At 39.2% G+C, this 72,089-nt stretch overlaps 2 long non-coding RNA genes across 5 annotated transcripts; one reads left to right on the top strand and one right to left on the bottom strand.

Annotated features, from left to right (window-relative positions):
* Positions 1 to 21,500: 21,500 nt before the first annotated feature.
* LOC140696670 (uncharacterized) lies at positions 21,501 to 41,555 on the bottom strand. 4 transcript variants are annotated; one of them, XR_012073182.1, is made up of 4 exons: positions 41,337 to 41,555; positions 40,805 to 40,965; positions 26,916 to 27,043; positions 21,501 to 21,670 (listed from the first exon to the last, which is right to left on the bottom strand). It is a non-coding gene; the product is annotated as an uncharacterized lncRNA (long non-coding RNA). The 4 variants fall into 4 exon arrangements; XR_012073183.1 differs by lacking the exons at positions 21,501 to 21,670; positions 26,916 to 27,043 and adding an exon at positions 37,464 to 37,678; XR_012073181.1 differs by lacking the exons at positions 21,501 to 21,670; positions 26,916 to 27,043 and adding an exon at positions 37,464 to 37,663.
* On the top strand, positions 34,712 to 37,150 carry LOC140696669 (uncharacterized). The gene is made up of 3 exons (XR_012073180.1): positions 34,712 to 34,818; positions 36,606 to 36,783; positions 36,884 to 37,150. It is a non-coding gene; the product is annotated as an uncharacterized lncRNA (long non-coding RNA).
* Positions 41,556 to 72,089: the final 30,534 nt, after the last annotated feature.

Genomic DNA, 72,089 nt, shown 5'->3' with positions numbered 1-72,089 from the left:
AATTCACACAGCATTATATAATAATACTATTACCTTTCTCCAAAGTTTATCATGAGGATAAAGTTTAAGAATTTAGAAGCACTTTGAAACATCAGCTCTACAAAATGTTAGATATGATGGGGATGGAATGGTGCAGATGCTTCCAGGCATTCCTCACAGGGAGTCGGGAGAAGTGGAAAAAGTTTGGTTCCTTTGAGATGGAGAAAGTATCTGAGAGGTATACAAGAATTAATGCAACTCTTGAAAGCATCAACACTAGAGTCAGAGTGTTACTGAGTCCAAGCTCATACTGCTTACAGCATGACAGGCCAATGAACTGGGAGGCAAGTTGTTGGGGCAAGGAGTAGCAACTTTATTTAGAAAGCCAGCAGCTGGAGAAGATGGTGGACTAGTGTCCCAAAGAATCAGATTCCCTGGGTTAGGATTCAGGCTATTTTTTATACTGAAAGGGGAGGGTGTGTGATTGGTTGTTGCAAACTTCTTGGTGTCTGAATCCTTTGTTCTTGCAGCTGTCCATGTAAGTCAGGTCATGATGTTCCTGTAAACCTCCAACAAAACAAATGTTATTCTCCATTCTTCAACATTTTATCACTCCATGAATGGAAAAGTGTTATGCCTTTAAAAGTCAGCACCTTGAGGATGGATTATCCTCTCTATTTCAGGCTATAGGCAACGTTCTTATCTTGTAGTAAAAGCAATAACCTTTAACAAAGGTTAATTAAAAAAAAACCAGATCCAATATGGAGTCAGATTTATTCTTTCCTATTAAAATAATTGCAACCCTGGGATTGCCAATCTCTGCAGTTCTTTGTCTTTGATGAATGTCTGCCCAACAGCAGTGACATTCCACTTAATAGACCAGGAACTCTAGGTCCAAAAGTTTAAATATTTTGACCAAGTTCAAAAAAATTAAATAGCATCTCTCTATATATGCAACAAAATTGGACAGAACTGACAGCTTGATTCTTCTGATTTGTAAACTTTTAAGGGTTTCCTCTGAGAACTGTGAAACAAGTAAGTCTATTTGCTTCCTTGAGAATCTGAATGATTAGGTCTTCAGGCTACAGTGATTTGACCACATTCCCATAAACAACAGGTTTTTGTGACACATGCTACCTTTCTTCATACTTCAAATCTTAAGGTTTCCTTACATTTAACTATAGGATCTTATTGTGACATATGCTGGAGGAGACACACATACTGTTTCTACCTGCACAAAATCTCTTCTTATTTCTTTGATGAGAAAAGATCCCCATTTCATTTTGTAAATTGCCCTTCCACCTCTCAATGAGACTGTCAAGCATGGTCTCATGAATGGCTAATAACAGCATCCCAGGCTCAGGACAATGTTATTGGCTCAGGGTAGTTGTGTGACCTGAGAAAGGCCAATCAGAGTCTTTTGACATTAGCATTTTGGATGCTCAAATAAGGGAGATGCTGTCCCCTTCTGACATACAAGTTTGGAGGAAGTTGTGTCTTTCTTTACAACCACATGAAGGGATCATGCCTGGCAATAAAGCCAACTGATAGGAAGTGGATAATGGAGAAACAGAGATAGAGAGGGTGGAGAAAAGAAAGATGAGGAGGAAGAGGAGAGAAAGAGAGATGTTCTGATGATATGTTTTGTATTCCTGAATGCAGTCACTTGAAAACTCCTTATCTATCTATCTATCTATCTACCTACCTACCTACCTGTTTTTTAGGATAGTTTGAATTAGACTTTGTTGATGCAAACAAACATGTTTTAACTAAGATATATGTCTAATATAACAGACAAAGCATTATGTTGATTTTAAGAATAACATATACTGAATAACATATATTGATTATACAGGATTTTTCAGCATATGTTGAAAAATATGTGCTACAATACTAAATACTATAGTACTTAATATGTATATGGCTGATACTCAATAAAGTTGTGTTGAACGAATGAATAAAGCCTAGTCAGTGTGATTGTTGTAAGTTTCTTCAGAGTCCAGAAGTAGGATTTAGAAAGACCATCCTCTGAAATGGAAGCTACTAAAAACCAGCCTGTTATGTATAAAATACAATGCACACTAAGATATGTTTTGAAAGTGTAGGTGATGAGATTGGGTCATCTACTGAATCCAATTAAGAAGACGGTGTTTTGCAAAAACATGTTAACAGTGCAACTGGATTGTAACATGATGGAGAAAGCTTCTGCCTTGCTCCAACCGAAGAGAAATGAGCTAAATAAAGACAAGGCGACAGCAGGAAGTGCTAATGTCTTTCCACATTGTTAAAATTGGAAAGAGAAATTGAGCCAGTATTCTCAGGAATACAGGTGGATGTCCAGATCCCTTTCCCTAATTCCAAACTTGTAAGCAATCTTTGGCAGATATATGAGTTTAATCAAGGCCAGCTTCATGGGCTTGTGACCTGTGCAGTTATGCGAGGCCCTCCCTTTTAGCTGAGCCCTGAGCTTGGTTTAATGCTGTGCTGTTGCTGTCTTGAAATTCTTCATTTTGCACAAAAGACTCTGCATTTTCGTTTTGCACCAGGCCCCACCAATTATATAACTGGTCTTGAATCTCATTTGTGATTATGCTTCTCATAGAGAATTATTAAAGTGGAATTTTATATTATCAGTCAATCTGCAATAGGGTTGCTTAATTAAAGGTGGTTGGCCACCAAATATGAAAAAAAAACCACAAAGTAGGTTTGCACAATTGTTTCTGAGAATCAGAACCCAGAATGTGGCAGCAAAATATACCATAAAATGGACAATTACTATTCAGAAAGCCCTATGTAAGGAAGCTAAACCTTTCACATCGATTTAGCTTTAAAGTATAAATACATGTACCAGCAGTTCATGATGAATAGAGAGATAAAAATGATCCCTTCAAAAAGGCAGAAGGATAGCAAATAGATATGTTGTCTTCCACAGTTTTTTTTTTATCATTTAGTTATTTTAGGTTTTCTTAGATCTTTAGATTATTTCTAGATTACTTTCAATCACACAAAAAAGGCTCTCCTAAGAAGATGCTTCAAGAAACCTAACATTTATAGAGAATATTGTGGTCTTCTTCTGAAAAAAGAGCTTGCTGATAGAGAATCTGTATCACAAAAATATTTTGACTCAACACCGATTAGCTTTTCAATGGCTGCCTTCCTCATAGTCTTGTCCTATACGATGAGAAAATCACCACGATTTTAGCTCAAGATAAGCATCTGACAACAACTACAACCTCAACTACTGAAATGCATGTTTAAAGATGTTTATGCACAATTCAGGAAGCTACCTTGAGTCAAACATGTAAAAGCTCAAGAAACAAAAAATATAATATATAACCAATATTATCACCAGATGGTAGACTTTGTTATCCTAATTCCATTTTACATTTAGAAAATAAATATCAGCATGAATATTTAATACATTTGCTACAACAGAGGCAAAAGGCCAATATTATTATTTTAAGAATGTGAGACTCAGAACTATTTGACTTTAATGCCACGGTAGTTTTTCTATTGCTGCACCATTGTTTTCATTGGAATGGGCTGAAATGTTAGTAGATTGTTGCCAAAAGAGTCTAAGAAGCAACTTCGTATCTCTTCTAAAATATTGTTCTTAAGATCAATATATTTATTTTAAAAGTAGACTCTTCATTTTTTCATGGCTTGTGTAGTCATCATGCATATTGTTCATTCCGTAGAAAGGATGCATGTGTTCACATTTGAAAATAGTGCATCTTCAGCATTTTAAAGTAAGATACCAGCTGAAAATGAATATGCAACAGAAGATTTACCTCAGTTCACCTGCTAGCAGTCCATTCATCTGGCCTTATCGTTTTTAAATTATCGGTGAAAATTTGTTTACTCTGAAAATGTTGAAAGGAGGTATCAGTGCTTCTCAAAGAGCTCTGGAGAAGCATGTCTTGTGTAAGAAGAGGCCATGTTACTTGTTCCCTTGTGTTCTTATTTGCACTTGAAAGGAGAGCTTACCTTGTAAGAGGTCCAGCTATCCTGGGATCCTTGTAGGAGAAGATGATTTCTGCAGAGGGTGAAGCAATGTTAGCCATAGATTTTTAGCCCATCAGAGCCATGGTGAAGGATGTTGCCACTGGGGGCTACATTTGGAGAATCAAAGGAGACTTTAACCTAGTATAGATTTCCCAGCTTGTTTCATTGGTTCTAATTGTAAGCTTTAAAGGAACGTCGATTTTTGTTTGCTTTTTTAAAAATGTGCTTCTGTTTAAGAAAACATAATCATCCATTAATTTACACAATATATATAATCATTGAGTTCTTGTCCAAAAGGAGGTGCGTGCTTTGAGGGAGAAATAACTGCACAGCCAGCCAGGCTAGTTCAATCCAAGAAACCGTCGTGGAGAAATATTGTTTCAACAAGCTATCAGAAATTCATGCCCACCAGAAGTATGTGTGTGACACTGTGTTCTCTAGCATGTCAGGACAAAATAGAATGAGCAGTTTTGTCATTTGTAATGTGAGAATATAAATAGTCATTTCATAGTACTACTATAAAGATAACAAAGTGATCAACTAAAAACCAGAATAGGCACAACAATCCAGTAAATTTAGCAAATATTTGTGCTGTTAAATATATATATATATATATATATATATATATATATATATATATACACATAAAGACATTTACACGCACCAATCAACAAAACCTAAAATATTGGGCAATCTCTGAATAGCAATATACTACAAGCTACATGCATTTTGGAGACCTCATAATTGAAGATTATCAAAATTTCAGTCCTGCTGGACAATGCACAATTTTGAGAACTCAATGAATATCAGGAGGGCAATATGTAGATTTCCAAAGTTGAGGGAACCATGCTTTGTTTGGATTTATCCCTAGGTCCCATTCCTCAGCTTCCTAAATAGAAGGAAGAATTTTTTTTTCACTTGCTAATGCCCAGAGCATGGTGAATGCCCAGTAGCCCACTCAGAAAGACAGGAACCCACTTCAATTCATCACATCAGAGGGACCCTAACTCAGGCTTTATGCAGAGACACATGTACCCTGAATGAGGGCATAATATTAGCAACTGCAAGTCTTTCAAACAGTAGAGGAGCTGAGAAATAATTTTTATTCCCACTTTTACTGGCAAATGATTGACAGGTAGAATTGTAAGGTATTTAAAGTATTCAATGGGATATTATTTACATATAGAGAAGTGATTCCTACCATTGAGTTAGTTAATAGTTCTGTCACTTCGCATATTGACCCTTTCTTTTTTTTGGGAGGTGGTGAGAACATTTAAGTTCTACTCTCTTAGCAAATTTCAATCATACAATACAGTGTTTTCAACTATAGTCACCGTGTTATACATTAGCTCCTCAGACCTACTATAACTCTCACTGAAAGACTGTACCTTTTAAACAACTCTCCTTAATTCTCCCTCCCCTACAGTCCTGGCAGCCAATTTTCTACTCTCTGTTTTTATGAGTTTGACTTTTTTTTTTTCCTTCCTTTAGATTCCACAAATAAGTGAAACCATGCCACCTTTATCTTCAGCTGATTTCATTTAGCATAATATCCCCCAAGTTCATTCATGCTGCTGCAAATGACAGGATTTTCTTCCCTTTTAAGGCTAAATAATACTCCATTGTATATTCATACCACATTTTCTCTATCTCTTTATCTGTCAATGGACTCTCATGTTGCTTTCATTCCTTGGCTATTGTGAGTAATGCTGCTATGAATGTGGGACTACAGATATCTCTTTGAGATAATTTCATTTCCTTTGCATATATATCCAGAAGTAGGATTGCTGAATTATATGGTAGTTCTATTTTTAAATTTTGAGGAGGCTCCATACAAGTTTCAAGCGTCCATCAGCTGGACTTCCCACCAACACTGTGCATATGTTCTCCATTCTTCACATCTTCTCCAACATTGTTATCTCTAGTCTTTTTGACAATAGCAATCCTAACAGGTGTTGAGGTGACATCTTACTGTGTTTTTGATTTGTATTTGCCAGATGATTAGTGATGTTGAGCAACTTTTCATGCAATTGCTGACCTGCTGTATGTCTTTTCATTTTGTTGTGGGTTCCCTTTGCTGGGCAGAAGTCTTTTAGGTTGATGTAGTCCCACATGTTAATCTTTGTTTTTATTTCTTGTCACACCCAAAAAGTCACTATTAAAACTAATGTCAAGAAGCTTTTCTTCTAGGTGTTTATTGGTTTCAGATCTTGCATTCAACTCTTTAACCATCCTAAGTTGATTTTTGTGTATGACGTAACACAGGGGTCCAGGATCATTCTTTTTCATGTGGCTCTCCAGTTTTCCCAGCATCATTTATTGAAATGACTATTGTTTCCTCATTGTATATTCTTGGTTCCTTTGTCAAAAATTAATTGACTATATAGATGTGTTTTTATTTCTGGGCTCTCTATTCTGTTTCATTGATACATGTATCTGGTTTTATGCCAATACCCTCCTGTTTTGATTACTAAAGCTTTGTAATATAGTTTAAAATCAGGATGTGTAATGCCTACAGCTTTATTTTTCTTTCTTAAGATTACATTGGCTATTTGGAGTCTTTTGTGGATCCATATAAATTCTAGGATTTTTCTTTCCATTTCTGTGGAAAAAGCCATTGGAACGTTGACAGAGATTGCATTGAATCTGTAGATTGTATTGGATATTATGGACATTTTAATAATATTAATTATTTCAATCCATGAGTACAGAATATCTATTTATTTGTCTCTTGTCCAATGTCTTCCATCAATGTTGTATAACTCATATGTTGAGTGCATATTTAAAATTATCTGAGCTTTGTTCTTACAGAAATTATATCAATGAACAAATTTGAACACAGAATTCAAAAGGGGTAGTGTTGGCCATATTTTGAAGTGAATTACACAGTGGTGAAATGAGCAACCCTTTAGACCAGAGCTGTGCTGTCTAATCGAATAGCCACTTGCCACATGTGGCTATTGAGATGTGCTGTAGATCTAAAATACACACCAGATTTTGCAGATTTAGTATAAATAATAGAATAGAGTATGTCATAATGCTATTTTATATTTTTACATGTTGAAATAATATTTTTAATCTAATAGGTTAAATCAAATATATTAAATTAAATTTTTCTGTTTTTTTTTAACATGGTCATTAGAAAATTTTAAATGCCTAAGTGGCTCATATTATGTTTCTAACAGACAGCACTGAACCATGTAATGAGTCTTTCCCAACCTAAGAATCTTCCAGTAGTCATGACACATTACTATACTGATTTTGAAAAAAATAAATGAATTCTATTCAGTGGATACTTCTTCCTACTCACAAAAGATACTATGGAGATGGGACTAACCATCAGTTGTCCTTAAGCGATAAATGTAATTAAGTTGAGCCAGTTTGGGATTTCTTGCATTTTTATTTTTTAGAATCACATTTGTTCAAAAACTGAAACTAAAATGCTTTGACCCCCAAATTTTTTTCTATACAGATATAAGAGAGAAATACAAATTCACAGCACTGAATAGAAATTCAAAATAATTAATAAACAAACATGAATGTCAGGATATTGAGAAGAATTTCTACTGTTGCTAGAAGTGAGAATACAGCTGTAGACAAGTAGGCACCAAACACCCCACAGTTAAAGAGAGTCACAAACATCTGGGGACATGATACTCCCTGCTGTAATTACGAAGAGGTTACCAAACAGGTTCTGCTGTCTGTGGCCATTTTATTCCTTCTCTTCTCTCACTCCCTAAAGAGGAGCAAACAGAAGGGAGAAAGAAAGAGGCAGAGGAGAATCAGAGTCATTAGTCCTAAGCCAGCTGAAGTGTGCTTGGCTTTTCCTTCCCTTTCTGGTGGCAGAAGAGAGGAGGCTACTTCTTCATGCAAAAGTCAAACGAAGAAAACCCACAAAGAATCACTTCCACAGAGACTTGAAAAAGATTGCAAGGAAGGAACGCCAGCATCTCATGTCCCATTAGAATGTTGTATCTGCCTCTTATCTATTTGAATAGAAGTAAAGCAGAAGTGGGGTGAGATGACAGAACCAAGAGTGGATGCTAAGAACAGAGCCTTTGCATCCGTTTTTGTTATATGCACAGTTCTTATATATCAAGCTGCACACACTTGTCCTCAGCAGAAATGGCTGTGGCTACATGAGAGTCCCAGCAGCAAAAGGAGGTGTCCTGTAGCAGTGGTGGCCTGGAAAGTCTGAAATCCGGGAATTACTCGAGGAGCCTCTGTGCCCTCTGCGTCTCCCCTTATAGAAACACACACGCACTCACTAGAGAGCCAGATCCTCATAGCCTGCCAACTACCAGTCAACACTGTCCAGGAAGTAGGTGCACCCAAGACAGTATTAAAATGTGGTCTTGATTTAATTAAAAAGCCTCTATTCCTTTCTCCCAGAGCCCCAAGCCAGAAGAGCTAAAAGTCACGGGAGAAGAGAAGTGAAGTGAAGAAGCAGATTGGACCATATCCTCACTCCTCAGTTCATCAGGGTCAATACTTGCTGGGGGTCGGGGGAAGAAAGGAAGTAAATAAAAACTAGATGTGAGGTTGAAGTTTTTAACTTGGATTAATCTAACCTTGAATTTTTAATAACTGAAAGTCACCAGAAAGCTGTGGGACCAACTGCAAGTATTATCAAGTTTCAGGGGAAAAAAAAAAAAAAAGATCTGGCAGAGCAAATGTGAAGGCAGTGAGAAAAATAAGGCATTTTTCTTTTAGAACCTCACAGACTTCAATCTATTCACATGCACAGGTTACCGGCAAATCACAAATGTTTACTTCCTGGACCACAGCATGACAGAGGTCTTAAGAAGTTCCTCTCCAGATTCAAGGAGATTGAAGCAGAGCAAAGGACCCTAAGGAAGGTAGCAAGTGAAAAGATGAATTTAAGTAACCACTGCTCCCCAGGACCTTCATCATGTAAAGGGCCATGTTCTTCCCCCCTTTCAATTTCCATCCTTCAGTCCCTGGTTACTGTCTCACTCATCAAGGCATTCTTAACTCCTCAGATATATATTATTTTACAACCAAATAATTTTTGAGTTAGCAGAGATGATCTTGGGATGGAAATTAGTAAGAAATGCTAAATTTTGTAAAAAAAAAAAAAAAAGAGGGTCGGAGATCGACATAAATAAAGCAATTGGATGCAGTTTTTCTGTTAATCTGGTGAGAAATGAGATACTAATTTGTACTGAAATGATCAGAATAATCTTATTTTCCCGGGGGGAGAAAATAAATATTGCAACCTTAGCATGACTAAAATAGATCTTTTCTGTTGAACTTACTCTAAAGTTAATTGATCTTCTATAGTTATGGAGCATATGGACTATAAGAGATAAAACACAACTGGGTTTAGTAGTTCACCATTAAGTTTGGGGAAACTGAAATACACTTAATCATATCAGTAATTGATCAATAACTGCTCTGAACTAAGTGAATATATGACATGTCAGGGTATGATTTGAATGAGAAATTGATCATCCTATAAACAAATGTTTTTAAAAGAGAATCTGATTGGACTCTTTAAGGGGAAAACTGACTCATTTTTTCTAAAGCAGCATTCAGGGGACAAGCATATATGTTATCTCTGGGGTGATACTGACTCAGTGGATAACTGGGTCTCATGTCATAATAAGAGAGAGTAATTCCCCTGGGGCAATGATGCACTTCAACAAAATAGGTCAGAGATACGAGTAACAGAAGAGGTAGTTACAAAAATTCAGTGTCAGCTGAGAGACTGTTTGAAAACAATTTCTGTCTCAGGAGACAGTTTTGTTTTCATTAATAGCCAAATATTCCTAAACAAATGAAGGAGGAATGAAGGCAGATAAATGCATGAGGACTTAAACAAGGGGGTCAAAATCTTGCCCGTGCGCTACTGAGAACATCAGCAGAATGGTACAGTGCAATCGGAGATGTGGCCTAGTGGCCAATTTGTGTTCTCTTCTGGGTTTAAGAACAGCTAATTTTTCTTCTGCAAACCAGGTTTGCACTTGGCATCACTCCAGGACAACTGTATCCCCACTGCTGACCACAGCTGCCCTCTTCATTACACCAAGGATCCACCAAGGCCACTCCGGCCCATGCAGGTGCCCAACGTTAGCTTTTGTGCATGACTATGAGACACCACTGAGAAACAGTTTTGTGGTGTAGACATTGCCAAAGGGAACTAAAAATAAAAACTAAAAATAAAGATTTGTGTCTTTCTGCTGTTGTTTCTACTTTTATTCTCCCTTGCACAGACTTCACTGTACATTGATTACATTCTGGACATCTTACACATCCTGTCTCTTGTTTGAAGACACCAGGATCTGAAATAGGGTCATATATAGGGTCTGAATTCATCCAGATGTCCCACAACATAAAACTTCTTAAAATAAAGTTCAGTCATGCTCTTTCTGCCAGTTCTCTGACCTCATGTCCCCCTTCTTTTCTTCTCTGGCTCTGAGAGTTAAGCTGACTGCCCCCCCCCCTTTTTTTTGGAATCAGAAGACTATGATGTAAATGAGAAACTTGAGAAAGCTGGTAGGAAAATACAGATTCAAATAACAGGGAACTAATTATTAGTCTTTGCATCATTTCGGGAAGGCCGAAGGCCAAAGCTGCAGGAACATCCGTGAGGAACAGGAAGCTATTGATAAGTATGTTCTAGTTGCAGGTGAAGTTTTCGGTTTGTTGCTTCTTTCCCCTCCCTCTCTCCCTCCGTGTATAAAATAAGGTCACTGTAAAAGTACCTTTGGGATTGCCAATGTGACCATATGCCACATGATACACAATTCTGACCCTGGGGTCAGATAAAAATTATGCCAAGTTATCTGAGGCCAGATTCACTGGTTTAGTTTAAATAGAAGTGGGACAAAATTATATCATTTGTGGCTAACCAAAATAGGCACCTTAACCTGTGCTCCAGGGGCAGTAGTTTTGCAGGCAGTTCATGAGTCTTGCTCAGTGCCCAGAACTGTTGTTGACCATACCATTTTGGTTCAAGGAGCTGTAAAAAAAAGAAGGAATGGAGATAAACATATGATCTTGGTTGACCAGAACACTTGAGCTAGAAAGAACTGAAAAACATTATTGTGGCTAAGTTAATATACCCTATTTTGAGTCAAAAGTTTAAAGACATCAATAAGAATGAATTTACAATCATTTATGTAAAAAGTAAACAGAAGGGTTAGTTGATCATGAATTTAATATGTCAGCAGCAATACAGTGTGTCATTAATAGATGTGATGAGTCACAAAGAGCTTTGAATGGGGAGACAAAGCATCTGAGTTTGAGCCCAGGCTCCGTGATCACTTGACCCTGGACAGATTTGTTTAGTTTTTACATCAATATACTGAGGGGGTTGGATTAAGCACCCTCAATTTACTTTAAACCCTGAATGTGGAGTTAGGGAGGCCTGAGGAGCAAGGAAGGAAGAAATGAAAAGTTGATCGATTCTATGAAAGGAGAGATTTGTGCTGAGAAATCAGTGAAATAACCTTGGAATATAAGATTATGTAGAGCCTTGTTGATGTTAGTGCTAAATCAGATAGGCATTAGAGAATCAAAAAATCATAAGTAAGGTAAATAACACAGTGCAAGTGTTGGTATAAGGAGATGTGAAGTATGAATTTGAGGAGAAAGTAAATAGAGTAAGACCATTTAGACAGATTTTCCAATAACCCAACTGTGATATTCTGTACAATTGTAACAACAGTAATGGAAGCAAACATGTATTGATTTCTCACTTTGTGGTCGGCTTTGCTGTTAAGGATTTTACATGTATTATCTCACTTAAGAAGCCAATGTGAGCAGCATCTCAGAGGTAAACATTAAAACAGAAAGACTTACCTGATAATTCAAAAGCTAATGTAAAATCTAATCCATCAAGATACAGAGTTTTGGGTCCAAGTTCTGCCACAATGATGACACTATTAAATTCAGAGAGCCAACCAGTGTCGGGAGAAAGACTTGGTGATAATTTTTTCGCTATGTTGAATTTGGGAGAATTTCCTTAGGAAATATAAAATACAGGAGTAGCTGTTTCTGAGTTCTGCTGTATGGAAGGGACCATTCACATCCTGAGAGCAGGTTAAATTTCCAAAGGAGCAAAAATACATACAGAAGGACCTGATCTAAGGGCTTGGATTTCAGGAGGAGATGACCATAGATCGGTGAAGTGGAGCCAAAGAAAGAAAAAAAAGGAGAAGGGAGGAGAGTGGTCACAAACACTAAGAAAAGGAAGAATTTCTAGAAGATTGAAGGAAATGGCTGGGGGAGAGATCAGCAGTGAAAAATGCTATGAGGTCAAGGAGTTTCGCTTGAGGTCTGGAGCGAAACAGCTGGATTCGGCTAGAAGAACTAAATTGAAATTCCTTTCTCAATATCTACCAGGGTACTGACAGTAGACATTGAACTTCACTGGTAAGTGATTTGGGGCTGCACCTTTATAGTGTTCAATAAAAAATGGACAAAATAACTCCAGAAGTTGAACATTTCATAGCTCAAAAATCTTTCAAAGGAGAAATGAAACCTATTTCTGTTAAATATAATTAGAAATATGGAATAGACACTGGTGACCGCAAATCCAACTGCTATTCCCTGTCCCACCTGCTTCATTCATGCTGGCAGAGCCCTAAAGTTATTTAGTTTTTCGTCCTCCTCTGCTCAACCTTTGGCTTCACTAGAAAGTTGGCTCCATTGGCAGCCCCTAGGGAAATTTTCTAACGCACTCATGGTGGTCCTGCTTCCTTTGGCTAATCACTGTTCCAGGCACACATATGTGACACCAGTCTAGCAAGAGAGAAACAAAGAGAAATTGGGTACAGGTCTTCTAGGAACAGTTTTCCTGACCAATTAAAACACACACACACACATACACACACACACACATACAAGAAAAAAAACATCTGACCTTGTCTTTCTTTTACAGATCTTGATGGGATGCCTGTAACTGCTGCAGCCATCTTATAACCATGAGGAAAGCAGCTTCTGAGGACAAATGGTTGAACAGGAAGGAAACTGAGTCCTTGAAAACATTACTGAGCCATTCATCATACCATGTTGCCCCTACAGGATTTTCCTTTACTTAAACTGTTAGAGTTTTCTGTTACTCGTAGTTAAATACAATTTATTATAGAAACTGTGAAGATTACTTCCTGGCATTTTTCCCCTCACTCTTAATTTTCTGTTATTATCTCTTATTCAGCTTTTTGTATTTCATCCCAGTGAAATAATTTTTATAGAAAATATAACTACTCTATAAAAGTTCAAATTCAAATTCCTAATTTTGTAATTATGGTTACAACTGAATTCTTAGCTGATGAGGTTGGGTGGTGCCTGGGTGCAGGGAGGTAGGGAGAGAGTGTGAATAAAGGAATGGTCTATTATTGCCCAATTTTCCTCTCTGTAGTCATGACCCAGATTTAAAAGGCACCGTGTATAGCATTATTTCAGGGGGATTACAATAAAAAGCAAAATCTTTATATAAGTTTCTCAAGCCCTTTGTTTTGGGCTCCCATTTTATGGCTTTTTTCAGGCCTGTCACTTTCATTAACATGTGCAAGCAAAACCCCATTGTTCAATATGGCTCTCTAATGAGAAAGAATACGGCCAAGCATGGGGAATGAACATTGTACATTTTTATGTGGTGGTTTATAGACTATTACTTCTAACTGAAATTTGAAGTTCGCCTTTACAGTTAAGGTGAAACAGAAAATCACACATTATGTCTCTCTCTGACATAACAGACTCCAGACTAGAGTGAAAACCAGTCTTTGACAAAGGCTCGCACTTAAATATCAAAAGAAAAGAGAGCTGGCGTTGTCCTCAAAGGTTAAATTTGAATGAAATCCAATGTCCATAAAGAGCCCATTGCTGAAGGTAAGGACTTACGATTATTGGAAATTTTTTGAGAGTGCTAAAAATGGAAGTTGAGGGGGAAAAAACAGTGGGAGAGTTTGCCCAGGTGATGGAGACCATGTCTGTGGTCAAGATCCTGTTCTCTGTTTCTTTTCCCAGCCCGAGAACTCAGCTGTGCAATCTGCAGGAATGCTACGGAACAGACCTGGGGTGTTTATTTCAATCATTTTATCGACGACGTTGGATAAAATGCATGGTAATTGAGCTTTGTAAAACAATGTTATATTTAGGAGGACTCGGAAATCTGGTTTCAATGTTATTACTTTACCCTATGCCCTCCCAGTAGGTCCAGGGTTGCCCACAAGAGGATGAAAATCAGTATAGGGGAAGGGGTGGACCAAATCTTTGATATTACATAAAAATTTAGTTATACAATATGTCTGCGGTATTAGAATTTTACAGGCAAGGGAGTAATTAGGGGAAAAAACTGAAAAATCTGAGAGAAGTAATAATGAATTTATAATTCAGTCTACTAAAGGGATTTCTTTACTCTGTAAAGAAAAAAAAATAATAACCTGGCATTAGAAGGTCCATCAGAAGCTTCCAGATGTATGCCAGTGACACAAACACGTAGAGTCAGCTTTGGCAGAAACTTGCAACCATGCATCGAAATGTACAAATTTATGGTTACCATAGGGGAAAGGGGGGAAGGGATAAATTAGGAGCTTGGGACTGGCAGATACAAACTACTATATATAAAATAGATAAACAAGATCATGTTTTATAACACAGGAACTATATTCAATATCCTGTAATAACCTATAATGGAAAAGAATATATGAAAAAAAAAAAAAATATATATATATATATATATATATATATATATATATATAACTGAATCACTGTGCTGTACACCAGAAACTAACACAACATTGTGAATCAACTGTATTTCAATTTCAAAAACAAAACGAAACAGAACATCTCTCCAGCAAAGATCTTCAAAACAGAGATGTGGCCTAAGGTGCCTCTAACATAATTCACTTTTATGCTCCCCAAAAACAGACAGCAAGTCTGTAGGTTATTGCCCCCGAGAGGGGCATTGGTAGCCAAAAGAAGACCACAAGATCCATTTAAAGAAAAATAGTTTTGACCTTTTAATCTTCTCCACCACTCTTCCTAACCTTGAGGAACTGAAAAATGAGAGAGAAAGAGAGAGAGAGAGAGGCTAGGAAGGGCAGCTACAGCCCCCTCCCGCTCCAAATCCAGAGGCTGGGAGAAGGGATGCCCCAAAATGAATTTGAAATTCAAATTTGGGGCTGGCCTGGACTTGACCAGCCTCCTTAATACCTGGACTTTACTAGCGAGCTCTGAGCTCTGCCACAGAGACCAGCAAAGAGAGATCCGACTGGACACGTCTGATGACAAAAATGGAAGAAAGCATTAACACCATTGCTTTTCACCCACACTTTGCCTCTGCACCCCTATTTTACCTGTCCAATAAACAGGCTATTTCATTAAATCTCTGTAAGAGTGAAGAGCAAATTTGACTCTCCACAGAAACTGTTAAGTTAAAAAAAATGCTTGGTTAGGATTTAGTTACTTTTCCACCATATCTTTGTAGCTTCTCATTCAAAACGCTCAAATTGTTGCTTATTATCAAAATCTTTTCCTAAGGATTTTTCCCTGTATTATCAGATAGATTCAACCATCAAGAACCACAGGCTCCTTTATCTAGCCAGAAGGAGTCATTTTCATTCTTAAGTATCGCTTCCCAGACTTCTCTGGCTTTAAGAATCACACAGGAACTTTGGCTGTTGTTACAAATATAGTTCCTGGGAAGGTTTACGGACTGAACAGTTTCCTTCAAAATTCACATGGTGAAGTCCTAGCTCATAACGTGATTGTATTTGGAGATGGGACCTTTAGGGACGCAAGTAAGGTTAAATGAGGACCTAAGGGCGGGGCCGTAATCTGGTAGGGCTGATGTCCCTATAAGCGGAGGAAGAGACCATCTCTCTTTCTGCACAGGCACAGGGAGGAGGTCACGTGAGGACACAGCGAGAAGGTAGTCTTCGCAAGCCGGGAGGAAAACCTTCACCAGAAGCTGAATGTGCAGGCATCTTGATCAGGGACTTCTAGTCCCCAGAACATGAGCAAATGAATTTCTGTTGTGTGAGACACCCAGCCTGCGGTGTTTCACAGGGACAGGCTGAGCAGACAAGACAGGGGCGGTCCTCTGAAGTCCCTGAACAGTAGTCCCAGGACTCTGTGTGTGAGGGTGTGGGTGGGTGTGTGTGTGTGGAGGGGCTGTTTGAAGCATTCAAAATGATTCTTGTGCTCTGGTGAACCGGGGAAGCATTACGTTTAAGGGATTATTCTTATGAATATTTCTGCTTGTACCTATTTGTTTCAGAATTCTCCTTCCTCCACTCCTTACAGACATTTCTCTTTGGGCAAATACCTATTGATCACCACCATTCTAGGTCCTGAAAATACAGCGTTGAATAAAAATAGGACAGAGGAGTTTCCTCTTTCCAAAACCTGACATTCTAATGTAGATGAAGACAGTATTGAATGAAACATACCTTGATTACTTAATGTCCGGCAGTGACACGGGCTGTAAAGAAAAAAAAAAAAAACCCAGCAAATAAGGTGCTAGAGAGTGAGGTGGGGTGTAGGGTGGCTCTTTCTATAGGAAGTCAGTAAAGCATCTCTGAGAAAATAACAATGGGGCCAAGACGTAGATAAAGTAAAAGAAGCCACGTGGAAGTGTCTGCGGAAGAGCATTTCGGGCAGAGGAAAAGTCAGTGTAGAAGAGTTTGACATCAGTGAGAGACCCCTCCAGGGCCAGGATGGCTGAAGCCCAGGGATGGAGGGGGAGGGGAAGCTTGGGGAGACCGGCAGGGGCCGGATCAGGCACCACAAGGCCAAGGTAAGGAGGATGGATGGTGTTGAGCCATAGAAAGTTCTGATCTGATTTATTTCCATGTGGGAAGAAATGTTCTCTTGCTGTACAGGAGCAAGAGGGAATTTTGGGCAGCCAGGTAGGAGGCTATGGCAATTAATAATGGCAATCAATTATTAATTAATAATAGTAAAATAATAGCTTAATTCCTAAACACAGAATTGCAAACAACAAATTTTAGTATGATGTATTCAATAGGCATAACCAGGTCCAAAAACATCAAGGAACCTGGAAGTCTCTGTGTCTAATGTTACCTAGAGGATCGTGTATATGTATTTTTTCTATTTAACTTAAGATCGAATTTGTAGCCTTTTATAAATCATTCTTCTCCTTCAGCCAAAGACTCAAATTTATGGCTGCTTCTTATGCAAGAAGGCACTGCGATCTTCCAGCCCTGCCTTCTGTCTCTGCCGTCCGGGAAACAGGCAAACAACTGATTTGCTTTCCATAATATGTTATAGTAATAATGAGAGCAGATGCATGAAGCACATCCCCACCCAGTTCATAGAAACTCCTGCAACACTTTCTAGTCTCCTGTCTGGGTGGAGTTAGAAATAACTTCATTTGCATACAATGGGATTGCACCTTTAACACGTTCATGTCTCTACCAGCAGGCCTTACCAGTGATCTCAAACACTGAACTTCCAAATATCTGCCCTCGAACTGGCCATAGTCTTTGCACAGAACAACATTATTTGAAGAAAAATGTTATGATGTCTCAGATTGAGATTTTAAAGTGATTTAATTATAGCCACAGAATGTTGGGTTTTATGTATCATATCGACAAATCCGAAGCCCTCCTTCTGAATGTAACGTTCTCTAAGGAGGCGTTAAGCACATACTGCCTGCTCTTTCTTTTGGCAAAAGCTTCATACTAGGTAAAAATGCTTCCAGTGGTATTTTGGAGCGATTCTATTTTTTGACCCTAATCCTTTTCTTTGCTGTGGTTATGGCCCTGAGTCCCTAAATTATAGGCTCTCCTGCGGTTTCAGAAAGCTAATTCACACCACCATGCACATTAGGCAGGAGGCGTACGTAATATTCCACTAAGGGAGACCCGGTGGACATGAAGCCCCCACCAGTAACCGGTCACGAGTTAGGCTGCAACTGACGCTACTCATTTTTCTCCACTGACAAGTTTTCATTATGTGGCTTTCCCAGAACAATTTAGAAATTGATCCGCAGCTGATGGAAGCAAGGATGAATTGGGCTCTTAAGTGAACCCAAAGCATCAGAGGGAAGTCAAAGCCTACGCCTGGACTCCGGCGCTGAGCACGAGGATAGCGAGTGCCCCCTCCCCAGCCTCCCCACCCCCCCCTCCCTCCCCTCCTGCAGGCACAGATCTGCAGCTCCTCAGAGAAGCTTCTCACGCTGGGGCTCCCTTCCAGGCCTGGAGAGGCACGAGGACTTTTCTTTAATCATCTGTTTATCTGTCTCCTGCCTAAATAGGTCAGAGGTTCACGCCACTGAGAAAACAATTCCCTAGTAATTGTCTCTACTAATATCCAAGAAAAGGTCTTTTGTTTTCTACCAAATTGTGTATATCTGGTTGAAGATCAAGGACATTGATCTAAACTTGCTCTGTGTAGTTCTGGTGTGCTTGGGGTCAGAGTGTACAAGGGTGAAGTTGTGCAACCCTGGGGGCACTCTGGGTCCAGGGACATGTTCTGGCTGCAAGGACAGTTAAGGGAGGATAGATGAGGCTGAAGTTGATAGAGTTTAGCCAGGTATGTGGTTGTTGGTTGTGGTGGTGGTGGTGGTGGCTGTGGTGTGTGGGTGGGTGTGTTTGTGTGTGTGTGTGTGTGTGTGTGTGTGTAATGGGCTGATCGTAAGAGTAGGGGATCAAGGGATTATCTGGACTGAGGAAAGACGGACAATGCAAAAATAAACCTACATCTACCATCCAAACAGGAATTTATTAAAGTCAGAATAGATCACCCTTTTTTCCCTATTCCACCCACTTTTTGTGAGTCAGCACCACCCACTTCCCTAGACCAGCTGAAGACACCCCACATTGTGTCTCCTCCTCACAGAATAATGACAGCAGCCACCATTCACTGAACGGCTACCGCAGGCAAGACAAGTTGTCAGAGGCAGTTTGATATAGAAGGGAGGCTGCAGCTGGTGACCTTTGACTCAGTAGAGTCACATTCTTACAGTATGAGATGAATCGAAGTTATTCATGGGGGAATTTCACTCTAAAATTTTCTTGATGGAAGTAGGTCATCTTTCCAACATACTAGAAGCATCTTGGAAGTGCTTCAGGGCAACCCCGTGCTACAAGGGCCACCCGGCAGGATCCAAGCCTTCAGGACAATCTCTCCAGGCCGCCCCACCTCCCGGGCAGGTGCTCAGCCAGTGTCTACCAGTCTCTGTCCTGACTCGCCTGGAGCCCATGCACATCCAAAACCCCGCACTACTGCCGACCCAGGAGTGCAGGAGGCTGGTGGTGGCGGTGAAGAAAATAGCTCAGGACCATAAGAGGAATGAAATACCCTGGTTTGAGGTCACCTACTTTATAAACACCTGTTTTGAGGCTTGTCCTTGTCATATCACCATATCCTATTAAGAAACCCTTAGTTTAGGATATTCCGTTACAGAGTCCAAAGACAAACTTCCCTGTCTGGCTCCAGCAGTGATCGGTAGGCAATAGGTAATCATCCTGGCACTTCCCATCATAGAAATTATGTCCAGAAATTGAGAGCTAAGGCAGGAACTCTGTTTTTTAACTAGCAGAAAATAAAACAGATCAAAAAAATTAATAAAAAACATAAACTGGCTAAAGAGTTTATCTTCATTGAATTTTTAGCATATTCAATACCCAACTACAGTATTTTATTTCAAACAGTGAAGGACATTTGAAGCCTAAAGACAATTTAAAAAAATATTTTTTCACCCAAAAAACTGTTGGTAGTTGGCTACTTGCATAGCAGGACAAAATATTTGACAGTAAAATCTCAGTGTGAGATTTGGAAGCATTCACAGAATCCACTTTTTGAAATGGTCAAAAGGCAGGTGGAAAGTGAGTTGATAAGAACCTCTGTGAGATGGGAGATGATGTGAACTAAAACTCACCAAGTCAGTTTTATTTGTTTGTTTGTTTGTTTTTAATTGAAGTCTAATCAGTTACAGTGTGTCAATTTCTGGTGTAGAGCATCATGTTTTAATCCTACGTATATATACATATATTCATTTCCATATTCTTTTTCATTATACATTACTACAAAACACTGGATGGATATAGCTCCCTGTGCTATACAGAAGAAATCTGTTTTTTATCTATTTTGTATATATTAGTTCACAAATCTTAACTACCAAGTCAGTTTTATCTTCAAATGAACATTATGGGAATGGACTCAGACAAAGTCTTTGCTTTCTCCTCAAGGCTAGGGTTTTGGACATGGGCACGTAAGATGCCTACAGACTGGCTGGCTTTCTCTTGACTTAGCTTTAAGCCTGTATGACTTACTGGAGGAAAAGTCGTCTAGGAAGAAAGAGAAAATGAATGAATGAATCCAATGTCCTTTCGAAAAGCAAGCTTTTATAACTAACGTTAGCCATGGTGATGACAAATCTTTGTGACATGCACTATTGACAACCTCTAGTAAGCTGTTCTTTCAGAGTGCTTTGCAACTTTCATCTAGTTAATCTTCAGGGACACCAGAAATGATCAAAAAAGACCCAAAACAATCATCAAAAAATGTCATGAATCAAAATGATTAATTTTGTTTCAGTTTTTATCAATTTCTTACCAATTCTGTGTAATGGAAATGGAAATGATTCCTTCCTGGAATGTAAAATTAAGAAATCTTGGTGTAGTATGGAAACTATATTTCTGGTTTAGCTTGTCTGTTTACTTACCAATATTTGTCTCTTAATTGAAGAAGGGTATGGCTTGTTATATATATCTGAGATAAATAGCATAACATTGTTGCTAAAGCCACTTCAGCTTCTGCCATATATCCAGTGTGTATCATGTTGATGTAGATCAAAACATTTACAAACATTCACAAAGGTAAAAACTACCAAACTGTAAACTATGGAAAACTCCCACCACCTTGCTTCGGACTTTATCTTTTACTTGAAAAGGAAAATGAGTCAGTGTGGTTGACACATTGTCCAAATTAGTCATGAAATAAGGTGACAGATGTAACAGCATTTTGAAAAATACATGAAACTTTAAAAAATGTAATATGGTATTATAATTATTAGTAAGTTTTTCCCTTGATTTGGGGTCCTCTGAAACTGATTTAATTGGGTACTATTTAAGATCAGCTCTTGCTGGATTGTATTTCTAAATGATTATTCATTTTTATACTGAAAGATAATCTGATTATGCGTTCAGTAATGTAAACGTCTAGCTCTTGGTTTTGTGTCTACACAAGGGCTGGCAAACTTGCCGGCAGAAAATGAACTGTGGAGAAAGTTGTGAGAGAAACTGTTACGATGCAAAAAAACATTTCTAGCCTTTTTGTTCTTAATCTCAATTTCCAACTTAGTATAACAAAAAAGAAAAGTTCTTTAAGTGAAAATAAATCTTTATAAATGGTACCTGAAAGCAAAGTTTAATGTCTATATCATGACCTATCAGCCAAATTTATTTTTTTTCTAAAATCGTATGTTACAATCTTTCACTCTAACCTTAGTCTATAAAACTTAAATATCTCTAAAACTATCAATTCATTTATTCTCTCACTACGGGATTAATCATGTCTTCAGCAGGTATATATTAACACATATTGGGCTAGGTCAAGCCAGTGGTACAAGTAAAATTCAATTCCAGGAGTTTATGTTTGAACAAAACTTCTGCCACTCCTCTCTGGAGTCACTTTTGCTGCTGGACGTGTTGTTCCTGAATCTTCCTGAACATCTGCAGAGCCTGGGCTGGGAACACAAATGGAGAGTCACACATTAGACATATTTTAAAGTTATACTTCAACATAAATAGTGAAATAAAATATGGTGTAGCCAGCTGCCTTGACTAACATACTTTCCTAATGATAACATTTAAAAATATGTTGAATGCTACTGTTTGGTATGACTGGAAAATAAAATATTATTTCAACTTCTTCTCAGTTGTTTAAAAGGCTAAGAATAAAATATAATAGTAATCAAAGTAACTTTAATCAAAATATATTGAAGTTATTTTATATGCTTTACCGAGTATATTTACATCAAAAATATAAGTGAAAATAAATTTTAAAACTAGCGAAGTAAATAATTTTATTATAGTTTCTAAAATTTTTTCTAAGTGGCTTAAAATGTCTAGCAAAATGAAGGGATAATAAATGAACTGTAATTAACTTGTACACAGTTTATAAAGGAATGTATTTAAATGATGCTAAGTTTTACTTAATTTTGAAACAATCAGATCTTATTGAATATTTTTATAAAAATAAAACTATTGCTAGTCTATCAATCAATGCCCATCCAGTTTCCATTGTAAAGAATTTACATGATGTTTTATCTTAACCTAAATAAGTACAAATTTAAAAACAGTTGAGTTGCTTAATATTAGAAAATATTTCTCAGCCAACATGTCCAGCTACTGTAAATATTGTGTTAATGCATATGTTCTTCCAGAACCATGGATTAGGATGCAAACAGAAACAAGAAAACGGATACTCGAAAAGGACACCTCATAATGGGAGAAGCCATTGCATTCTTGCTCTCGGCGAGGGTTAAGTTAATGATTTTTGTCTTTTCCAAGTCCTTCCGCTGCTCAAATAGTCCCTGCATTCCAAGGCAGTGCCCATCTCTTGTGTCAGCAGCCACCTGGCAACCCATATACCTCACAGTCCTTGGAAGTAACAGCTAATTGTTCTGGGGTAGTGAGGGAGGAGCTTCTCTGGGGCTTGAGGAGAACTGATCACAAGAGTAGATGTTTGGGTTACGGGTGCACTGTCGCAGATCAGAACTACAAGTGACGGAAGCATCCCTGTGTCTTTATGAGAGTTAAGGCTTCTCGAGTCGGTGGTATTTGGGCCCGCAAAAGCACGCATGCAGCACAGGGGCCCAGCTTGCGGATCTTAGGCATGTATTCGGTGTGAACCTGGTGCTACTAAGACTTCTTATGTGAAGCTTGAAGATCAAGCCAACACAGCAGAAGGCAGGGGGACTGGATGGCAAGGAAAATGTATGAACCCCAAATCCCATTTGCACTTGAGGCCAGCTCTACACCTGGAATTTTCATTTGGTGAGACAATATATTGTCTTTCTTTTCTTAAGCCATTTTTTTTTTAAATGGGATTCTGTCATTTGCAACAGAATCACGGTTGAGAGAGCAGGAAACCATTCTCTCTTCAGAACACAAACCATCAGAAGTGTCACGTCTGCCTTGACTACATTTAGCAGGATAAGAAGAGGAACTAGAAAGAGAGACCACTAGATTTAGACTCAAATTCTGGGTCATCTCTGAGTGGCAACTTTTTTCACCAACACCACTCAGCCACCCATCCGTCCTTTTGCCTTCTGGTTTCAACTGGCCTTTCTCTGGGTATCAAAGACGCCTTTGAACAACTGGACGTGACTGACAAGAGGATGGTGAGAGGTCTGAATAGGCAAAGGAGCCTTGAAAGTGCTCTTCATGCGAGCATCATAGCTGCACACTGACACGTCCATTCATTACATGTGGAATTTGTTAGAAGGGATAAATACCTAATTCCATAGCCCACTGTGGAAGAGAGTATTGCATTTCTAAAATCTAAACAACCACCCATTAATGCTTAATTCCCATGATTTGAAAATCTTTTCTAATCTCATTTTTCTTTCCGTCTCCAGCCGAGTAATTTTTTTTCGTATATATTTAATCATTAACATAGCATCAGTGTTGGCTGTAAGGTAATACCACGAGAAGCCCGCCTGGACGCTAATGGCTTCATCGGAGGCTGCACATTCCTCATGATTATGCACCTACTGAAAGCTTTCATTGCACGGTAGCAAAGTCAGCCTGAAGTAAATCATGAACTCCACTTGAGTCAGCGTATCGCGTATCAAGATTTTCTATAAGTACATGTTGACTTTTTGGTAAAGACCCAAGTCCCTAATCAGTCTTCCAAAAAAAAGAAAAAAGAAGAAGAAAAAAAAAAAAACCTCACAAAAATACAGTGGGTGGAACCATGCCCTACACTAATAATCTATTTCAAAGAATACCTTCTTTCAGACTACACAAAAATACAGTGCTTACATTTTTACAAACCCACAGTTTATATCGAAATTATTTTATGTTTAGATATCACTCACTAGTACTGGTATTGAGCCAGCCTGAGAACTACATAAACACCAGATTTTACACATTACATAGCTCCCACAACATTTTGCTCTAAGCTGGTGAGTTAGTTATAAATCTACACGCAGTTTACAGTCTAACTCCACCCTGATAGCTCCCTTGCTCCCACCATTTTTTTTTTTTTTTGGCCAAGAAAAGCAGCAGGGGATATATATATATATACCAAAAGAAATCAAATCATACGTGTGCACTTTTGTAAACTAGGAATTCCTGTTTCTGTTACTGTAAATCACTACCAGATGTCAAACAGCAAAATGTTCATTACTCCCCGAAATAATGGAGTTGATTAATGAGGCACATTTACATTGTGGAATCTTGGTCTCTGTCATAACTGGACAGGGTTTAAGAAGTTTTAAAAAAAATCATGCAGATGGGGAAATAACTTTAACTATTATGCTTCAAAGGCAAAGTAAATATGCGGCATCTTGGGGCAGGATTTGGTCATCTACAGGGTAATAACTTCCAAATGAAACTGAGCTTTCTTCTTAAGGAGAAGGAATGGTGGCCATGTCACAGGACATAAAGATAGATCCGTTTCTGGCCAGTCTGTGGCGTTTCAGTGCTCAGTATAGGAAATCTATTCTAGGGGCTTTTCAGCGCAATGCATAAGCTGTTCAAGGCAGTCTAGTCTGACGGCCCTACTCCAGTCACCTGAGTGAGCGACTCTTGGCTTGGTTACTTGTGTGATGACAGTATTTGTGCAGAAATACTTTTCTAAAGAAAATTCCCTCTTCTACTGAATAGGTAGGTAGTCCTTTTTGGAAAAGGAACATCTATTTTAGTGAAGTCACCAGGTTGTAATAAAATCTGTTACCAACTGCAAGTAATCCTCTCCGAGTGACACTTTTCATATTCTGACCATCGCTCTATTATGCCGGTTTCTACGCATGGACTAAACGTACTTCTCGCCTCTGTATTTGTGTTGTATCACGTGGAGGCAAGGGGTGGTAAAAAAAATAACCCGGGGGGAAACTTGACATTGGCAGCTAATCAGAAGTTTTTATTTTGTCATCGAAGCTGCCGTGGAATGACTCACTGGCAGCTGGAGGCCAGGCTTTTGTTCATAAAACTTGGTTCAGACACTTTGGAACCAGTCTGGGGCACGGTTTACCCATAGGAACACTGTCATCTTCGTGCACCTATGTGATCCATTTCTTGATCAAGTATTTACTTTTATGCTAAAAAGCTGAGAACGCACACACACGTTTTCTGTGCTGGGCATTTGTGTGGACACGTGTGTTTGTGTGCCATTCGGTTTCTTAGTAAGCAGTATTAGGTAACCATGAAGAGCACTAACTCTGGGATCAGTCACACATGAATTTCAACCCCTCATCCATCACTCACGAACCATGCAGCTTTTGCCAAGTAATCCAAATTCTGTGAATCTTGGATTCCCTCTGTGTAAAATGGAAATATTAATGAGCACATCAAGTAATTATGTGAAGAATTAAATAAGGTATAGTACATGAAATCCTTAACATTGTGTTTCACAAAGTTGGTGCCATCCCATCCCAGTCCCCCCGCCCCCTCCACAATTCATAGTCATGTCTTTCCAACCAAAGACCTTTCCTCATCCAGGCACATCCAGCTCAAACTCCCTGATTTTCCTTTTATTGCGCCAGCTGGAGTTACACGGAGCAAACCAAGGACTCACACAATGGGAGTCATTAATATTAATGTTAATTAAAAATGAACTATGATCAGCATTTGAAATAAATTGAAAATCCAGTACCTAGAATTTAAATGCTCTGTTGTCAGTTCCAAAGAATCACAGAGCTGGAACGGAGTCCTGGATGACCTGGACAGACCCCTTCCTTTTAGAGTTGAGGAGAGTAAAACCTGCAGAAATCTTTCTTTCCCTCCAAGTCTCTCCAGAAGTGGTGCTGCTGGGACTAGAAGCCAGGTGTGGCCCCAGCCCTGGTGGCCCCTGCTGCCCTCTGTTCTTGGCCTGGGCTCTGCTGCTCCTCTGAGTTTGTGATCAGGGCCAAACACTCATTCTTGTGAAAACACGAACCCAAGGGAAATGCAACAGGCAGCAACTGGGCTGGTCTTGTCATTAGAAGTCTGAAAACCGTAGGCTGAGAATCGTAGGACTAACGCTAGGTCGTACAGTTCTGAGAGGATGAAAATGTGATAATGGATGCAAAAGCAAGTCATGAGAAAGAAAGTTTTATGTAATAATGAGTATTAATATTATGCATTTCTTTTATAATCAATCGCCTGCTTGTTAAATTGAATCAGATAGCAATTTGCTGAGAATACCTGGTGTTAAACAGCCTTCTTTCTTTGGCGAAGAACATTTCCATTATGAAGAGGGGAGAGGGAGCGGGGAAGAACCATGTCCCAGGAGCTCTTCACACAAAATGAATTACTATCCTTCATTTTATAAGAGCTATTTGGTCCAAGATCTCCCAGCATCTGAAGAAGACCAGGCTTAACCTTTGTTATTTATGAACTAACAGAAGCCGAGGGTGATAAAGGATTGTTTCAGAAAATACTCTAAGTCCAGGTAAAAGCTAAAACCCAAACCTTGTGCTGATGGGGGAGTCTCCTCAGTTCAGAGGGGAAAAGCATCTTAGTGGCTGAATGTTAGAAACTGAAGACAATTTAGAAAAAAGGAGGTTAGCTCGGCATGGCTAAGCGTTTTTTAACTGTGTAGAATACAATTACGACCTTTCCCTGAAATCCACATTCTATTTTGAAAAGGAACATTTTCGTTGTATTTCGTCCTGTAGAGAGACCCACACTTTGTTCCACTTCTGGCTAGCATTCATTCATTCTCTCATTCATTTAACTTTTAAAAATCTTCTATTCGAAATTCAGTCCTCCCCTTCAACATACCGAAGAGTTCTTAAAGAAGAGACAATGAGTTGTGTTTGAAGAATCCGCTGGTTTTCTCAAAGAGAGGAGAAGAGTGTGTTTGAGCTTCAAGGCAGATTTCAAGGACGCCAAGGAGGAGCTCTTCTTCCCTTTTTAATCAAATAAAAAAGAGAAAAGAAAAATTCTAAAAGCTCTGAGTTGGGGGAAAGGTGGGTGGGAAGGGTTAAATTGGCAATTTGAGATCTGCAGATACCAACTGTTATATATAAAATAGATAAGCAACAAGTTTCTTCTGTACAGCACAGGGAAATATATTCAATATCTTGTAGTAACCTGTAATGAAAAGGAATATATGTATGTACATGTATGACTGAAACATTATGCTGTACACCAGAGATTGACACCACGTTGTAAACTGACTATGCTTCAATTAAAAAATAAAATAGGGAGAGGGTATAGCCCAGTGGTCGAGTGCCTGCTTAGCATGCACGAGGTGCTGGGTTCAATCCCCAGTACCTCTATTAAGAAGGAAAGAAACCTAATTATTTCCTTCCCCCAGAGTTTTTTAAAAATAAAAATAAAGTTTAAAAAGTAAAATAAAATAGTAAATTAAAATCTCTGAGTGGTCTTGCAACGGGCTCAGGAGAATTCTGAATCTTAGAGCCTGGCATCTCATATGGACTCTTGAGAGCTGACTCTCAGGAATTCGTTCAATTCAGACAGTAGGGCCCCAGAAAGGGGACAGGAATTCCTCGAGAGTGCAGCTCGACTGAAGCCCAAGGATAAGGGTACACTGGCATCCCCTGTTGTCCTCTTGCGGTTGACATCCCTTGGGCTCCCCACAGGAGCTCACTTTCTTACTCAACCTCTTAGAATCCCAGCGTTCCCTTTGGGGTGGGTTCAAGGACTCAACGGACCCTGCTGCGATGCAACTTTGAGCATCTAAATCCCACAGATGTTGGAACACTGGCATTTTGCCATCCACCCCGTGCAAATATCCACCTTCCCAAACTATTCTGTACGCTAATAAGGCACTTGACTACTAGAGGGTTTTGTCTGCCTTTGTTTTTAATAGTCATTTGCTACCGTGGCTTTCTGCAATGGGAGGATTGGTAGCAAGGTGCTGCCGGTTGGATGAATTACTCTGTGTGTACATGGCCAGGTCACCATGCGTAAAATGAAAAGGGAAAGAGGCATCCACGCTGCCCGTTTTTGCCATCTTTACAATGAATATTGATCCCCATACATCAGTGCAGCTGGAGCAATTACTGGTAATCATGGAAACGGCCAAAATGAATTGATTGACTGTGGTTCCGTCCTGTTTCCCAGCTGTGTAACCAGCTGCACAGCCACAGTCCAAGATAAACCCTGTTTATGGGGTCCTAAGGCTTTTTGATCATGAGAACACTTGTGAAGGGTTGTTAAATAGGTACTTGAAGATTCCATAGCAAGTTAGAGCACCTTTGAGGGTGTCTGACTCAGGAAGGAAGTGACTGTTCATTCACCAGGATCCCAGCTGATGACATCGCCACTACATGAGAAACCTCAAGGCCAAATCAGATTTAAAACAACGGGAAAATGCTCCAAATCAAGAAAACATTTGAATTCTGGAGTTGCTGATTTGCTACCCTGCTGTCAGGATGCCGTTTACAAGTAAATAAATTTAAATAATAATAAAAATAGTACCATTTGATTCATTTACTTACAGTAAATGTATGCTTGATAGTTTCTAAATGGACTCAAACAGTGACACACGTACACACACACACGTATCAAGAAAAACAGATGCCACAATTTTTCACATCTGCCTATATTGCTTATGACATGCGGGTGGCTAAACAGTACTTAAAGTCGTGTGAAATGCTAGATGAGACTCTTACCCCTGACAAGTTCTGTTATTTATTAAGGAAGTTTTGTTAGTTTAACATTGGTTCTGCATGAACCATAGTTTTGGATTTTCTGAGTCATCCTTTTCGCTTGCATGAAAGCAGGACAACCTTAGCCCAATGGCAGCGGACTCTGACCTCTCTTACATTTCCCATCTGCACTACATTCATCACAGCATAGAGTTTGGAATCTACAGCCTTTCTGTGCAATTTAGGTAAGAGAGGGGAGGGAGGGAAGCACTAATAACCTCCCTCAGGGGGACCCAGACTACGTCTCGCACCATCCCAGGGATCTGGGTCAGAGGAAGACCGAAGCTGTACTGACAACTTACCTTTGGACAAGGGCAAACGTTGGTTTGGAAATGGCTCTGCATCTGCTCTTCTTACCCCGTGGAATTCTGAGTCTCTGAAGTTGTTATAGTTTGAAGTGGATGTCTCATATTCCCCCCAACATCGATGGGAATGTTCAGACCCCCCACCCCACCCCTCCCACTCTCTGTCCTGGGGGGAAGCATCTGAGCTTAGGAAGAAACTCTGATTCAGTAGAGTTTCAAGATGGGGGGACAGGAATGATGACCCATTAACAGCACAACTGACCTGGGATCTTAGTGAATGTTTTCCTTACCAAAAATTTGTGAAAATTCGTGGAACACATGGCCTAAGAACAGGACAGGATGTTGGCAATCAGGACTGCCCTAGAAGTCAGAATTCTTCTTGAAAATCCAAAACACATGGCCCCAATAGTAATAATCCAAACTGATTTTCAAATGGTGCCAAGGTGATTGCAAACATTTGAGATTATGACTTATGAAAAGTTTAGGGAAAAAATTATTTTGGGAAAAATAATTTATATTACTGTGTTTAAAATTGAATTTTTACAATATATTTGTATATGATTTATTTTTTAAAACACTTGTACTCAGATGTGCAAAACAGGAGCATTTACTTTTTTTTTTGGTGAATTGTAATTGTGGCTTTTCTATAATTTCCTACTTTTCAATGAGTTAACATTCAAGTGTGCTCTTTGTTACAAAAGATGGAAAAAATTTATTTTGACATGTGATGACCTCCTTTCAGCTAATTCCATCATTAGTCTTTGAACATTAGTGCTAATGAGGAAAAAATAATGTGAGAATAATCCAAAAATAGTAGGTAATCCAAAAGGCATGTATAGTTGACTTAACAATGTTTTGTATTTATTTTGGGATATGGCTATGTCTAAAGTTATTGGCATTCTCATTATTTCTGATAGTATAATTAAGTCATATTACAAAGAAGTACCTCAGAATGAGCATTATAATATTTTAGAACCTATTTTATTTGAAGTTTAATGCATCAGCATGAATCTTGGCGATGCTAGTACTACTCTGAGAAATACTGATAAGACATTTTTTTGCAACCAGCCCATCTCTTCATTTTAGGTTCAGTCTTCCCATTCCATCACTATGTACCTTTGTTGTTTACCTAAATCCTAAATCCCCAGTACTCTAACTGTTCACTTAGCTTTGCCCTGACTTGGTAGATACACCCAACTAATTAACAAATAGTCTACTTCAGACTCACAACTTGATTTGGGGGAGGAAGAGAACGGAAAATAAATAAAACACATAGTTTTTTACATTCAGGACCTTAGACTAAAAAGAACCAGGATTTGATATTAGAACCCTTGAGCCAAAGTCTTGATTTCGGTGATCACTATTTTTATGATGTTGCACAAATCAGTCTGCTTCTTCGGCTCTCAGATTCCTCATTAGTAAGATGAATGGGTTGAAACAGGTTAGTGCTTTCCCAAGGGGTCCCAGGTGCCCTCAGAATTGCCTTAGGCTACAAGAAAGTCCTGGATAAAAGAGGATGAGGATGTCGGGGGTGAATGGACAGGGTTTCAGTCCTTCCTCCCTAGTTCAGAGAAAGCCAGTGGTACATGTATCTCTGGATACGTTGATGTCATTGACGCCCCATGTAACATTGTGGGTGGGGGAAAAGAAGGGAGAAAAAAAATTGAAAAGTAGACAAGAGTCTTCCGTTCTCATACACATAAATTATAATCTGGTGAGTTGGGACACCCTTGAAACCCTTGGGAGTATTTACAAAGCAGTGTAGAGTAAGCTAGACACCTCATAACCACTGTGCTTGGGGATCTGAGGTTGAGTAATGTCAGACTTTATAGACAAATTAGGTTTGGGAGAGCTCGGTTAAGCTGGAAATGATTAGTAGATGAGTAAGTGACATAAAAGATAATTTTTATAATCCAAGTTAAAAAATAAAGAACATTATGATAATATCAATGGCATTCTTTACATTTTAAATGAGTATTCAGTGTAACACGATTGATTTTCATGTGTCTTTGTCTTGATAGAGTAAGGCTCCCTGGCTGCTCGGGTGATGCTGTGGAGTAAAGACAAGGAAGAAGGGGGCAGGCAGAGGGGTGTTACAGAGAAAAGAAGGTCTTGACCGCTTCCTCATCCAGTCGATGGGTTTACCGACTTTCGGAGACACTCAAGTTTGATAATAAAATTGTATGACTATTGACCCTGTTTTGAATGCTCTACTCTCTCTTTCAAAGGATTTTTTTTCTGCCTTTTTGAAAAGCACAGGAAATGTAAACTGAACAGATATGTTTTGAATATCCATTTCCACCTCCTTATATATTTGCCACAGAGTATCCGAGCCCTTTCTAAAGGGGTCCATTTCCATCTCTTTAGCAGCATATTTTAAATATAAAGTAAGAAATGGCTCGAGGATTAAGAGACAGCTTCATTTCTGGTCCTAAATCCTTCTGTTTCTCTTCATCATCCCAGAATGATCACAGGGTCTTCTGATAGACTGTGAGAGCACAAATAAAGTTATTTGGCAATCACTTGACTCAATGTGTTTGAATCTCCCAGTAACCAAATGCTTTACAGATGCTTCATTTAAAAAAAAAATATATATATATATATGTATATGTGTGTGTGTGTGTGTGTGTGTGTGCGCGCGCGCGCTGGGGAAGAAGCATAAGAGAGAATGCAAAACAAGGCAGAGCTGGAAGGGAAGGTTTCAGAGGGGAAGACAAGCAGAATGCTTCCTCCTCTCTCTCTACCTTTTTTTCTTTTACTGAGGTCTTGAGCTCTTTCTGTCAGTTCTTTCTAGAAAAAAATCGAAGGATGCTGGCCTCTCTACATAAACACTCGTTGAGTAGGGGGTGAAATTTTATAAAACAAGTTTGTGTTATTTTCATTAAAAAAAAAAAAAAACTTCACATGGAGGGGGAAATAGCTCAGTGGTAGAGTGCATGCTTAGCATGCAGGTCCTGGGTTCAGTCCCCAGTACTGCCATTAAACAGCACATCACCACCACCAAAATATCTCTCTTTACTAGCTAGAGAGGTGGATGTCTCTCCCTTTCTTTAATTTTATGCTTCCCTCATACAATCCTCTACTCCCCAAAATAGGGTAAAATAAAATAAAATGATGAGTTGTCCATCGGGAAAAGGAAGTGGTAAAAAAAAAGTAGAAATTAGGTATTTTAAAGTTAAAAATAACTTTATAAATCTCCTGCTTAAATCCTTAAAACCTCCTCACTGCTGTCTCAATTAAGTCCCAACTGTGTAACATGGTTTTGCAAGTTCCTTTGTGATCTGGCATCTACTTACCTGTTCAGTCTTAGCTCCTTAACAAATCTTCTTCCAGACAAGCTGCCAACCTTGCTAAAGCATGTGGATTTCCAGTCTCTCTTTCACTTCTTGGCCCAAACAAAAGGCGAACCCTCTATCTTGACCACCTGCCACGCATCTCTCCCTAGTCTTGTTTGGTTTCAGTAAAGATCACACCATCCCCGAAAAATTTTTCTCTCCTATGAGCCTCTTTACTCCATCCCCCAATTAAAGTCTGCATATAACCTATTTTGATTACATGGGAAGTGAGTGTCTTATTTCCCCAGTTCACACACTCAGATAACAACACCCTAACTTAAAAACAGATTCCTACAACTCTAATTTTTAAGTATGTTTCAAATTCTAAAAACAGAAAATGCCATGCCTTCCCTTCTAGGTGAAGCCAAAGTAATGATTAGTTTGCTATCCAGTGTGATAATCCCAGCCAGTGATCTACTCAGCTCAGGTCCCTGTCCATCTTCAGCCCTAAGGACTGTCTAAATTTGGAGGGAGATTTGCAGTAATAGTTCCGACTAGAACAGCTAACTCTTAACAGGCCCTGCTAAAACCTTCTACATATTTGTTCAGTCCTCACAACCATTCACTGAGGTAATATCATCATTTGCACAGCTCACAGGAGACTCAGCCTGGATCTGCACCTGGAAACTCTGGGTCCAGAACTCTTACAGACCCAGCTGTATTATCTCCATGAAGCATGCATCCCAAACCAACTGAACCAGAATCTCTCCTTCCTAGTGAGCATAGTAGGTGATCATTCAATATCAGATGAATAGAAAGAAAGGAAAATAGAGAAAAAAGAAGAGAAGGAAGAGGAGAAAGTAAACAAAGAGTCTGCAACCTGCTGTGAAAAGGTAACAGGAAATGCCCCTCCCCCTCCCAACTGTCTCCCATCAGTCTGGCTACCCTGTGGCTGTCTATCCACCTGCAATCTGCAGATTCAGTAAGGCGCTGTCAGTCATTACTGCGCACTTCTGCTTGCTGGAAAGGCAGTATAAATCTGTGCACGCTCAACTTCTGCATTTTTTAAAAGAATTACTTTGTCATCAAGTTCATAAATTCTCCTGTCCTCAGAGGCTGGCAGAGGTAAAGGCAGACGCAGGATGGAGTGTGACTGACTCAGGGGAATGCCTGCTGGAGCTTTGCTGACTCGGATCTGGGAAGGTGTGAGAGGCTGTCAGAAAAGCAGCCAGAGATGGAGACAGCGGAGAGTTCAGGGTAGCGGTTGACGGCAGCGCCCTGCCGGGGATACTGGAAAGTGAAGGGTTTTCTCCTGACTGGCTGCTTCAACACTAACATGCATGTGACCTTGAGCAATTCTCTGGATGTTCCTTTCTTTCTCACTTAAAATGGAGGCCATGTTCTGAGTAATTACTTAGGTCTTTTCAAGGCTCAATGCGTTGTGCCTGTGATCTGCGCTGCTTTGTGTTTCTAAGTGCCCGCTCCCTTTTCAGGCTACGGCTCAGGGATATTGCTGAATATTTCTTCCATTTTCTCCCAGAAAAAGACATACTGCTGAGAAGGTGAGGATAGGGGATGAGGAGGGGCAACCTTTCGTGTTATTCGAATTGGCTCCTTCCCAGTCAGTTCTAGGCTCTCCCAGTCCTAGGAAGAATCATTTCCATACATGCCACTAGCTGCTCTGTCTTCTTAGGTACTCTCTTTAAAAGCTATTTTTAGACATGAATGCACAGATTCCAAGATATCAAGAAATGTGGCAACTGTATGAATATTCTAGTTGTTTCTATTGTGTTGATGTTTCAATTAATAAAAGCAAACTGAACAAAGTAGAAAGTTCTTTTTTCTCTTTTATAGTGAGCTGCATGCAGAGAATTGTTTAAAAAGTTGAAGAAAAAGCTATAGTATAGAAAGAAGGTAATAATTCTCTTTTGTTCCTTGATTTTTTAAGACACTGCATCCAATGATTTCCCACAATTATTAACTGCAAATAATTGCAACATTAGAATTCCTTCGATTCATCTTACTGAGTATCACTGGGTATTTGAGATTTTTACTGAATTATCATGTAAAGGATTTTAAAAATAAATAAGCAAAAGTCACTAGTTAACACTGATACTATCAATGTAATATCTTAGTTGTAGATTTCTGTCTTCAACAATAACTGCTAATAAATTTGAACAAACAGTCTCTGCATGACAGTTGAGGTAGGAATCTAGTCATCATACAGGACGGGCCAATCAGAGTTGCGGTGCTAAGTCACTTCCCCTCTATTTCTTTTGACTTTCAAATGACAGTCCGCCATTTCCGGTGGGCTATTTCAACCAGAAAGCAACTGATTTCTTCTGTTCCCACATCTCTGAGTCTAAAGCTATAACTGGCATCACTGTCTAAAACTCATTGACAAGGTCTGGTTAGATGAAATGCCAAGGTGGGGAAAACAGTCACTTCCAACTCTCTCTTTATTTTTGCTCTATGTTCTTTTTTTAACTGTTTTTTTTAAATGGAGGTGCTGGGGATTGAACCCAGGACCTCATGCATGTTAAGCACATGCTCTAGCACTGAGCTCTATGCTCCCCCCCTGCTATATGTTCTGAAATGCTTATATCCCTTCTGCTGTGCCTGTGACTGTGCCAGCTTCCCAGTGGAGATGACAACTGGGCTAATATAAAGGTATAAACACTATAAAATACATATTGGTTAATTGCTAGAAATTTCTGAAGTAAGATCTTTAAGTTTTCATTTCACGTTGTAGGGATTAAACTGTGGCAACAATGGCCAGTAGCCCTCTTTGGTGAATGATTTGCAAAGATGACTGCAATTGATTCCTCCCAAGTATTTCCATTTCCTTGAATTTGGAATTACCCTGTGACTGGCACTGACCAACAAAATGTGGCAGAAATGATATTATGTGGCTTTGAAACCAGGACCTGGAGACCTTGTAGTTTTCTCCCTTTCCCTCTTGGAATCCTGCAGTCATGATGTGGAGAAGCCCAATTAGCTTCTTTCAGAAACAGAGACCACTTGGAGAGAGTGGCTCAGCCAACAACCAGCACCAACTGCCAAGCATTGCCAGTGAGGCTATCTTGGACGATCTAGGCTCAGGTGCCTTCTGTTCCTCCCCTTTTTGGACAAGAGTGTTTATTATGTTTAGGCTGTCACTGTCTCATGACATGTGTTGGCTCTGTGAGTGGCAGGTAATTTGTCTTTTCCATCCACAAGGCTTTGGATTAAGAGCAGCCATACTTCAGGTGCTGTATCCCAGGAGCCTCCGAGGTAGCCAGACTTGAGGCAGTTAGCACAATCATGGACTTCCAGTCTGATGCTACCATGGTATGAGGTGTTGGGGGGGCCTTGAAAGAGGGTGAATATGTTTTGTATGTGGAAGAAAAAGAAACACTGTGACTAGAGAAAGAGTGTGATAGATAATTTCATGGCCAGAAATTCTGCTCATCACCATTTGGACGCTCATTTCAATGGAGATGGAAACTTTTTTCCTCTGCTCATTTAAGGGTTGACCACTTGATTTAACCAGTAGAATCCAGCAGAAGTGGCACTTGTGAGAGTCCCAGGCCTAGATCTCAAGAGGTCTTGTAGTTCCTACTTTCCCCTTGGTGGAACACTGACCGGAGACTAGCACACAAAGCTCAGTCTAGCCTACCAGCAGATGAAGAGCCACGAGGAGCAGAGATGAGCTGAAGCAGCTAACACCCCCTAGACAAAATAGGTGGCAGACAACTCCAAAGAGGAACTGTGTGAATGAAGTCACCTTAGGCATGACATTTAATGAATAATTAATAATCGTCTACATACGGATAATCGGATTTATCACAAATCTAATTCTTAAGTAAAATGCACTGAAAAGAGAAAAATGATAGAGCAATATTTTGTCTCATGTACATTGTAGTAGGCAGCCTCTAAAAAGACCCTCAAGGATCTCTTCCTCCTATTATTATTGTGTAATCCTCTCTCCTTGATTGTGAGCTGGACTTATTGCATAATTCTAAGAATTTGAGTAAGGGAGAAGTGATGGAAAGTCACTCTGAAGATAGGTTATTAAAAAAAAAAGACTGTGGCTCTTTCCCCTCTTTCCTCCCTCTTTGCCTCTCTCCCTCCCCAACACTCTCTCTTTCTCTTTTATTCCCTGGGTCAATCCTGTTGAGGGACGAGAGCTGTCTTATGTGGCACGATGAGAAATTGAGGCCCCAAATCCAACAGAAGCCTGCCAATAATCACATGAGTGAGCCTGAAAGCAGATCCTTCAGCCTTGTTTGAGCCTCGAGATGACTGCCGCGTCGGAAGACAGCTTGGCTGTGACATCGTTGGGAACCTCAAAACAGAAGAATCTAGTTGAGCACCAATTTAGATTCCCAACCCACAGACGCCATGAGTTAATGTATGTTGTTTTAAGCTGCTAAATTTTGGGATAACTTGTTATGTAGTAATAGAAAACTAATACATACATATTGTAATTTATATATCCATTCATTCAGCAGATACTAAACTGAGCATCTGTTGTGAGCTGCTATAAAGAAAATTATGGATATTGCTCTTCTTCATAATCTGCCCTCAACTCCAAGAAGGAACATTTTTGGCATGCAAAACATCTTCACTTGAATTATGTTAGCAGGCAAGAAAATGGAGTTCCTCATGGGTATACTGTGGAGGGGGTTGGCTATTACAAGAACTCTCACTAATTCCTGGATTTGATAACTCTGTATGATGGCTAGTTCAATAAAAAGTAGCCTGTGGTATTATCTATACCTTTGCACTGAGTGAATTTTAATAAACGTCTCGGAGCTAGGCAGGAATGTGTTGGCACAGAAAGCCACGCTAAATGTGGCCCGGGAAACACAATCCCCCACGTACACTTCAACAGTTACAATCTAGCAGAATAAATACGACAGATGCATAAATAACCATGAAATAAAATGCACCAGAGGAGGTTGTAGGAGAGAGGGGTCCTTCTGCCAAAGGATATGAAGGTTTTGAAAAGTTCAGAGAATTTTGAAAAAGAAATATGAGGATTTAACAGAATTTCAGAAAGCAGAAATAATTGAGTTTAAGGTCCAAGGTTTTTGTTGCTGTTGGTTTTAATTTTACTATTAGTGGTAGTAGGTTGCGTGTTACTCTCAGTGCCAGGCAGGGGAGTCACTGTGAAGCCATGATCTTTGTCTGCACATATGTGAGATCAGCTGTGAGTAGAGGTGACTTCCCTCCTCATCACCTTCATTAGATTTTTGGCAATGGTCGCTCCACACGCAGTTGAATTTTCACTAAAGATAAAAATTCTGTTTTTCAAATAAAATCTCTCTTTAAAATCATGATATGCAGTGGATCAAAATAAAAAGGCACTGTGTGTACAGAAGGTTACCTGCAATTCAAGACAGTAGAAAGTGCTAAAACTGTTAGACAAGATCATAGAATGTTCAAACCCAGAAGTTAATGTGATCTGTTCTTGAGTTTTAAAAGCTTAAAGGAGCTAAACATCTGTTAATCTCTTCTGGCTGACTTTTAAGAGACCTTGTATAACTGCTAAAAACAGATAATTCACGTGAGAACACACAAAAAATCTAATATCCTAAAAACAGTGTACCAAATGGAAGGGCAAACTAAATAACTTAGTATTTGTTATATATTTGGAAATTATACTCTTAATTTTAAGAATGCTAAAAACATGAACATGGCTAGCATGGGCTTAGGGGAGAAAGTGTTATTTTGGAGCTATGCATAATAACAAAACCCAGAAAGACCCAACAAATATTCATCTTTTGAAGATGAAATATTACTAAACTCAAATGTAATGCAGAAGAAAACAAGTTATATAATAAGAATAAATATTTACTAGTATGGCAAAAGGTGACTATTTTAATATAAGATTTCTTATTTGTTCTGGAAAAATTATTATTAAATTGATGACTCGTTTTACAGTTGAAGACAAATAGTCTTGAACATGCATTTTGCATAAATGAAGAGATAGTAAATGACAAACCGCAGAACATTTCCTAGTCAAAATACCGGTGGCAAGAAATATTCCAAGGATATTGATCTTTTGTCATATTATTTGCTTTGCTGTTTCAGAATTGTTTCACATTAATATACATACATATATTTTAAGTAAATTGCCTTTCAGTATCTGCACTGTATTAGGTAGAGATACTTAATAGTAATCAAATCTAAGTACTTTTGATTTTTTTACGGAATGCTATTATAAAGGCAGATTATTAAAATGAATATAATTATCTATGCTTGATTTATCTTTTGCAGGGCAGAGTTTTATTAAACTTGATACTCTAAGTGTATTAGGCAAATTCTTAAAACTCAAATTAATAGAATTTCAGCTTCCAGAGAATCTAAGAACACCCAGCGTTAAGAGCAGAAAGCATTTATAAAGCCAACAAGTAATGGTCAGCTAATGACCTAGGACTTGAGATTGAATTCGGCATCACTGGATTGAATTCAATTATAGTCTGTCCTTCATTACCTACACCAATGAAGAAGAGAGAAAATATAGATAACCCAAAAACTGACACAGGTGTAGTACAGGGTGGTAACAACTGTGTTTTTCCTCATTGTTTCTGAGTTCCATTCTACGTTATAGTTTGTAAGGCATTTGCACTAAGTATTTACCAAATACCAAGGCTGGATGAAAAAAGGGTATTTCTTCCTACACAGGCAGGGAGTACTTCCACTTGGAAGGAAAACAGAAACAAAAATAAAAACAATAATAAAATGTGATGCAATATTTAATACCCACTTTACATAGTCAGATATTTTTCTTGGGACATGAAAATTGTATTTCTAGGAATAAAGTTATATTTTAGATATATTAAGGCCTGTTTAACTGCAGTGTTTTATAGAACAATGCTTTTATTGGATTCAGTTACAACTTTGCTCATTTTTTTTTAAATCTTGGCCATTCTTAACGAAATGAAGAAATAAATTGTGAACCTTGAAGTATATTTCTTCATATATGAAACATCTCTCAGAGCAAAAAAACATAACTATACGGCACTGTAGATTGTTCTCAAAATTTTTAGAAGGGTCTTCTGCAAAAGTCTATGTTCATTTCTGAAGTGATAATTCTTCTTAAGTAGACTGATTACCTTATCATAGAATAATTAAATAGGATATTTTAAAAAGTTTTAGTCAAGGTTTCTTCATGCCTTGCCTACACGTTCCTCATAAGCAGAAGGATTCATTAAAAAATGCAGTTATAAACTTTCACAAGCCAGTCCTTTGGGCTTTTTTTTTTTCTTTTTTGGTCATGTTCAGGGAAGCCACCATAATCAGAGAGCTGGGGCCTGAATGAAGGACAGCAGGTCAAAATGACATTACATAAGCTCCTCTAAAGTTACTATTTTTACATAAAAGACCAGAATGTAGCAGGCATCTATAATACGATATTATTCTTAGCAGATGGAAGTTACTTTATGGCAAGTTTTTGAAAGAATTACATTCCCTTCATTCCTTCAGCACCTCTTTTATCCTCTTTTAAGATGTTCTCTGCCTGACCTTCCCCACAAAGGAAAAGTCAGCCCAGGTTTTCTGGGAAATTACGGTCAAGTCATTCAAGATCATCTAAAGACTTGCTCAGACAAAGCTCTTTTCATAACAGCCTCCAAGCCATAGCCCATTGGTAACTGACCCAGAATAGGACCACTCAAAGCCATACTGCTTTCAGAAAAAGTATTTTTAATGAACTTTACCACTTCCCTTATCAATGAAAACGTTGAAGGTTTGGAGATTACTAACACAGATGTGTCAATTATGAATATTTTTTTCCAGACTCCATTTTTGTCTCTTATAGTTTCAGAACTTATCTAAATTCTCAAGAGCCATGTTCAACGATTAGTGACAACACGATTAAGTACCCCAGATTCTGTGGCACTAAATCTGTAATTGTCAAACGACTTTCAGTAACATCTCTAGCAGTCAGGCTGCAGGGAAGGTCTGATAATTTTTTCTCTTCTTTCCTAAAATATGAAGACCCTAGGACTTCAGATTCTGCTAGGCAAACTTCTTACTGATGAGAACTATTATATATTATATATTCTACCTGTCTGAATATCTCAGTGGAAAATAATTATTTATGTACATTTCTATACTCCAGCAAATTTCTCTCAAAATCAAAGTCTCAAAGATGAAGTTATTTGTTCAATCACATATTTTATCAAACCACATCCTAGAAACTCTGGGTTCTAGGGAGATATTTCAACCAAAGCAATTAATAAGTATTTGTTATCCCAGGTAATACATTCCATTGAAGAACTCATCTCCTGTTTTTCCACATACAAGATGAGGATCAAATGCGGGGGTTGCCTTCACCCAGAAGCTGTGTGATTCTAGACATGGTATTATATCTCAATGTGCTTCCATTTTCTCATCTATACAATGGAAATAACAATATTATCCACCTGATGATGCTCGGGGGAGGATTAAGTTGGTTCATCCATGTGCTCTCAGTGAACGTCAGCTCGCACCATTTGCTTTCTCCAAGTGTTTCTCATCAGTACAGACAGATCTTCAGATTTCTTTCAGATTCCCCTTCCTTTGAAGTTCACTTTTGGTTCTCCCACTAAGAGAGTACAGTTAGATCTTTCATTTATTGAAATTTAAATTATTTATAGCTTGCTTAAATCATCTCTCCTTCCAAAGATATTTACATTTAAAGAAACATTAAAAATCCCGAGTGTATATTAAAAACCTAGGTTTTAGACTTAGATTTTGCTCCTGTTAAGTTACTAACTGGGTAGTCTTGAACAAGTTAGTTAACTTAGTTTTTCATCTCTTACATTTTATAATTCATTAAATGAAGATAATATTGATCTCACATATTATCATGAGAAAATTAGCTGGAATCTACTAAGTAAAGATGTATTTGATGGTACACTTCCCATTGGAAGAGAGAAAAATCTAAGTCCAACTGGCTTAGGGGATTTAACTCACTTTCCTGAAAAGTTCAAGGAAGAGCTGGCTTCAGGGACACCTGGATCCAGCTGCTCAAAAAATGTCCTCAGGCATTAGCTTCTCTCTCTGTTTAATGAGGCAGATGTCTTCTCCACCCAAAGGTTCTAATGAAGACCTGAACTGCCACATCTCACACATACATGTAGTTTAGTTCACATGTCCATCCCTGACCAAATGTCTGTGAACGGTACAGACCAAGTGACCTGGCTTCTGTGCACATTCTGACATGAGGCAAGTCTCCATGGGGATGAAAGAACCTCATTCAGTTTCCTCAGTAATTGGAACTGTTGTAACTATTTTACATAGATATACACACATATCATATATCATGGAATATGTTGTGCATATGACATATATGCTAACATACGTGACATTATAATAATTATACACGGTATGTATGTATTTTATACCTTTTTAACTCATCTTGTTTAAAGATGCCACAATTGTCCATTGGTATTTGAGTAGTAACAGTGGATGGTTAAAGTAGAAGGGAAGTTTTACAGGCTAATTTTACATCTGGCACCACTGGTTTATTGGATCAAATACAAAACTCATATGAATGTGGTTAATACCGAGTATTGCATTTGGTAATGCATTTTGTTCATTTTATGCCCCCTTTAAAGTGCGTATCTGTGCATGTCACTTTCAAACTAGCACCAGGGGGTTTATAAACATTATAGTACCACAGTACAGGGCTGCCAAATGAGAATTTGGAAATTTAACTACAGTACAGCTGGCCACAGATATAGAAGTGGTTAAAAAAAAAAGAAGAAGAAGAAGAAGAAAAGAAAAGGAAACAACAGTTCTGGGATCTTTATTAGTAGGGCCAGGTAGAAACATTTGCTCAGAGGGGCCGGCCTGATTATCAGCGATTGTTCACTGAATTTCTCCTTTTGTCTGGTACCACAGAGGACTTCTCCAGGGCATTAGCTGAAAATGCGTTTCACGTCTAAAGGCCAGAAGGTTCTTGTTAGCAATCATCCCTCAGCTACCTCAGGAGATAACAAAAAGCCCCTGCCTTTCCCCTGCCTCCAAGGACACTTGATGGGACCCAAATGTTAGCACCTCACAGGAATTGCTAAGAATTCAACAGGCCAGGTGAGGATGAAGGGAACCTTTCCTTAGGAAAACATGGTTTGGACATCAGCGTTTGTAAGGACCAGAGCTGAAAGGCCATGGTTTTAAAGCCATTCTTCTTATTATGACTCATAACACTTCTGTTCTAACCTCTCTTTAAAAAAGCAATACTCTTTGACCCTCTGAAATTTGACACCGAGAAGCGGTTTTGTGGTTGGAAGGCAGAGATTTGCTTGAAGGGTTTTTCTTTCTCCCCATCTAGATTTCTTAGAAAGAAGAAGGCTGCTAGCTGCCCCATTACAATCCGGGTTTAGAGAAATCGCCTTTGGCCCCCTCGCTGCCCCCTGAGGCCTGGTAACGGCCTCCGGCATTTGTTTCACTGTTTACCTTGCAGCATTAGGCGCCCCCCAGGTCCCTGGCTGAAACCCCATCACACCTTCACTGATTTCTTTCTCTTCTCTTGATGGTACCTCTGGTCTGCAGACCATTTCGATTCCCTGATGTGCAGACTCAAAGGAAAGGGGAAAGGCTAGAGGAAGACGCTGAGCCCATGGGGACAAGAGGGAGCCCAGCTCTGCAGAGGCAGGTAGTCCAGTCCAGACTTCAGTGCAGAGGTGACCCTGATAGCTGGCAGGAAGTTCTCCACCACCAAAAGTTTCTCAGGATCTGGCATTGAGGCAAAAGTGAGGCATTAACTTACCCCCCAAACAGATAAGCTGCTCATTATCGGGCTTCCTTGGAAAGCGAGTTTGACAAGTTCACTATTTATACTGGGACCGTTGAGGTTTATTGGCAAGTTCAAAGGCATAATCCATTACTTCAAGCAGCTGCAAGTGAAAAGATGTTTAGCTATATTTTCACATGAGTGACGGAAACGCTCAAGAAGGCATGATTTTTTCCCAGGAAAAGGCCGAGGTTAGGCAGGCAACACTTGGGTTATATCAACTACTATGATACTGTGCAAAACTGCAAAGTAGGGAAATGTGTGCTTTGATTTGCCCCCTATTTTGGGCTGTACTCCTACTCGGCTGTATGTCTACCGACAAACTCAGAAACCTAGACCCAAAAACATTTTGTATAGATATACACACATTCCAAGTGTGCACATCCACACACGTACACGCTCTCCCACACACACACCCACACACTTAAGAAAGCAAAGATGTTCACTCTCAAAGACTCATTGCATTCTGCCTGTCCCTTTTCCTATACAAATATTGAGGAAAAGGATAAGACATGTCAATCATCTTATAGCCAAGACATCAATCTCTCATACCTCTATTGGGATTATTTGCATTTTAGGTCTTAAAAGAATCTGAAGAACTGACTTTTGTGCAGATGATGGTGGGATGGGGAGGCTGAACACGTGATAGCATAATGGGAGTGCTATGCCAAGGGATTACAGCTAGTCTGACACTGGCTGAATAGTTGACTTTGAACAAATGATATCCCCTCTCAGGCCTCAGTTTCCTCATCCGCAAAATGAGGGGCTTGACATAGTGTTCCCCAATTTTCCTAACATATACCCCAAATGACAGAACAGAATGCTTAAGAAGCAGAGCCCCCACAGGCCAACACAAGCAAGATTTTCCTTTGGAATCTTACTTTCGTTGCAGAATCCAGCCAAATGTTGTGACCAACTCCATCATATTTAGGTGTATCATCAAAATGTATTTTTCCTTCTCAAATTTGCGGCAAATTTGATGCTGCAGGAAATCAATCCCTACCTGAAATCCTGTGGGCTTACAGATCCCGCTGGCATGCTCCCAGTTAGCCCTGGAGATACGCATAATCCAGCTTGAGAAGCAAGGAATTATTCTTGGATTTAGTATTCTCTGAGGTCTCACGGGTCTGTGGTTTTTGGTGATAGGCAATTAAAATAACACATTAACAGTTTACAGACACCAGCGCTCTGCTTTGGGCACATTAATATAGAAGTAAAGACTCTCAAGTCTTGGCTAGGCCAAGACTCCACTGTGGGCTCAAGGAGACCCTGTTGGGGTTGCTCAAAGGGGCTTAGAATCCAGCGATCTGTGAATAAAGGGTGATCCCATGGGCTCTTTGGACTTGTGACTTGTTTGGGAGATGTACAGACACTGTAGCGAAGCAATTCCGTGATCTCTTGCCTTAGGGATCCCAGACAATCTTGTACCTACAGTAGATGCAGAACCACTGCAGAACTGGGTGATTTGGGGTCTAAAGCAGAACCATTGCAGACCTTGTCACAGAGATTATTGGCATATCACAGTGGGCCCGACTTTCAGATGCACTGAATCAGGCCTGGCCTCTGTCTAGAAGATGGGCCTGGAGTTCATGCCAGTTTGTAAAGACTGACCCAGGGCTCTGCTTCGAGAGCAGCCACTGTGGCCAGAAAGAAAGATGAATGACAGCCTGCAAAACACTTTTTGAGGCAACATTTAGTCAACTGGTCACACTGACTATTGCTGGGCCTTAAAAATGAATCGGCTTATTTTTCGTGTATTGTTGCATGTTTAAGAGGCAAAAAAACCTCAACCTAAAAATCTGTTATCTTTTTTTTTTTTTAAATGAGATCTTGCTGAACAATAGCAGCTTTGCTAATGTTCTGTTTACATCAGAACTCTGTTTTTGAACAAAGAAAACGTGCGTACCCTGCGGGACTTTCTCTCACATTCCTGTTAACTCCAACTGCCACGCAGCCACCTGTATAATATCCTTGGAACTCCTGACGGGCCTGTCCGACTCTATAAAGTATATAGAAATCAACTTTCAGAGACAGCCAGAAACGGTTCACCCAGTAATCAACTCTGTAGGGACATAGAAAAGTAGTAAATAAAAACCTTAAGTCAAGAGAAGCACATGATTAAGGAGATTAGGTTTCAAACATACAGGTTCTGGACTTTTGTAGGAGTAGGGAGGAAAAAACTTAAGGTGATGTGTTTTCAAGATGTGGGGGCTTTTATTTAACTCCGTAAGATAAATCACAAAATAGCAGGTCAAATTGAAAAGCCTACTGGCCCTTTGAATCTCCATTACACAAGACCATCGAACCTAGGTTAAAATCATAAATTGAGACAGTAGGGGCATGGAGATGGTTTGAGGAGGTGGTTTAATATTTCATTAGTTTTCCAAGAGATGACTATCCCAAAGAGTCTGTGGACCCAAGCAAAAAAAAAAAAAAAAAAAAACAAAATTGCTATTTTTGTGTGTTTTTTAAAATGCAGATTCTTGGACCTCACCTTTTGACCAAGTGAATTTCAGGAAAGCCTAGGCATTGTATTTTTATCACTTCTCCAGCTGACTTTTTTAACCCCAAATTTTGAGAACCACTTCGTTAGGAAATAAAAGTTTTCTGGATTTATGGAGAATGATGACAATTGGCTGCTTTCTTCAGAGGAACATTAGTAAGATTTCTTCCCAGTTGGACACTAAATCAAGAGTAATGGGCTTGGCAGGATAACAACAAGATGGAGGCAGGTTATCTTAAACTGATTTTTAAATATGACTCAACCATGTGATTTCCAAAGCAACCTGTGAAAGAAATTTTACCCCATAAATGTACGCCTGTGAAAATTGCGAAGTAACACTTGAAAGAAACAAGACTGTACTTTGGGAATCTGTATCCTGATTACATGTCAAATTAACCAGGTAATTGCCGTATCCTGAGTTCCTAAATAGAAAATTGCTCTTTGTACTTCAAATGGTTTAGCGCTATGTTTAATTGACCTTCTTAAATAGATTGGCTTGGTGATTCTTTCATTAAAAATCCCAATATTGTGATTACTTCTTTTTGAATTCTTTTACAGGGAAACTTAACCTGAAGCCAGCTACAGATAGAGTTTGTTCAGAGTCAGCAAATAAAGAAATTAGAGAACCTCGTTTAGAATGAATGTTTGTCAAACATGGTAAAGCGAAAGATCATTCTGGAAATGGGAAAGAAAATAACATTGAATGGTAGAAAGTATTAGAGTGAATTCCCAACCCTGGGATTCATGTCTCTGTGACAAGTCACATATCGTTTCTTTGTGTCAATTTCTTATATATGTCATGGAAATGACCCTATCTGTGACAAGATTGACCTATCAGTATTCAGCAGCCAAGACCCCTTAGGAGACCGCAGGAGACCAGTTGGCTGACAACCTCACTGCTGAGATAAATTATTTTAGGTAGATGTGACTTAGAAGTCGTATACTGATGGCTGATCAGGAATCGGTTTAAGGATGTGAGACCAAAGCTATGAAGCACTAGGAACTGAAACAGGATCAGAGTGTAGAGGTGGAGGACTGAGTGGGTAAGCTTTTCCTACCACAGTCACCAGACTATTCATACTTAAAGCCTTGAGACCTACTTTATACTAAGCACTGGACCTCTCAGCGCAGCCCCGCCCTTGAGCCCATCAAAGTCTGACTTGAGATGTTCTAAGAGTTAATTCCCTCTAACTTTGCGTCATTGATCTGTAGCTTCTCCAACTATCCTTCATCTTTAGACATGCATCCATGCACTTCATCTGTGCTCTTGTACTATTCTCAATGCCAAATAACGTTTGGTTAGTGTTAGCCATTACTAGAAATCCCCCTCCTACGTTCTGCGTATGCACTGTGGACACCAGACCCCAGACCAGGGTCCCATTTCAGTCCAGGTGGTCCTCCAGTGATCTCAGCAATGGCCAAAGGACCGTCTTTGGTGTCCAAAGACTCCTGCGGCTAGGATCCCTGCCTATGTGGTTGGATCAAGCCTACCTTGTCAGATAGGGTCGAGTCAGGTCTCAGATCTGGGACAGAGAGATTGGGATCATGGTGTCTTCTCCTCAGGGGCCATTTCTTCTATGAGGCCAGTTCTCTTAGCCCTGGCCTTGTCATAACTTACCTACTCCTTGCCAGGATGCCAGGATGCTCCAGCTGGTCTCGTGGGTGACCTTGTATTAACCACACCATTCAGACCCTACGACTGGGGAAGAGGGAAAATTCTGTCAAGGTTAAAAGTCATTGGTTATTTTCTTTCCACACAGGTGGCATATCACACCTGGAAAATGTAGTTGCATTTAGCCCTTTAAAGGCCATGCTCTGGAGCCCAAAACCTGAATTTATTCTAGTGAGAGAGGAAGAGAATTAATGTTTTCATTTATTTTAAGCCAAAAATGCTAAAACAATTCTAAATTATAAAGTACCTACCACTTGTCAAGCACTGACATATAAACATTGTATATATGTTTATATTTAATATATAATAATAAATATTAAAATATATTTTAATTTTAATTTTAATATAATAATAAAATAATACATTTAATCTTTAGCTAAAGGAGATACAGTACCTGCTCTAATAGGATTCATTTCTAGCTGGGGCCACAGACACATTTCTTTGATAACGGATAATGTTTATTAGATTGCTATGAACATCTTGAGAAAAACGTTTCCTTATTTGTGAAAATATTATGTACTGCCTTTCACTTAAAAGCTGATCAACTCGGCAAAAGTTTATACTTACTAAAGCAGGCAATTCTGCCTACAACTCCTTAAGTTGTTAGTAATAACCACTCTTCAAGATTCTTTAAATAGTAACAATGCCAGGCTCATACATGAGTATTTTTTAAATTCATTTATTCAGCCCATATTTCATGGGCATCTCTAGTAGTTTTCTCCTATGGCAGGTGTCATGGAAAAACAGATGACAAAATATTCAAGGGATTTATAGACCAATTGGGAAGATCAGGAATAAAAATAATCTTAGTATTAAAAAAGAATGTGATGAGCACTGTAGTAATTTAGGAGTTAATAAAAGTATGAGTTAATTGCAATGAGACTTCAAAAGTGGAGATAATTATGGGGCTTTATTGAAGAACTTCTGACCTCACTGAAACTGTTTTCCCTCAATGTTTAGGGTAATGACAATGTTGGGTCTTAGCAGTTTTCCCATGGAAATATTGCAGATCACCTAGATTCTCAAAATGTTCCCTCAGCTGGAAGGTGCAGAGTCACTGTGGAAAGAACTTCTCCGTGCTACACATTTATTCATTCCAGTGCAAACCACCGAGGATTTAATCCCAGGGATGTATGAGAGCCCACAGGTAAAAGGATCAGATTTTTCACCAAATCAAAACACTCACCCATTTTCCTTTTTCTGTCCCATAGGAAGGTTTAAATTCTTGAATGGATTTTGTCTTGAGGAGCATGTCCATGTAGCTATAACCAATATGAAGGGAAAGACAGGACATAGTTTAGATTTCCAGATCCAAAGTGCCCTAAATCGTTTATTGGAATATGTACAGAGGTCTCCCTAGAATGTGCTGAAAAGTGTGTAGAACAGTTTTTCCCCTCCCATCAGTGTTAAATATCCCCTCTCAGGAGCTGATCGTGGTTAAATATGCAAAGAGCAAAGGTGAGGCTCCCTTCTTCAGTGCTGCAGAAGATGCACCGTTACATCCTTCAGGACTGGGAGAAGGAAATTAAATGGAAGACAGTTCTGATAAACCAGTCCTGCAAGCATTGTCAGGGTGCTATTTTCACCAAAGAGTTACTGGAGGACAGAAAATGTCTTGACTTTGACAAGTGAGGAAATGATCAGAGATAAGTGATGTGGGTCCCACATAAATTCATGCCTTTACGCTGGCCTCACTCCCTGATTTATAACAAACTGTCCCATCTTGGTAAAGGCGCATGGGTCCAATCAACCAGGATTGCTCCATTTACTGGAACCGACTTTTGCTAGAGTTAGTTCATAGCATGACTTGCTAACTAGAGGTCTTTAAGGGGCAATGGGCTCTGAACCTTGGTTGGAAGCCTTTTTTTTTTTTTTTTTTTTTGGATGCGTCTTCCAGGATTCTGTTGAAGAAAATAAAATGTGGAATAAAAATAAGATGCTTACCTGGCTATACTATTTATATTCATCAGAGATAAAATAACAGAATTATTTACAAGCATGTAAGATTTCAGTAGGAGGCAGAAGGGTAGCTCAAACTTAGAGGAGGATTATGTGAAGAGGATTTTAAAGTCACAGGAAGTTTATTTTTACAAAGTTAAATTTATCAAAGTATAGCCTAGTATTTTTATTCTACTATCTTAGACATTTATACTAAAATAAGAAAGAACACATTTATAGCGTATATCTGAAGTGCATAGCAACTAGGCCAGATGAATTCATTTCCAAAGAAATCATGAACATATATATGTGGAAGAAATATACAAAATACATCATTTCTCCACAAGCACAGCCCATAAATTGATCAATTTAAGTCTAAATTACCAATTAAAAGGGTTTGCTAATTTCTGCTAGAGTTTCCAGCAAAATGAGTGAAATCTTTGGGAGTATTTTATGCTGTAGAACTTCATCTATTTTTTTTTTTTTAAGAGATAACTCTTCAGAAAAGAGTAGTTTCTGAGTGTGTCCTGGAAGGGCAGGACCCTAGATCTCCTGCTGGTCTTTTCCTGTTGAGTCAGTTACTACCAGGAAATTCACCGTCAAGTCTGAAGGACAACCATGCAGACATGTCATGGGGCTCTTGTGCTCTGCTCTACTCCAAGCCCTGGGTTAACATGCACACCTCTGCGGAGGGGCAGACACAGGACAAGCTGTGCCAGAGCCACTGTGCCACAGGGCAGCTGGGAAAGATGGGAAGACGTGGGGATGGATCACCGTAGTCCTGCTTCAGGTTAAGGAAAAAAAGTGCGCGTCAGCTAGGGGTAGGGTGGAGGCTCCAGCCTCAAGGCATTTGCATTTGCCATTTGCATTCAGTGTTTCTCATCAAAGATGCTACTGGCATTTTGGGTTGGACTCATCTCCGTGGTCTGTGGCTGTCCTGTGCATTGCAGAACATTGAGCTTCCTTGGTTTATCAACTAATTAGCAGCAGTCATACCCTCTCCTCTCGCCAGCATCCTCCACCTTCCCAGTCACCGTGACAACCAAACACACTCCCACGCAGTTGCAAATGCCCCCCTGCGCGGAGGGATACCAACCTAGGCTGAGAGAGCCCCGTCCTTTACCCTGCTCTTAGTTCAGCTTTTCACTCAGTTCCTCGTCACCTCTTTCAGGTGTTTGCGCAGACGACACCCTCCCTGGGAAGCTGCCCGTGACCAGTGGGTCCCGAGGGGGAACTGCCTCTCTGCCCTCTGCTTCCGCTCCCCCCCGCCAACTTTAGTTTCCTCCGCGGCTCCGTGGCATCTGGTAAGTAATTTTTGCTTGTCTGTTTTCTGTCCCCACTCCCCATCCACCATAATAGGTGCTTAACAAGCATTTGCCAAAGAGAAAACGCTAAGCAGAACGAGGTAAGTTGTTCTTCCTTCGCCTCCTGAATGCCAGCGTAAACCAGGCTCGGATAACAGAAGGAGGCACACACTGTTCCAAAATATCCCACAGGCTTATTAACCATGCAGTGCCACGCGTGGGTCACCCAGACCCCTGAAGGCTTCCTTCCCTTCTCCTCTGCTTCATCCCGGGTCCTCGGCCACCCTGCAGGGTCCCAGGATGAGAATAAATGACCGGCACGTGTAGGAAACAAATGGCACGGCCAAGTACATTGATGCAAGGATATTTTCATGAAAGTATTTTTACCCGGCAGGGTAGGGAATAGTTACTGGGATTCTAAAGCTAAGAGTCATATGGCGAAGGCTGGTGTGAGGCAGCCTTGAGTTTTGGTTGAGGATGAGCCAGCCAGCGGTGACTCTTTAAGAGGGAGCTGAAGGAAGAAATGTCCTGCCCTCATGATCTTCCCTCCCTCCATCTCCTACTTGGGGTCCCCACTGACTGTGGCTAAAGCAAGGCTAGAGGGCGGGACGCTCACTGATGCAGTGCACACGGATGGCAGGGGGAAAAAAGGGGGGTGGAGAAATAAGCCTCTTCTCTAGTGAGAGAATCTGGGGGAGTAAAATCAGTGACAAGGCAGAGAAGTTTCTACCAAACTTCCAGTTGCCCTTTGAACTCTGTAATGGGCTGGAATATCTAAGTGGAATCCCTAATTAAAGACAATGTTATAGAGACTTGCAGACTGATGTGTGTTTACCAGTTCTCAGTAAGGTCGTTTTCACGTTCCCTCATGTTTAACTTAAGGGTCTGACGGTAGCTAATTCACAGACATCCGTAAGAGGTAATGCTCAGTGATTGGTCATTTGTCGTCTAGTGTGGATGGAGAGCGATTTGTGGGAAAACCCAGAGGGACCGTGGGAAACGGAGCAGTGAGATGAATGTATCAGTAGGTATTAATAGCAAAAAGATACTTACAGGATTCCCTAGGCTAGACAGAGATTCTGGAGAACAACCAAACGTGAGATGTGGATTAACAATTACATGGCTTTTAAGTTACTTTCTAACTTTCTTTTGACCCTCCTGACTTCGTGAGGGCCCTGAGCAGGCCTTAGCCATAAGTACGCTCTGAATGTACCTTGTTAGAACACGTCCAGGCCCTTTCCACGTCTCTGTGATGGCTGGGTTCCCTGCCTTGTATTCTGGCACAGCAGTTTTCACACATGAGGTCCACTCCTCCGCCAGCCTCCATATCCTGCAGTCATAAAGGACGTGCCCCACCTGACTCTAGGTCAGACTGTGGCTTCCTCTGAGCCCTGAAGTTGCCATGCCTAGATTCTGCACTTTTCACCTTGCTCAGTTTCTTGAGCTTGCCTGTCCCATCCTTCCATGCCCCTATGGAGCTGACAAGTCTCAGATGCCCCGATACCCTTCCCCTACCTCCTCCCACTGTCCGTCATTGATCCCTGACATTTGAAATGTTTGTCAATCATTCTGGCGAGAAGCCTGACCTTTGGAGGTATATCCCAGATGAAGTAATGGAAAAATTTTAAAAGGGACAGGAGAAAATGCTTACTGAAACTTTGATAGCACAGTATCTCCAGTGGATTCCCAATTAAGAAAAATTAAAATACTTACATTGATTCCAACATGTGTTCTTTTCTGCTTCATCCTCCTAAAGACCTCAAACTGGGATGTGTTTGTTTTCTGGTGTTTCGCTTTTTATCATTTTCTTTGGGTCATTTTTCCTTGAGGCGATACTTTGCTTCAGCTCTTTGCTGATCTGAGCTCTCAATTTCAAGTCAGCTTTATTTAAACATTTTAAGGCAAATTGAGTGGATCTGGCTGTAAGTAATTCAGGTTACTTCCCCTACTGGAATCTGTGTTTCTGGCAGTGGCCCACCCGGGTTATAAGCATCCTGCAGCGAGCATAGCTAGGAGCCCATTTCATTAATTGCATAGATTAAGGAGAGTTTCATTTATTCTGTCAGAGGCCAAGGCTAGTCATTAATTTATCAAGAGAATTAAATCTACTCCTGGGGGATCAGTCCAAACATTATTTTTAATTCTGGCAGCAAGCATTGATAAAATGTCTATCATCCATGGTGACAACATCCTTTTTGATTTATGTATTTTATAGGGTGAAAATAAAAATGGTGAATAGTAACACATATTCTGAAATAGTGCACGAATGTAGTAACATTAAGAACTCCTCTGGAAAGGTGTGGGAAATGTCACCAGTCAATCAGAAGCCTCTAGAGATGGTTCAAAAGGCTTCCCAACCCAGTCATTTGTAAGTGAATTTGCTCGTTTGAAAATGGTCTTTGATGAAGGCGTAAGATGATGCAAATAGTTTGGATTCTTGTCCTTACATGTTTCTATCTGGGGCAACCAGAAAGCCATTTCACCAGCCAGCATTGAGCTTATCAAAATCTACACCGTTAGTCAATGAACACATCCAATAAAGCTTTTTTGAGGGTCTAATGAGTGTCAGGCATAGTGCTAGCTCCAGAGAGACAGCAGTGACAAGACAGACTCCATCACTACCTCCATGGAGCCTCTGGTCCAGGAAAATGGACCACAAACAAACCAGCTGAGGTTCGAGCTATTCCAGAGAATGATAAGTGATACAAAAAAAAAATAATATAATAGAAAGTAACTAGGAATGGTCACATCCCATAAGGTGGTTGAGGAAGACATCTCTGAGAAGGCTACATCTGATTTTTGAGAAAGAGCCAGCCTTGGAAGAATTTTGGAGAACATTCCAGCAGAGTGGAGAATATGTATATGATGGCCTTAAATTGGGAACAAACCTGGAGTATCCAGTGAAAAGGGAGCTGGCCAACATGGAGAGATCGTATTAAAGAGAGAGGGGAGTGGTATGAGACCAGAGCAGAGGAGGAGACTAGGCCCAGGTAATGACATGAGTTTTATTTGAGTGTACTGGAGTGTCACTGGAGACCTGATCCAAGAAGTGGTAGGCTAGGATTTGCATCTTTTTAAATATTCCTCTGGTTGCCGCATGGAGAATAGACATTAATGACTTTAATAGGTCAAGAGAGAAAGCTGGGAGCTGAGTTGAGAAACAGTTGCAGAGTTTATGCAAGAGATGATGGTGGTTTGGACCGAGATTTTGGTAAAGATAGAGGGAGATAGATGGGCTTCAGAAATAGTTTGGAAGTTGAACTGGCAGAATGAGTGATGGATTGGATGTGAGGAGAGTGACGGGAAGAAAGAGAGGGATGAGCTAACGCTTTGGCCGTTGACTTGAACAACCTACTAGGTTATGTTTTTTGGTTACTTCCATGGCTATTTAAACGCAGATTATCACAATGGAACCAGATGTGTCTTCTTTAATAATGGACGATATGAAAGTGAACTGCGTTGGCCCAAACAGTACCACAGGTTTTTTGTTTGTGTGTCTGTTTAACCACTAGCTTTGCAGTCCTTACCTAATTGTAACTATTTAGAGCACTTTCTCAATACAATGATGTGCTGTTTTGACTTACAGCAGTGCCTGTGCTCAAAATGATGATGGATACATCACTTATAGGTGTTACGGATTAGGCATAATTCTTCTGAAGCAAAATTTTTGTGTCAGTAGAATAGATTGCTTAACTTTTTGCCAAGAGATGTGCTTGAATTTCTCTAGAATCATTTCCTCTTTTTAAAGGTCAAGAGAAAGCCATTTGGATGACATGGAACTTACGCCAAATGCTGATTCTTATCCAAGATGTACACATATTGAGTTCCTTTCAGCAAAGTGATTTCTCCTTGAGATTTCACCTAAAAAGAAAAAATTAAAAAAAGATTCCCTAATGAGGTAAACTAATGCCCTGCAAGTATAATGTGCCTCTGTGATATACAGAGTCTTTTAGTTTTTATACATTTAGCAAGGCATTTGTCCTGTTATCACATAATCTCCTCCAGCCTAAATAAGGAATCTGGAGCTTGGTGCCCAATGAATCCTATCTTTTAGCAGCTTTATTGCTCTTTCAGTTATTAATTTAAATTTGCGTCATTTTTAGTTAACAAGAAAGAGAGCTTAAAGATTTGTTTGCATTAGATTCTATTGAATATCCTGAACATTGGGGTATTTAACATCGCAGGAATAAGCTATGGTATTATTATTATTGCACTCTAGACATTCTCATAGTGCGTTTAATCCTCTAGCATCCAAAAGTGCTTTAAAAATCATAAATGCAGGGGACTCATTTAACTTTCCAGTAGTAAAGCAGTCCAGGAGATAGGCATCTGAGTCCCAGGAGTGTTGAAGCTCCTGGTGGCTAATGATCCAATAGCTTTTGCTAAGCCGTAGTCCATGGTACGTCCCTAAGGAGGGGGAAGATGAATTGGATTCCACTTAGCAGAAACCTAGAACTCCATGGTGAAGACCCCAAGACAGAGCAGGGAGGTCTAACACTTCTTGTTTTTGTCAACTTATTTCCCGAAATAGATGACAGACTCTCCTTGCCCTTAACTTCATTTTCCCCTGAGCCTGTGTCTTCGTGGTAATTGTAGTAGTCTCCACTCCCATCATCTACCACGTGGTGCCTGTTCCATGGCATCTCTTGATGAAATCTTCATGCACCTATGAATCCTCATGGGTAGCATGTTTAATTACATTTCATAGATGAGGTGAGTGAGGATCCAATGTTTCAGTATTTTTCCAGTTTATCATTTCAGAGGAATTACATATTTCTGGAGGGGGTGGGAGGGAGCATGCAAAGTTCAGAGAACCGGAACTTGAACACTGAGCATGTGGCAAGTTACCCTGATGTATGATTTTCATCTTGATGGTGTACATGATTTCTTTTTCGCTCTATCTCCAACCAGAAAAGATACTTCCAGGCTGAAAATGGAGAGCTGATTTGTGCCTGGTGAGGGGTGGTCTCTGGATTGAGGCCCATGCTTATGAATAGTCTTCAATGAGAGAAGTACCAATACTGAGAGGAAGCATTTTGAAATATTTATAACAACTGGACAATAATTTTCTGCCTCTTGATTCTAATACAATAAGGCAAATGGGCTTGTCTTTTTTTTTTTTTGCTTGTTTTTATTGAAGTCTAGTCAGTTTACAATGTTGTGTCAATTTCTGGTGTATAGCACCATGCTTCAGTCATACATGAATATACATATGTTCGTTTTCATATTCTTTTTCAACACAAGCTACTACAAGATATCAAATATAGTTCTCTGTGCTATACAGTATAAACTTGTTTATCGATTTTATACTGTTATATATTTCTTAGTGTGTCAACCAGTGATACATACTCCAAACAAACATCTATTCAGAACCAGCTACCGGATGATCTAAGGTATTAGCAACAGCAGGCTAAATTCCTTTATTTGCTCCAAGGGAAGATATTATCTTAAGAGCCAAGGGCATCAGATTTCCCTGGAAAAAAAAATGGGCTCCCAGGCTTCCAGCATTTTCGTAGTGATTTAGGCTCCAAAAGGTCCGATGGTATCATTGGTTCTGTTTTCTTTATCCACTTCTGTTCCTAATCAGTTACAGGATTCTGCCCACTTTTTGTTTGACATGTTTCTTATATTTGTGCCTCTTTTTATATTTCTATTGTAATCGAGCTAATTTATCTTATCATTTCCTGAAACTTTAATTAGTAAAGTACCTGATTTCCCAGATTCTAGTCTGTCGTATCTCCTATCCAATTTTTTTTAATAGCCGAAAACTAAAACATTCTTTAGATCACAGCAGGACCCAGCTCAAAATCCATTGGTTCTTATTGTCAATAGGATAAAATCTAAACTCCTGGATCTGACTGCAGCCAGCCTTTCCACTCTTGCTCCCTAATTCCTCCTGTCCCTAATCAGTTGCCCCTGTTGGCCAGGGCTGCCTGCTGTCTTCTTAACACTTTAGGCTTAATCTTGCCTCGTTTCCTAGTTCTTGCTGAGTTTTCCCCTTGAAACACCTTCCTACCTAGACTAATTCTCCCCAATATTGAAATCCTAGATTTCCACCTACCCCAGCTGGTATTTTGCCTCACGTGGATGCTTCCTGTTTATTCTCCGCCATCTTTGGTATTAATTCCTGCCTGATCCTGAGAGTCACTAACTCACTCCTGTTTGCCTGGGGCTCTTCCAGTTTTAGCCCCTTTGTCCTGGGAAGCTTTTTAATCCTGGGGTATTATCATTACATTCTAGGGTTCTCATCTGCTGTTCTCAACTAAATTGGAATCTTGGTAAAAGTGGAAAGCGTACCATATTCTTGTTTTCTAGTGTTACTTAAGGTTCTCGTCCATGTGAAATGTCTTACTGTCCAGCCAATCTGTATGTTGAGGACTATGTTTTATATTTACCCTACACACATTGACCCAACACATCACTTTCTCGATTAGAGCCTAGAGTTAATGAACTCTCTTTAGTGGGAAAGCCACTTGTCTGTTTCACAAGTCTCCCACCCCTCAGTTAGGCTGTGATAGAAAGTTTTCAGGGTTAGGGAGTTAGAAATAGTCAAGCCTGGCAGGGGTCCTGGAAAGAAATTTGCAGTTGAGCTTCTGAAACCAGTCCTAGTGGGGGGAATCTAGAACGTTTTGGAAGTTCTAAAATAAACTTGGACTGGCTCTTCAGGTGGAAGCTTTTCCTGGCTCCTCTAGGCCAGAAAGCTCCCTATTTTATGCGTTCTATCCTTCCTAAGAGCCCAGTGGAAGTCAGTGGTGGTGGAAGACAATTGGGGGAGAGGTAGAGATGGAAAGGACTTGTGAGTAAATCCTGAGGAACTTACACAAGTAACATAAGCAGAGATGCACCCAGCAATGTAGTTTGGTGCAGCCATTATGGAAAACAGTATGGAGATTCCTCAAAAAACTGAAAATAGACTTAAGCTATGATCCAGCAATCCCACTCCTGGGTATATATCTGCAGGAAAATCTAATTTGAAAAGACACAGGCACCCCAATGTTCATAGTAGCACTATTTACAATAGCCAAGACATGGAAGCAACCTAAATGTCCATAGACATATAACTGGATATAGAAATTGTTGTATATATATATATATATATATATATATATATATATATGAATACTACTCAGCTATAAAAAAGAATAAAATAATGCTATTTGCAGCAATATGGATGGACCTGGAGATTGTTATACTAAATGAAGTAAGCCAGAAAGAGAAAGAAAAATACCATGTGATGTTACTTATACATAGAATATAAAAAAGAAGACACAAATGGACTTATTTACAAAACAGAAATAGACTCATAGACATAGAAAACAAACTTATGGTTACCAAGGGGGAAAGGTAAGAAAGAGGTGATGGGACAAATTGGAAATCTGAGCTTTGCCAATACTAATTACTATATATGAAAGAGCTAAACAACAAGGTTCTACTGTACAGCACAGGGAACTATATACAATATCTTATAATAACCTATAATGAAAAAAGAACATGAAAAAGAATATATATATAAATATATATAAAACTGAAACACTATGCTGTACACCAGAATTTAACACAACACTGTTAACTGACAGTGCTTCAGTAAAAAATAAATAAATAAATACAATTTAAAAAAAAATCTTTTTCCAGAATTGAGGAAGAAGTTCACAAAAACTTCACAGGAGAGTTTGATTCATGCTTCACACCATTCGCTCATTCGCGCAGAGCCAACTTACAAAATGCTATCTCTATGATACAAGCTTTTGGATAAACAAGATTACACCCACTTTGAAATATGTCTTAGACAGTTTGTAGCCAATAACCCCACTGTAATAAATGTTTCCCTTGAGCCATAGAGAAAGACTTCTTGCCGTTAGCAGCTGGGCTACTTTTTACTCCCTTGTGATGACTACTGTTCTTAAGGGCACGAAGAGATTCTAATTTACAAAAAATAAAGTTATCGATCCCTATGTGGTCAGAATAGAAACTAACACCTATTGGTCCTTGGATTAATAAAGAGTTTTAGAGGAAAGTTTCTTGATAAATAGAATCTCAGGGAGAAATTTAGAAATGATTAGCACTGAATAGGGTAGAGTGGATGTCTTAGTCAGGGATCTCCTCAGAAACAAATTATATATATATACTATATATTTATATAATATCTAAATTATATATATTAATTATACATATTATATATAGTATTATATATACTATATATATTATATATTAATATATAAATATTATATATAGAATATATATTTATATATTATATAAATATATAATATATATTTATATAATATATAAATTATATTTATATTTATAATATATATATAATATCTAAATTATATATTAATTATATATATTATATATTATATATAAATTATGTATAGAATATATATTTATATGTATTATATATACATATTATATATAGAATATATATTTATATAATATATAAATTATATATAATGTATAAATTATATATATTATATATATATATTATATATATATATATTATATATATATATATAAAAAAGCAAGAGGGATGGAGAGAGAGATTTATTTTAAGGAATTGACAGACATTGACTGTGGGGCTTGCAAGTCTAGAATCTGAAGGACAGACTGGAGATTCAGCAAAAGTTGAAGTTGCAGCCTTGAATTGAAAGGCTGGAAACTCAGGGGAAATTTCTATGAAGCAACCTCGAGGCAGAATTCCTGCAAGGGATGGACCTCTGTCTTTTAAGACCTTTAACTGATTAGATAAGGCCCACCCACATTATAACAAGTAATCTGCTTGAGTCAATACTAACTGCATATAGAAAATAACTTCATGGCAACATCTAGACTGGTGTTTGACCAAAGAACTGGCCACCACAGCCTAGCAAGTTGACACATAAAACTGCCCATCACAGTGGACATGTTATTCAGTGTCAAAGAATTAAATTTTTATTAAGCAAGGTATAAATTCAAGCTCAGAGTTAAAATTTAAAGCCTACTGTAGTCAAGGAATGACAAAAATCTCTGAAGTTTCCTAAGTGCATATCCTTAACGTTGACTCATGTCTGAACACAAAGTAGGATTAATTTAATTTTGACTTTTTACATCTCCCCTCCAAAAACGAAAAAGTCATATGTGAATGTAAAGTTCCCCACTTGGCCTGATTTAACACAGTTGGCTAAGAGAGGAAACTCTGCAGCATTTGTAAAGCTAACAGAAAAACACTGCCGGGGAAGGTCTCAAAGCCGCAGACAGAGTAAGGTAAAGACTGGGTTGTAATCTAATTAGTAAATGATAATAGAAGCCAATGGAAAACAGGCCACATGCCCAAGAACTACAATTCCCTTGGGAAACAAGTGATTGATCGCTTGGAGACAGGAAACAGATAGGGGAGAGCGTGTTCTTGCCTTTGACCTGAAACATAGATCCCGGCTCCCACCCCAAGTGAAAGCATTTGTGAAAAACCAAATGCTTTACATTCCAGCCGTCTGTCCTGTACAGGGAAGACAGGTGAAGTCTTCCAGCAGGACACCAGTGACTCTGGCTATAAAAACAACCTAAACTGCCTAAGAAATTTTGCTCCATGCAGAGTTGCATCAATAAAGTGATTTTTTTTCTCTCCGTTTGAAAACCAAAAGGGTAATTTCTTAGTCCTTTGCCCATCTCACTGCCACCTGCTGCTCGTACAGAGACACACAGAACCCAGATGTTAAAAGTAGCCGTGGCTCTCCATCTCCCTGGTCACTTTAACAGCTGTGTCTTAGAGGAAGTCACCGTCACAGTGTTAATACTTCTCTAGACGCTCCACAGCTCTGCCCCGAGAAAGTGTGTTCTGCTCCCAGATGGGACTTCAGCTGAAGGACCCAGCTCTGTTTCACGAGGAGAGAAAAGAGAGGGAGCCATGGCAGACTGAACAGCGGGAACACAGCGAAGGAATTTCACTGCCCGATTGTGGACAGGTGACCTTGGATAACCCCCGGAGTTACATCATTCTCAGCCTACAGCTTAGATAAGGCTATTTAATGTGAATGCACAAATACCATCACCCAGAAGTGTCTCTGAGAGAGTAAGCTCGGAGAACTTGGACAAGCGAGAAGCAGAACCTGAAGGACAGAGGAGAATTGAGGGCACAAAAATGTTTAGAAAACAGATGAAAGAAACCCAATAGTAGGGAAGGAAAAAAGAAAAATGCTTCTGCTTTGTTTAAACCGTGTAGATATATGCAACAGAACAATGGGAGTGAGAGCTCAACTCGCTTAAGAAGAACGAGGGTGAGACTAACACAACATTGTAAATCAGCTACACTTCAATCAAAAAAATGTACAAGGGAAGGTAAACCAGAAGAACCCTCAAGACTCTTTCTACAATAACAGAAAAGGCTGGCTTGTTCGATATGGTCAGAAAAGTAGAATTAAAAGTTGGACATGATCTAATCAAGGGTAAAATAATTCCTCAAAGTAGTTGTTTTTAGAATACTGCTCTTCTCCTTTTAAATTTCCCTCCAATTACTCTCCATTACCTTTAGCTGACACCTCTCATAAATCAATATTGACTCATTGTAGTCCCAATAATGTGGAGCTAGGTAAGAATCTTTAGATCGGGTTTGAAAATGAGGGACAGTCATACGTCACGAGAGCCATGCAAACACTCACACTCCGATCGACTGAGTCTGCGTCATCGATTCTGCTCTAGGAAAGCAAACCAGTTAAAACCATACACACACTTCCATTCCTTCATGTTCATCTCTCAAATGTATGCAGTTCACACCCTTGGAAGTAGTCAAAATATCCCCAATTAGGAAACGTTACAATAAATTATGTTATCATCATTTAATAAGAGTATCATACTGCCATTAAAATGGTGTTTATTAAGAGTTTAATTAAATGTGAAATACTTCTAATAAAAGGCTGAAGAAAATAAAGCAACATAAAAAAATACACATTGTGATTTCAACTCAAAAAAAAAAGACAGAAAAGGAGAAAAGCTGGGTAGAAGCATCAAAAATGTTAAGGGTGGGTACATTTGAGCAACTTTGTTATGAATAGTATGATATTATGAGTTACTATTTTTATTAGAATTTTCTGTATTTTTCCAAATATTATATTTAGGATCATCAACATGGACAAACTAGTAAATGGGGTAAAGATGATGCTGAGAATACAGCTTTTCCCAGATGGAAAGGGGGAGGTCAAGTTTCATCTTGATGGGTGAGGAACCCCAAATTTCAGAGACTGCTGGAGTGTAGTTGAGATTGAATCAGACACTGGAAACGTCAAGGTTATAGCACAGCCAGCCATCTGGTACCTCTATGACCTCATATGTTTATTGTCTGATGTCTCAGGCCAGACAGCAATGGGGAGCATTTCAAAGAATAGCAGCTTGGAAAGAGAGAAAACCAAAAAGCAAATCAAAGAATGAAGAATGAGTGGGTGTAGTTATTACTTAAAACTCAGTGTGTTCCTTCTTCTGACTTAAGGGTCTGATGCGAAAGCTGTGGGGTCTTGACCAAGTTGCTTGTTGGAAGGCATTAGCTTTACCCATATTCAGGGGCAGTATTTCCTCTCCTCATGCATGGGGGACACGCCACAGCATGGCCTCTAAAGAGAACACCACTGCTAAAGGACAAAGGAGAACAGGGGTGGGAGGTGGACAGGACTGGAACCAAGGAATGTCCTAACCCTCCGTCCCCCAGGAGTCTCACAGAGTAAAATTGTGTGTGTATCGATAAAACAAATATTAATGAGCACAGCATTGGTTGTTAATCAATGTTTCTCTTTCCTTTTCTCTCTCTTTCTACCCTACTGTGTAGTTATATATAGAGATGCCATTAATTTTGTGGATGGCAGTAAACTTTTCCCATTATTATATGAGCATGCTTTGTAACTAAATCATGTCCTTCCTGCAGCACAGATTCAAAATGCTGTCCTCCCCCCTAAATTTGGGAGCAATTGTACGTTTGTTGCTAATATGCTTCCTATGATAAAGCAAGTATTTCCGTTTCAAAAAGTAGAAATATTGAAATCGATTTATGTTTGAAATGTAAAAATGTAGCAGTAAAGATAAAAGAGAGGAGCAGAAATGTGTAGAATTTTGAATGAAAAAGAAGGATTAGAGTCATAACAAATCATACGATTTGGATCTGTGCTGAGTCGCACTTACTTGAGGAAACTCCCCTAAAAAGCCATGATTGCATTTTTACCAACTTGAGAAAAAACTGTTTGGTGGTCCTCTCGGACAGAGTGAGGTATCCGTCCTTTGTGAAAGTAAGATGGTGATAACTAACCTTTAACACACTGAGGATAAGTCAGTTCAGCCCAGGACTCTTGTTGAACTGGGAGAGGAGAGGGCTGCAGAAAATTCTGAAGGTCACGATGAGAGACCCAAGTATCACAGCCTTTTAACGCTTGAGTTTTCATCCCTTATTTAAAACCTGTATCTGCTTCTATATAATGTTATATAGTTCAGTGACCCCCCACCCCGGCCTCAAATCAGAACCATCTAAGAAATGTTGTTTGTTTGGTTGTTTTTTAATATAGATTCTGGAGGCTGCATCCTTGGCATACTGCTTAAGTAGGACCAGGGGACTAAGATAGGGCTTGGCAATCAGTATCTTAAAAATTCTGACACAGGTGGTGCAGAGACCACAATTTGAGAAGCAAGCAGGAAGTGGAGGTAGAAGAGGGGCAAGTAGTGGGGTCTCGCAGGAAAATACTCAACTACAAACTCTATCTAACCTTTCCATTCTTCTCTCTCTCCCTCCCTCTTCACCCTGTTTGTCCCTCTCAGGAAGGAGAAGCCGTTAGATCACCAAGATGGGAGGTGAGACAAGTCCAAGTCCCACAGTTGGAACCAGGGGGGAATGTCAGAGACAATGAAAAGTCAGAGATAATGAAGGAGATGCATAAACATGGAGTTTGGATAAGAATCGGATAATGTCCCATCATCAAAACTAGGAAAGAACACCTACTAAAGTTGTGTGTGGGTGTGAAGGGTGAGAAGGGATAAACTGGGAGTTTGAGATTTGCAGATACTAACTACTGTGTATAAAATACATAAACAACAAGTTCATACTGTATAGCACAGGGAACTATATTCAGTATCTTGTAACTTATGGTGAAAAAGAATGTGAAAATGATTATATATATGTTCATGTATGACTGAAGCATTGTGCTGCACACCAGAAACTGACACAACATTGGAAACTGACTATACTTCAATAAAAATGTATATTAAAAAAGTAAAATAATAAATAAAATTGTGTGTGTGTGCGTGCACATGTGTGTATGAGTGGAGGGGGCCGTGCTGGTGGGAGTGCAAGGGGTCCTCAGCATCAAATGTATAGTAAGGATGGGGAGATGAAGACAGAAGAGCAACTTGGCATCTAGCAGACAAAGGAGATTTTTCAGAAATCTAGCATGGGCCAGAGAGAAACAGCCAGTAAATTGTGAGGGAGTTGAGGCAGCTAGCCTGCAAACATTTCTTATCTATTTACTCATTTATTCATTTCATTCATTTATTTGACAAACATTTATCGAGCATCTACTTCAGCTGGGCATTCTTTTAGACATTGGGTATACCAGTAAACCACAGATATTGTTTCTACCCACATGGATCTTACACGAGCACTTGCTTGAAAGGCTTTTTTTTTTCTTCTAATTTTGTTAGATACAGTGGGCTGTACAGTTCATTTTTTTCCAGTTTCATTGAGATATAATTGATATATAACATTGTCTACATTTAAAGTGTGTAATGTGATTTGATATAAATACATACTGCAAAATGATTACACAATAAGTTTAGTTAACATTCATCCCCTTCTATAGTTACAAATTTTTTTCCTTGTGATGAGAGTCTTTAAGATCTAATTTCTTAGCACCTTTCAAATATACAGTATTGTTAACTATAGTCATCATGCTGGGCTTTACATTCCCAAGAACCTGTTTATCTTATAACTGGAAGTTTGTACTATTTGTCCATCTTCACTTTTCATATAGGAGAGATTTATGCATGATTGAAAGCAAGGAAAAAATGCCTAGAAAGGAAATCCAAACATTGAAGATGCAAGGGAAAAATAAATAATGGAAGACAAAAATCCCTTTGGAAGTGGAATGGGGTGGGATGAAGGAAATAGGAAAAGGGAGTTTGGGCTTTAAAAAGGAAAGAGAGATGGCCTGCTTTCCCTCTGAGACAGAAAGAAAGGAAGAGAGAACATGTTGGAAACAGTAAAGGTAAAGAAGAGGCAAGACACTGTAGTCATTACAAATATACACCTGTTAAACACAGGCTAAGAGACATTACTGAAAGTATAAGCCATATTAAAACGTAAGTAGTATTCAGCTACACATATGTTATAATCAAAGTCCGCAGTGTCTAAATTTATCAGTACTCAATTACTACACGAATAATGAACAAATGAGGATTTTCCTGATTGTTTTTCACTTATGTTCATTATTAATGTTTACTTAACTCATTACTACCATTCTTACTGGTGATTTTATATCAAAATGGAATTTGATGAACCTCCCATAATGACAAATCAATCCTTGACTCCCAGGTTAATTTAAATGACTCAAAGAAACACTTGTAGGGGAATCTTCCGGCTTCCCACATAGGATGCTTTGTTTGGGACTTGTATGGATTACATCAGTTATCCAGGACCAAGCACTGCTGAGATGTTCCAGCTGATATTTAAGGATGGCTTCTTGTGGCTCTTGGCACGAGAGGTTCATTATCCAGGGAGACATCTGACTTAGCTGGCTCTTAAACATCTAGGAAGCTACAATTAAATGAATCTCTACCTGTTTTCATACCAACCAACAAATCATGTCTGGTCAATCTAATCTGGTTGTCAAGATCTCTAAAATAATTGGTGTGTCCAAGAAACAATAAGTTCAATGCTACTCTGGTTCATTTGGTAGTTTGAAAAGAGACATTATAGCCCTCTTAAAACTCAGTCTATCCCTTCAGAAAAATAGCATTCATTTCGGTAGCTACAGCTGGCCTCTGTCTTTGTAACGCTCTTTGGCATTCAGCGAGACGGCCATATTGTAGCTGCAAGCTATTAGAACAACACACCGACTTCCAGATTTACAACTGTGTGCTTGTCATTTCCAGATGTACTTTCACTAAGACAGTTGTGCAGGAAACATTGTGAGAAGCAGCAGATTTCCAGTAAAACATGCCTATAAACACTATGGTTTCTGGCAAAGGGGGGAAAACGGTTTACACCCAGATGCCTTACAAAAATATAATCTATTCTTTGTGCGTATTTACCCTGAGGGTTCAAGTGTAATCTGCAGGTTTTGTTTATGTTTTGTTTGTCCCTCCCTGACACTGCAACAACCTACCTACACCCCTGTGTCCAGTAAATATCTTGAGTGCCGAGATCTGTATTTTCTGCCTATTGTTCTGCTAACAATTTAGGAATTGTTTTTAATAGAAATTCAGGATCTTAACTACAAAACAATCGCTGTGGGTATTTTGGATTGACTCTGAGCAGTACCTGGGCAGGTTAATTGGAAAGCAGATACCAAAACTTCCTGGGGGAAGTCATAGACCCGTGAGTTCATGAATATTTCTCTGCATCCCACTGAACATGCTGCCTGGTTTTTCCCTTGCCTAGATGATTCAAAAGGCATGTTTTGGCAGGAAACAAATTAGCAAACACGGGTGTGGGTGGTAGTTTCTTAATGTCCCAAATGGGTCGACCCTTATTTTCAGCAATGGCTGTTATCTATGTAATACAGAGTCAAGGAAGAAATTGGTTGCAACAGACCCATCCCTCAGCAAAGTTGGAATGTAGATAAAACTTGTTATGACTCCATGTCTGCTGTTCTTACTTTCCTCTTAAGCCAATCTCTTTTTTGGGGAATCACTATAATGCTGCTGGCATAACAGGGTTCCCCTTAATTGTTGTGTTACCATCCACTCTACTCAGTACTCCAGAATGATCTACCCCATTCCTCCCTTCATCAGTACTTACCTGCCTTCAGCCATCCATCCATCCTTCCATCCTCTGTCTCACCCACCCATTTCTACATATTCCTATTAGTGAAATGAATAACTGGTCTAGTGTTGGTTTCCTAGGAATATATTCCATGGAATGACTGAGCTTGAGGAAACGACCCTTCTACATTCAATAATTCAATGTCTTAATTTTGTAATCTCAAGCCTTTTTTCTATGGAGACATATGCTTCCATAGAATAATCCTGGGACTCATGCAGAACGCAAATATGGAGATGCAGCAAAAAATTAAAAGGGGAAACAAAAGAGTTCTAGTTTGCTCTGTCAGAGAAGCTTCACTCTTTGCAAAATATACTTTTGGATTCATATGAGATTTGTAGCTATGAAGAGGTTATAAAAGAAAAAGAAAGAAGAAAGAATACTGCTACCTTAACCCAGAGAAATGTCAGTTTGACTGGGCCATATCGGGGATAAAGATGGGCTGGGACGCCTTACAAAAGGCTCTCGATATCACAAGTGTGTGACACATATTTGCTCCCAGTTGCTGGTGAACGCACCAGCCTCAAGGTTTATACCTGGGTTCTGAAGAACAGTCTGACTACCATGACTGCTTGGCAATCCTGATCTGAGGTCATGATTCATGGAACCAAGGATTGTGAAAAAGGCATAGAAAGATGGTGAGCAAGGGGATCCTTCCTACAGGGCCGGTAGATTCTGGGCTCCACAAGCAACTCGCGGGGCAGCCTCTGTTCCTAACTGTGCTAGCGGTCATGGACTGTTCTGCTTAGCCGAGTCTGTGTCACTCATCCACCGTTTTGATAAGCAGAATTACTATGGAGTGATGGGGAGCCATATTTTCTACCAAGTGAAGGGTGCTGGGTGGACACGCACACATCCAGTTAGAGTAACAGAGCAAGACATTCATAATAGATGGCTCTGACCTCTGATGCAAGCAAGTATCCTTTTTCAAAAGATGTTTGTTTTTTTTAATTAGTTAAAAATATGTGAGTATGATGCTTCTCTCTGGGTTTAAAATAATGTGGTGAATTAAAGATTTCTGTAGTGCTCACTCTCTATCAAGAAAGGGTCTTGTTGCTGATGTCATGACGCCTGTCTCCTTGGTCAAAAACTTCCAAACAATGGGCCAGCAATACAAACAAAGAATTCACAAATGGCCCTACCCAGCTCCAAACTGAAATTCTTATTTTTCAGGCTTTGCTGAAGAAAGAGGATATCCATCAGGCAGAACTAATTAAATAAGAAGCATTATTATTAGAATTTGCATTTGCATTTCATAAGCCTCTAAAGTAAAATGATGCAAATATATTGACTAGAGTTGGCAGTTATAATGGAGAATTATTGCCCTGTGGATTGCAAAGTGATTGACAGTGACATATTCAACAGAACGGGCTCAGAGGGGGATCATTTGTTAACGGTGAGATCCCTTTTCCCGAAACTAAGAGAGAGAGACATTTATTTAGCAGCCTATATGTAAACAGCTTCTTTCTTTCTCTATTTCCCTTTTCCTGGAACCAGATTTTTATTTTCTGTTTATATTTTCATTGAGATTATGTCTCCCTGACTTATTAGTTACAAAACGATGCTCTCTTCCAAAAAGAAGAAGTCTTTAGGTCAACGTACACCAGTTGAGGAGAATAATATGTAACTCACGATGTCAAAGCAACAACAAGAAAATAAACCTAACCCACTTGTGTAATCTCCTGGGGGCTTTAACCAGCAGGACTGCACCCCAGATATAAACGTGAACGGCTCGCGAAGGAAGTTCTTGGTGGGCAGAGCAAGGAGGAAAAAGAGAAGGAAAAAGAGAGGAAGGGGAAGAGGAGGGAAACGAAAGGGACGGTGGGGAAAAAGGAAACAAAGGGTACTGTGTTTGAAATACGTGGAGGGAGAAAACAATATGGTCCGCGTGCTCTATTTTCATATGTTCACGCTGTTATATCACACAGGAGAGAGATAACAAAGCGAACCAGGGAGTGGTTAGGTCACCCTAACGAATACAAATGAAGTATCTCTTTCTCCTAAAGAGGTGGAGCATTTTATTAACTCGCACTTGGAGAGTGTTATTATTTTTTATGCCTAAGATTTTATGGATTCTATTTTTCTGGAAGGCTGTGGAGGCAGTGACAAATGTTGCAGAAGCTAGTAGCCTCTCAGTGCATGTTTCTGAAACAAAGCAAAGAACTCATAGGCGAGAAAAACAAATCAGTTAACCTTTGGCTTTATCTATGAAATTCAGACATCAGGATACTTCGTAAAATCTGCCACTCCTGTGGCAGTTAAAACAGCCCCAATAAACACAAGGAAGATGTTTTATTATAGGACAGTACATGGACATCATGGATCATCAGAATGACATGGCCATTCATGATTCCTGGAGGTTGTGAGAATACATGAAGTATGTGCATGAAAAATGAGCTCTTCAGAGGAGGTAATAAATAGCTGGAGGTAGTGCTATGGGAAAAAGAGCGAAAAATCTCTAAAGGATCGGACTTTTAGAAAGAAAATTGATATTCAAAGAACAATACAGAAAACATTTGACTTTGTATATGATGGTGGGAGAGCATATTTCTCACTTTAATGAATGAATCAGAATACACAAAATTTCAATAGTCACTTAAAGTTTATACATAATAATAATATAAAGCTTACACATAAAAACATAATTGTTATGTAACATTTACATACACACATATATACATATATGTAAATATATAGACAATATATATGTAAATATTATATATGTTAATTTTTTCTTTCCCCATTTCTCCTTTGTGCAAAAACACTACAGATTCATAGAAATGAGAGTGTATAGAATTATCAGTGACATTTGACATATTTTCTATAAATCTTCTCAAAAGTCTATATCAAACCTCTAAATGTTGTTCTAATAGGAGAAACTCATATCACGCTATAGAATTGTAACACTCGAGATTTCTAATGTACCTGTCGAATCTTTAGGTAAAGAGAAACTAAATCCATTTTCTACTTACTTTTGAAAATTTTTCTGTTAGAAAAAAATGGAGAAAGCCTTGCTAACCTTCATCAAAGTACAGAGTCAGATGATGGAGTGTGTCCACATTGAGTCTAGCTGCCTGGTGTTCCACCTTGTAAATATAACATTACATTTCATTGGTGATGGAATTATTTCAATTCGCCATGGCACTACTTTTCTGAAACTATCTGTTGGACTCATGTAGGTCAAGGGGAAGCAAAATTAAGGGTCATCCTAAGTTTATACCATATAGTGTTTTCGTTTTCTATTCAGCTAAGTACATCCAGGCTCCCTGTTGGGCAAGCCTTTTTCTCCCTTGTCTGTTATTTTCAGAAAAAAAGACTGCATATGACAGTCTCTGAATCTCACCAGCCTGAACACAGATGGTAAAGATTATAGCATGCTGAGTATTGACCTTTAGAAGATGCCTTTCTTCTCAAGGTCCTTCTCTTTTGACAGTCAGACTGGCTTTTTCTCAATTAATTTCATCACCAGAACTTGTTTTGCCTTTTATTTTTCCTCTGGTGAGGGTTAACCTGGAATTGCCAACAAAGTTCAGTGCTATTCAAAGCAGTTCTCAGGCCAAACTATTACAAATGGTTATCTTCCGATCCTTTGGTATGCCGGCATCAAGAGCCTGGAGATAATGCAGACATTGTTTAAATAAATGCTGGCTTTTCTTTATCAACAGGTACCTAAGCTAATGAATTTCAACTGGTTGCCTGAGATGAACAATGAATGGGGATGAGGAGCAAGAGGTCAGGGACAGCAAGTAGGAGGCCCTCCGTAAATCACAAGATAAGGGGCATTTATGAGCCTGTGTAAATTGTCAGTATAATGCTACAAAGTGAGCCTATACTTTGATCATAAATAAAGAAGAAAGCTAAAACAATGTGAACTGGGGTGCTGGAATTAAGTAAAGGCTACAACCATACTGTTCATAGATCCAAAAATGACATTTGGGACTTAAATGTAAGAGATAAGATTGGAAAATTCGGAAGAGAGATTAGAAGACAAATATTTTCTTTATCACTGAGCTAAAGTAATCACTCTATTAACCTGGCAAACTCACACATGCGCTAGATTTTTACCATCATCAAAATGTAACAGTGAGTACTGTTTTACATCATAAAACTTGCAAGAGATATAAGTGTCTCCCTTTTTTATTATGGGGAAGCTGTTTGGCAGATTCTTTTCTGATGGAAAGTTTGGACCTATTAAGTTTTCAAGTTAAGAATCTGCTTCCAACTCTACTTCAAACAGTGACAAAAATCACTGTAATAATATCTCGGTACTATAAAACATGTTGAAATGCAGCACTAAGCCATTATCTGCATTGTTTTATTTTGCTCAAATAAATTAAAGCTCAACCATTGATCTGAGATAAAAATTACCATTTTAATATGCACTTAAAATTTGGTATAATTTTAGAAGGCAGTACAGTTAGACTTTTGATCTCAAATGAGCAGGTGATAAAAGTGTCATGTAAGATTTGCTTATATTTTACAATTTCATTAAAAGAGGATTAACTTTTCAGAGAAAATATGAGAAAAAAACTAATTAAAATTGAGAGCCTCAATAAATTTACCTTAGCAGTGTCACATAACATTTTGCGAGGGCAACAGAATTGTGGTAGCAAAGTGAATCATTCTAGGAAGTCTTAAAACAAATATAGGAAAATCCATTCTTATACAAGTCAGAGCAATTGCTCTGATTTATCAGGCACCCAGGGAAGCAGTAGAACAGAAACAAGGAGTTTTTTTTGGGTTTTTTTGTTTTTTCCATCAGTAGATGCTAAAAAGGCCAGAAATGCCTACATAACCAAAGAAAAGTGAAAACATTCTTTAATTGCCTTTAACAATTTTGCCCAAGACCATAAATCAGACCTAGCCCTTTAAATGCTTCTCAAAAAAATAGGACTGAAAACCAGCAGCTCAGGCACAAGATATTCTAGAGATAGAAAGTTAAGAAATTTTAGGTTTGAACAGAATGTGAGAAACAAGATTATCTTGCCCAACACACTCACGGTAATAATGAAAGTGACTTGTTCAGCCAAGGACGCAAAACTACTTGGCAGAATTCAAATTGGAACCCAGCTACGTTGTTTTTGTCATGGGTTCCCTGTTAGAAGTTTCTGTTGTACACGTTTGTTACCTCACCATTCCTCCTTCCCCCCTCTCTCTCTGTCTCTCTCTCTCTTTTTTAACATCTGGAGATTCATATGATTCTAGAAAGTCTAGTCCCACCCCCGATTTGGAAGTGGGTTTGACCCAGGCAAGCCATTCTGTCCATTTCAATCTACCAGCCTTGGTGATGGGTTCAGAGATAGACATATGGTCCAATTTGGGATGAAAAAATTCTAGGAGCTGTACGCTGGGGACTGAAGTGACCATGTAGGAAGGACCTTCCAGACTGTTGCATGAGCATAGCCAGAAGACAAAGTATCGTCCCACTGTAAATGAGAAGGACCAACCAAGGAGATCCTGTACCTGCTGGTTGCCACTTTGCCCCTGAAAGGGAAGCTAGCATGAGTTCAAGGCCAGCACAGAAAACAAGACAGA

This window comes from Vicugna pacos, chromosome 5, assembly GCF_048564905.1.
Source record: "Vicugna pacos chromosome 5, VicPac4, whole genome shotgun sequence".
Classification (NCBI taxonomy): domain Eukaryota; kingdom Metazoa; phylum Chordata; class Mammalia; order Artiodactyla; family Camelidae; genus Vicugna; species Vicugna pacos.
The sequence above is the reverse complement of the archived record's forward strand: the minus strand, read 5'-3'. Positions and strand labels throughout refer to the sequence as shown.